At 38.0% G+C, this 60948-nt stretch overlaps 2 protein-coding genes and 1 pseudogene across 2 annotated transcripts; 2 read left to right on the top strand and 1 right to left on the bottom strand.

The window, feature by feature from the left end:
- Nucleotides 1–4782: 4782 nt before the first annotated feature.
- LOC139716237 (uncharacterized) lies at nucleotides 4783–11897 on the top strand. Its single transcript, XM_071627801.1, has 4 exons — nucleotides 4783–5096; nucleotides 8975–9070; nucleotides 10082–10155; nucleotides 11280–11897. The coding sequence occupies exons 1-4, from the start codon at nucleotides 5087–5089 to the stop codon at nucleotides 11895–11897; spliced, it is 798 nt and encodes a 265-aa protein (XP_071483902.1). The 5' UTR covers nucleotides 4783–5086.
- Nucleotides 11898–21209: 9312 nt separating this feature from the next.
- On the bottom strand, nucleotides 21210–36586 carry LOC139716197 (histone acetyltransferase KAT7-like; annotated as a pseudogene).
- Nucleotides 36587–37370: 784 nt separating this feature from the next.
- LOC139716196 (palmitoyl-protein thioesterase ABHD10, mitochondrial-like) lies at nucleotides 37371–42516 on the top strand. The gene is made up of 4 exons (XM_071627761.1): nucleotides 37371–37587; nucleotides 38502–38619; nucleotides 40443–40592; nucleotides 42024–42516. Exons 1-4 carry the CDS (start codon nucleotides 37403–37405, stop codon nucleotides 42318–42320), a joined length of 750 nt encoding a protein of 249 aa, XP_071483862.1. The 5' UTR covers nucleotides 37371–37402; the 3' UTR covers nucleotides 42321–42516.
- Nucleotides 42517–60948: the final 18432 nt, after the last annotated feature.

The raw sequence follows: 60948 nt of genomic DNA, 5'->3' as shown, positions 1-60948 counted from the left end.
TTTTCATTCATAATTAGGACTTCATTAGTACAAATACAGTTGTTTTAACATTTCTTGATACAATTACTATGGTACTGTCAGTATTTTTGTCCATGGCAATCACACCAAACAAAAGCCAAGAGGAAGACAAATGAAACAGAGCATCAGATTAAACATCAGACTTAAATGAGCATGTTTAGGTGTTAATGAACCATTGGTCCAGATGCGTTCAAGTTTGAAAGTTGCCCTTTTGCTGGATAGCGTCTGTCACTGCTCAAATTCTTCGCTCTGTGATAACTAGTAGTTGTCTGTACCGGTAGCAAAGTGGGTAGAACCAGGCCTGTCAAAACTGTTCAAATGTGCTATCATAATGCGTATGTCTGTGGGCATGCTTCGATAGTGGTAGATTCTATTACCAAACGTTTTCTGTGGATAACAAAGGTGTGTAAATTGTTTTGATTGGGATGGCGAGACTCAGTATTAATTGTTTACCTGTGACAAGGTTGTTCATTCTCTCCCTTTCTCTCTCCCTCTCTCTCTCTCTCTCTCTCTCTCTCTCTCGCTCAATATGTATTTAACCATAAATGTGCGTAAAACAGATAAGACCAAACAATTACCGGCTTACAACTCGGTGCATTCTCAAGTTCATGTGATCATTATGTTTGAAATCAAAATTCCATTTATCATGATTGTTAAGCAAGCAGAATAATCGAGCTCCAGTGCTTGTTCTGCTGTAAAAGAGGTTGTGTTCTGCTCTTCAGAAAAGTGAAAACTTCTGTATGAATTGAATTCTAGTTTGCATTTCTTCCCCCCCCCCCCCAAAAAAAAGATCATGATGGTATGTCTTACTTTCTAATTGCATGCATATCACGATTGTATGTGTTTTCTATGTAGAATTGACCCGTATATCAGACACGCACAATCAATACACACATACATCACGCACGGGCATACACACACGCACACCTGAACACTCGTAAAAGTTCCAGTTACCGGACAATAGACCAAGCACATTTTATGTAGACATATCCCCGGGAATTAAGCATTACTTAGGTCCAAGCTACAACGTAATCCAGCGAAAACTTGCTATAAAACCCCTATAAGACTGGACCCTGTTAATAGTGACAAAATGTAGGACTATTCTTGATCGTATGTACGAAGATCAAAACTGTTAATGCTTCAATTGATGTTGAAATTATTGATTTTGAAGGCGGTTTCTGCCTCTCATACTCATTGGAAATTATTCTAAAACAGGGTCCAGGCATAAATCCCGACAGTCGGGGACCACGCACCACTGACCACTTAGAATAAACTGGAGTTAAAAGTAGCTCCCATACAGAAATTCAATTTTCAAACACATAACATACAATAAAATAGGGCCAACATGTAGTAGATAGTCAACATCAGGCAGTAATTTGACCAGGCGGCATGATCATCATTATTATCTTCATATCCCCAGACTTCACTACCATGCAATAAGATAGGCAAAATCAAATGGTCAAATTAATGACATTGAATATCAACGACTGACAACTGCATTTTCATCGCTTTGGTCATTAGACTGCATCATGTACATATCTTTTCTGACCTGCACTTCTTGCCTCAAAATTATCGTTTCGAAAGAACCATCATCATTGGCTGTCTGCCAAGATAACAAGGTCATAAACCAAATCTTCATTTTCATGACCATTTTGTAAAATTTGGTATATGTTCCTGATTTTGCCTCTGCAAGAAAAAAAAATCATTATCTTAGTTTTACATTGACTGTTAGTGCCATTGAGCACATCCTCGCACAATGTACTGCTTTCAGAGCTACTTGCCATTCGTCAGGGCTTTCTGACAAGACTATTATGTCATCAGCATACAAAAGCAAGACAACTTTGGAAAAGGCTTCAACTCTGTACCCTGTTAAATATTAAATAATTATCCAGTTAACAATTTCAAGCCGAGATAAATTTTTGCAATAATTTTGTTTTTCAAGGTCATCGAAGAAAACAGACGTTACCATAGTCTGACGACCCTTGCTATGTAAGAAATCCCAATTCGCTGTAGGATTGCCTATCTTTAGAAGGATCATTAGAAGCATTCAAAATCTTCTACTTTCTTATCTTGATAATTGATTTCTTATATTTCTTACATGCCAAAATCAATACACATCTAAAACATCAAATTTCGAAGACTTTAACTTCTAATCGTCTGCCTAACCACTAAATTTACTGGATTTTCCTGCTTCGCTGTTCTTTAAATTACAATACACCATAATTATGGGCCATAGCACATGTGGCACCAAACCATAATTGTGCCGGACGAAGAATTCACATTATACTGTTCTTTATAACACTTCACTTTCTCTAACGGTTTCCACTTACATAACAATATCTTGTTCAGCCTGTATAGATACTCATAAATTTCAGAGTAGTATAATGATTCTACTAGTTCCTGGCTTGCATTCCCATTATATTATGTTAATACTTTCTGTAATTTCAGACAATTGGAAAGTTAAGTCGTGCAGCCAAACAGAGTATTCGTGAGCATTTCTACTATTCTACTTGAAAGACAAGTACCTTATTAGGAGAAATCATGAGTGGTGTTCATTGAATTATCACTCCACTATTATTTGAACGCCATACATTTTCTTTGTTTAATGGAGAGCGAGGGGGGAGGGGAGGGGAAGAATAGGGACTATAAGAGAATACAATGTGGCGATCTACTACAGTGATACAGAGTTGAATGGGATATATACGCGTACATGTTTGGTGCAGCAGGCACAGACACTAATTGCCAACCAGACCAAAATTTTACATGCAATTGAAACCAAGGCGCCACTTCAGATGTAGCTAAGCCGTCGGACGACAAAATGTCTTGATCGCGTAGCTACTAAATCAAACTCCGGGACAACTTTATGGCACATCTATATGCAAAACCATTTTTTCCATTGTTCGTATCGAAGTATGAAAACGGCAGTCGACGAGTTCGCACTCCGTGATATGCCAATTTTTGTGGGGTTTTGCTTCCGGTAGACGTTTCTGTGAAGGATTAATGATTCTCTACTGCTAGTCTCCTCATCAGCAAGTGCGTGGTTGCTCTGCTCTGTTTTACAAACTTAAATCTCAAATCCCGCAGGCAAACCATCTCACTTTCCGCGCAAATGATTAAAAGCTCACTATTTTTGTTAACGAATATTCTTTTTATTTCATTCTTCATCAACCCCACAAAAAGAGTAAAAATAAAACAACTTTTTTAAAACAAAAAGTTTGTAATTATTACGGACATTATATTGTATCATAAGTGTGTAACCTTATGTCAACATTATCACAACCAATTTGTACATGTATACCTCATTATCTTTTTATTGATTTCAATCACTTTTAGTGAATACACATTCATACCCAACACTGAAAATTATATTAACCCTGTCAATTGACAAAATATTTATACTCAAATTCATTCACCCTAATCTTATAGTCATAGATTGCAACTTGCAGATGAAACAAAACACATTTTTTTTTCTTTTTATGATAGTGCCTCTAAATAGTTCTAAAGTATGAGTTAGAGATAGAAACAACCAATGTAAAAATTTGAACCAGTATAATCGATGTTAAGTATTGTTTAAAAAAAATGTGAACAATAGTTATGATAACAATGTTTCCAAACTAAACCATCTATATGGTCTTATGAGAAATTAGCGATAACTCTAGGCTTTATTGCAAAAATCTTATATGGAAGGATGATACAACTGACCTATCATACACACGCATCAAAAGTGATATCTTGAATATTTTTAAAATCACTGCTCCCAAAGGTAAACAGGACTTTTAAAGTTCGATAACTATTGATTGAAATTTAATGTCTTTAAAAAGAAGAAGAAGAAAAAAAAAAAGTCCTTCTGTCCTCCAGAACCTGTCAACACCCACACATAATGGTATATCCCCAGTGGTGGATCCAGGCGGGGTTGCACCGGGCGCCCCCCCCCCCCCTCCCGACCCTCCCCCTTTATTATTATCGTTCTTTTTTTTTTAAACAAGAGAAATGAAAAGGAAAAATGGAATTGGGGGCGCGTGCGCCTCCCCCACCCCTTTACGGAATTCCTGGATCCGCCCCTGATCCCCCTACATTTCCCCATTCCAACCTTATTTCCCTCTACACATATCCTTCCCTACTTGATTACCTTCACGAACATTAAAACACACACACACACATACACACACACACACACACACACACACACTCAGGGAAAACTTCAAAAAAAATATACATATAACTTTCAGTTCGAGTGCATCGGAAAGCATTTCCTGGTGGATGTTCAACACTATCAACAGTAAAATTATCTCAAAATCGTTTCCGCTTTATCTGACTGTAACGATTGTTATTACTGAGACCAGTTGATATAGGTGGATGGAGTTTCAACGTTATGAAAATGCAATGTGCAGTGTCATGGAAAATGAATAATTCACATGTGTGCTCTCCCTCGTTTGAATACCAATAGATTTGTGGATTGACGGAACACTGGAATATTGGTATTTGTGAATGCAGCAATGATCGCAGAACATCGCGAAGTTTGAGCACAATCTGTTTAAACGTTATTAATCTTTAAAATACTGATGCCATCATCGTTGGAAGAGAAGGGTACTACTATTAAGAGATCGTACGATCACTGCACATAATGTATTTTACTTTCATTCTCCTTGTACCATGTAAACAGCTCACTTGCTGGAAGCAAGTGAATGGATGAAAGGAACTTCTTTCGATTTCGTTACACGTACTGTCAGGTTGTTGCAGTTTATCCTTTGAGCTTCGGGAAGTTGGACTGTATGCAGGAGAAACCTTAATACTCCGCAGACATCTTACTGATTTTACCCCAATATAGATTTTACTACCAAAGTTTGCTAGACGGCAGCCTTAGCGAGGAATGATTCTATGCATGTGATCAGCAAACCTTATCATTTGATTCTCAGAAGAACCCTCTCCAAGTTGCCGGGTTTGTAACACGATTGCAGACCTGACGGAGAATTGATTATACCAACCAACCATCGAACCATTCAGTGGTGTAGATTGTAAACGACGTGCCAGTGGCAGCGACTGATTGAGTGAGCTCGCTGGAGTCAGTATGTCGAAAGGTAGGTATGAGAATGCCGACTCAGTCACGGTTGTGAATGCTAGTAATCATTTTCAAACTAAGCCTAAAACGAGAAAATATGGGGGTAAACAAAATACCTCATACAGCAAATTCTTTCCCGTTACAATGAACGTATTTCTTTTTTCTTCTTTTTTAACTTCTTTTATCTTATTCTTGCCGACTGATGTAAAGATGAAAATCTTAATACGTGATGATGTACTATAAGTGACTAAGTATGTATCTTTGACAAAAACAAACAAACAAACAAACAAACAAACAAACACACGAACATTTTACTAAAATTCCAGTATAACACTCCCATCTTCTTTTAAAAAGATCTTCCAAAGTATATAAAAAGTTTATTACTAGTCGAAGGTTTTTGTGTTATCTCTATAATCCGGAGAGTAGAATCTATTCAAATTCATTAGATCCTTCTGTCGGGTCGGTTTTTTTTTTTAATTATTGCAACTGCTTCACAAATAAATTTGCTCTACATCGACGTAATAAATATCGTTTATGTCGATGTAGGGCAATTAGTCACTTGCAAGAGAAGAATCTACTTGACATTATGCAGTACCATAGTCTCAATAGCACACCACCGTCGTTAAGGCATGGTATATGGTGAAGGAAATTAATCAACTATACAGGTGTATTATTCCTTTTAATGCTTCACATGGATGGTATTCTGTGAACAAAATATCATGGGGGGGGGGGTGGGGGGGGTTCAGACTTTCACCAATGTTAAGGAGCTGCTGCAGCAGTGATTCAAAAAAATGTTCGGGTTACCACATTTGATGCATAATGTATGGTTCAGTCGTATCTAAAAAACAAACAAACATCACACTCAGTACTGTATAAAATTGTGTGGTAAAGCCTAAAACGTAAGGAGATATCACTAATTTTCTCAATAAGCCAGAACTGTTGAGGGTTTATTCCAGAAACAGTTATAATATAAGTATTATTCACATAATGTATACCTTCAACAATACTTGATATTGATATTGATTAACATTTTACATTGGTTGTTTCTATCCCTAACTCACATTTCAAGAAACATTTCGAAGCACTAAAGCCAGGTTTTCGTTTCTTCTGCAGATTAAATATAAGATGATTTGATTTCCTTGTCCGTTTTCTATGTAAGAGGCAATGTAAAGGGGCAGGCCTACCAATACGTAGTGGAAGTATCTTTGTTTGTGCAGGAAGGTTTGAAGAGTTCGATGCGCCTTTTGCTGGTCAACCAGCAACTTAGAAATGATTAGAAATACATTTTACGAGAAGAAAAAAAAAAAGAAATTAGTATTGTTATGATAATCAGCAATTTCTATCAAGATGTGGATATGATTATTGTTATAATGACAAATCAATTACCATAACGTTTCTCCGGTGATGAATTTTTTTTGAAGAATATTTTATTCTTCATCAATGGAAACAAATTGTACGAACAAATGTATACAAAATCTTCACACTAATTTCGTAATCAATTTCATCAATGGAAACACATTATACAAACCAGTTCATACAATGTCATCACATAAATTCCGTAATCCTTACACGCTGATGCTTTTTTTTTCAACAAACATAAAACACAACCCATATACCACAATTCCTCTTTTATTACTACTTTTTTTCCAATACTGCGTATGAGATAATCGACTGTAGGCTATCAATGGTTCTATGGGACTTCATTATTCCTCTGATCATCATAACATTGGCCATCAGCCATACAGAGTGTATAATGGAATGTGATAGTCACCAGCACTATATACAATGATATAGGCCGGTGTATCATGGGAGGTAGACAACCCATTCAGTAACGTCGCGACTGCATGTGCGATCACTTTCAACCATAGAGCTGCATTTACAGCTCTAATGCTTTCAACACGGGAACAACTGTTTCGCGCACGCGCAGATAAACATTATCTTTTGAATTTATCATCATTATTGATAATGATGTCGGCAGTCTCGATCTCGGTCTCGGCGTGCTCTGTTAATGCTTTTAAGAAGAAACTAGACGTGTATTGGAAGAATTGTGGATTTTGATTATGAGCAACTAAAGAAAGGTCCTTGGTCTCAAGTAGTTTTCACCCCTCCCTGCCACCTGCTATGTGTATGTCCCATAGATTATGTATATATATATATATATGTATATATATATATATATATATATATATATATATATATATATATATATATATATTTTAAGAATTTAAAGATACATGTTTGAATGAGATTAGCCAAGGCGATGTTAATTGGAAAGATCAAAAGCAGCCGAGGATACAATCCTACATACAGCATCGTCCCGGAAATGTAAAAGTAAAAGTAGAGTATTACAAGTATCATTATTATCATTACTATTTTTTTTCCCCTATAGTGTTTAGCGTCTTGAATCGAAAACTCGACATTAGCCGTCTTTCACGCTGGAGCCATTAGCGAGCCTCAGATCTGCGATGAGAACCATAAGACGACGCTAATTAGGCTAAAAATGGTGTTCTGCACATGCGCGAGACAGCTGTGTCCATTGTCCAACCCGGGGAGGCTGCGTCGTCTTCCTCATTGTCGTATCGTTCGCGTCAAGGATCTAAAGCTTGCTATTCTCTCGTACGACGGAAAAAGGCTAAGAACGCGTGGGACGCAAACTTTAAACATTTACAAACAGACTCGTCGTATTTTCATCAAGGATATACGGGTACGGAAACAGTTGATGAAAATGACTAAAGACGAATTTCGAAATTCATGACTCACGTGCGATCGTGACACGAAGAGAAAGTGATACTATACACACAACAAAAAAATTAGCTTCCCCGAAATCAAAATGACGTATAAATAGGTTTGTTATGATTCGACTAGCTTCAATGTAAACATAAGAGCGACCTACTTAAGCCGACACAATCATCCTAAAAAATGACAAGAGAAAAGAACAAAACAAAGAGCGATTCCCTACTGCACAAGTTCATTTAGTGATATGTGATTAAACGTGATACGATAATAATTATGAGTGTTAATGAGGTCTCTAACCAGTTTACCAGTTGTATACCGTTGTATCGAGAATCTATGCATGTTTCATTAAAATGAAATGTAATAATTTAAATTTTCTCCTTTTAAGCTTGTAAAAATGTATCTTTACTCTGGCAATTACCATGGAATAATGTTAATAAACTTTGTATCATTTCTATTATATCTATTAAAGATAGTCTGTGTAACATTACTCTTTGCTTGTTTGCTTCCTTATTTCTTATCCAAATTTGGTTGTTCTTTTTTAGAAAGTTCTGTATAGGGGTTTTAATTTCCTCTTTCTTTTGGAGTTTATCTATTTTGAGGTGGATTTCCTCTTTAATGCGGCTTCTAGAGATGAAGGGGGTAAGGTTTGAACGTTTTAACGTTTTGAAATCACAAAGTTTTGATCAGTAATGCGGCGCTTGGACTCCATTCGTCACTTTTCCACAGTGAGTGACGACAGTCCGATACTTAGTACCTCCCCCTACAGTTCGTTATCAAGAGGTTCTACTTAGTACGAAGGTTCGTTAATCCGAAAGGGGCAATTACGTTTGTTGTTTCGAAGGATTTTTTTTTTTTTATTACGCACTTGTTTTACTTTGGGATTAAAATCTTCAGAATGCTTATTTTTTTTTCAAGATTATGAAAGGAACCTTCAGAATAACGAACCAGATTTCATTTCTTTTTTAAATCATCGAATCTCGGAATAACGCCACAAAAATAAATTCGCATTCATGAACCATGTGAGCCCTAATTCATTTTACGATTAACGAACATTATTGTGTTTAGGGACTTTGTCTATTTCGGAACGACGAACTTCAGGAATAACGAATCTCATTTCATTTTTGAATAAAACTCATTATTTTTCCGCCTCTCCTTTTGTAGGATTTAAATTCCAGTGGCAATCTTTCACTATCGGATTCGTCACGGCCACTTCCTTCTTTGTTCTTATCTTCACTGTCATCGCTCTCATCAGAAGATGTGAGTTAGCACATTTTCTATACATAATAATATTAAGGATATGATTGTTGTTGTTGTTTTTTTTTTTCGTTGATGACACTGGATAAAAGATTGACATTGTACTTTTACTTTCTTTTTTTGTTGCAAATGTGATAGTAATGTACATGAAGTAAATCATAGTTATCATGCTAAAATTAGTATAATGTACGTACACAAATATGTGGTTATGTTGGAACGAACTTTTATGAATATGTGATGCTTTAGCGATTCTTAAAATGTCTGGCTTGTCTAGTATAATCATAATGATGAAAAGGAATACAATTTGCCTTTCTTCTTAAAATTGTCCAAGTTAAGGTCTAATGAAGTCATGGGAAAGTTCACAATATATTGATCCATCACCGTTACACAATAAATGCACGAATAAATCATAATGGAGTTTGGGCCGTGCATGGTTTCCGCTTTGGCACGAGCTGTCGTACCATTTCGTGCCATTACCGAGAAACACTCGTGGCAACGTGTGGGAGGATGCCTGTTATGGCGTGAAATTCGTGACAAAATTTTCAACGTGTTCAGAATTTTGGCATGACTTTAAATGTTTTAAATGAATCTTTCGAGAACGTTTCGCAAACGAGTCTTCCAGCTTGTGTACATAATGTGCGACAGTGCCGAAGACAAGTGATGTAAGCAAACATGTTTCAGTTGAAATAGGCGCGGTCACACTGACAAAAGATCGAGAAGTTTAAGGAGATCTTTGCCAGTCATCAATCTTTTGCCAGTCGTTAAGAAGAAGAAGAAGAAGAAGAAGAAGAAGAAGAAGAAGAAGAAGAAGAAGAAGAAGAAGAACAACAACAACAACAAGAAGAACAAGAAATAGCAATGCAAGTAAATACGGCAAGAAATCATATCTCTCTTGCCAGTAGTAGATAAACGTTAGGAGATTACGTGAGAAATGATTATAAGCATAATCATACTTTTGCAAATCCGTTTTCTTATAAGTATAGTATCTGTTTAAAATTTCTTTCGGTTTACCAGGGCGACAAAGAAGCAGTCGAATATCGGTGGATGGTGACAAAGGAACAGGACCTTCATCGGAAAATGGGATAGCGGTAAAATACTTTACTTTTCATGTCTTATTTTTCTGAATATCTTTTTCTTTTTAATTGCCGTATTTTCTCCATAATCCATTCATCATCCTTTGTGGTTTCGAAAATTCCTGATTTTCTGATATTATATGATATGACATCTTATATAACATATGTATGTATGTATACGTATATGTATATATATATATATATATATATATATATATATATATATACATATTCCTTTTCTTCTCCATCAAACTTACTTGCAGACTGATCCTGACGTGTATGATGAATGTTTTCATCTTTTACGTTTATCTTACAATATTTCATTGTTACGTGAATCCCTATTTATGATGTTATAAGCACTATATAGGCCTACTTTACGAGGGGCACGCACCATGTTTTAACTCAACTCTTTTTTCTTTGTTCTAATGACTTTGTACATAATCACGTTTGTTTGTGTCTTTTTACGTTACTGCTGAAATTATGAATAAATTGCGTTTGATTGAATAGGTATAGTTGAATGATACAATGTTGATAATGAGAAACATAACAAAATAAGTAGCAAAGATAGTGAAATATATATATATATATATATATATATATATATATATATATATAAATTTTACCAAGAAAATTGGTAAACATAATAGTCATCTTATAGTTGATAATCATCCACATTAGCATTATAAAAACTGCTATAAATTTAAGACGTCGGAAACTTGTCATATACAAACCCTTTTAATATCAAGGTAATTTTGCAGGTCCCAACTTCCGGTATATATATTCCTTTGTTTTGTAAACCGATGAAGCAAGAACCCCGTTGTTTAAGTAATTGTCATAATTTTTATAGTTCTCGCTATGACGAGGTTTTTACAACAATGGCAAATAATAGGTTCAAGCGGAGCTCCTCCTCACCCCCCCCCCCCCCCCCACCCAATGTAACCGTCCAGTGAGATCTATCCATGCCGCGTGAAACGTCATGTCTATGGACGTCCATTCAACGCAGGCTTTAGATACGAGATCTTGAGGTTTATAGCCATTTATCTTTGAAAAAATGATATCAAGAATTTCATCAGTGATGTATGGATGTTATATTTTTTTAAATAATTTTTAAAAATCATTTTGGAAATCTTTATCAACAGAATCTGGTAGAGAAATTCAATCAGCATCCAGCGACAAACACCAGCAGTGTCGAGCTACGAGGGACAGCATCGGTCACAGCTGAAATATGGAATGTCACAGATACGATTGCCCCAAGTTCTACCCAACAGTCTGTGACCTCATCTTCGGGAGGTGTAATTAGTGCGCCCCTGGCGCCGCAGACAACTAGAACGCCCCCAGACTACGTCCTCCCGACGTCCGATAGCCCGAAGAGTAATTCGAGGAAAGCCTTGGACAGTCTGACCGCGATGACGCAGGCAATCGAAACGACCTCGGAGAGTTTGCCCATGATGCGGGGGATGGCCGCTGACCGTGACAGGTTACCAACACCTCCCAGCGGACGACAAGTTACCCATTTCGGTGATTACAAATGGAGCGTGCGACCTGAAGACGAAAAAATCTACGACATTCCGCTCGTGACAACGAGAGCAGCAGGGAGCTTACCCGCATCGTCTCATGGCAAACGAGAGAGAACAAGCGGGCCGACTGAAATGTACAGTCACACCTACGCCAATCTCCCCAAGTTGCTATCGTTATCTTACCCGAGACGAGGTAATTGGTCAAAGCACAATCCAGCAGCGGCACCGCAACATTTCTAAGCTCCTAAATTTTGACAGATGAGGTTCTAAGAAGAATATTATCATTCCAGTGACCTGTATACATCATGAACTAGCATATCAAATGAATGTGACTAAAACCCGCCCTTTTGAAGGGTTGCCATGGCAGCGGCTAGCCCTCTTATTTATTTTGTTCACATTCTTACAGGCAATAAGACGTTTTGAACAAAAACAGCTGGATAGAATTAGAAACATATTACCTGTTGTAAGACCCCTTAAGTCTACTTACACCTATTCGTCGGCCTTCTTGACAGCGTATCTCAGACAGCCCGCGGTGGCACCCTTCAGATGAAAATCCAGTTCTTTTAAACTTCTACCAGACAGTCCATTGCTATAGGCCTTCTCGTTTCTTCCAGAACCTTCTAGAAAAACTGATCAAATTTCAGTGGATTCCCGCCAACTATATTCAAAGGGTCATATTCGCGTGTTGTTAATTTCGCGGTTGCGAGGGTTGATCTAACTGGACTTAGTTATTTGCGCGTTGTTATTTTCGCGTGTTGTTATTTTCGCGGTTCAAAAGTGATTCGCGAAATTCGCGAAAATAAAACCACCGCGAAAATTTCAGCTCGTACTTCACTATAGACACTCTATTTTTTTTCTTTCCAAGAGATAATGATTATGCCACAGTGAACACCATGAGCCAACTTTCATTCAAAGGGAGCTTTAGATTTTCGCGACGAAGACGTTCAGAGGAAAAAAACAAACAACCAGTTCTGAGCATACGCGAAATTGCTTATCAAAATCGATCTATTTGTAACTCGCGTCGTCTGAGTTGTCACTACGCGTTCTGGGCTAATTTTACGTCCGCTCAATCAATTCATGACGCAGAGAGCTACTAGTACTTAATCATGTTGATGCACTGTTTGTATGAGCGTCATTTATTTTTTATTCATTATTATTATTTTTTTTAATAGGATGCGTCTCCGCATAATCTCAGCTACTTTTCAGCACTCCGTAGGGAAGGCCCAGGGGGAGAACGGCCAACGCAATAATCGTCGTCGTCTCAAACGTCCACGTTGCAAATTTAAAGTTCCCTAATAACTTATTGAATCCATTAGGCATGGCTTGACATCAGATGGTGGTCCGGTAGCCGGGACACTAAAAATTGGTATCCTGGATCCACCTTCACCTCCTGGTGGCCCAGTCGTACTTTAAAACTTGTAGCACGTACTTGTAATCAATTTTGTCTCACTTGTTTTGCAACTCTATGATCATGTAAGAAATAACTATTCGTTTAAAATCTCCCATGTATTAGGTTTGTTTCATGTTTGACCGTGAAAAGAGCACGGAAACATCAGTTGAATTCAGTCAAATTTAAGATTCAAGGATTTGGACGTGTTGGATTCTTGAATTCTAACATTTGGCCTAGGGTTGTCTTTGCTTTGAATAAGTAAAATTCTCACAAAAAATGCGGAGACTTCTGTATTTTGATTGTCATTAACATGATTACAATTATCATGATTATCGTATGTTGCTATCATTATTTCTGTATACTTCCACAATTATATGTAATCAATATTGCTATTAACATTACTATCACTAGTAGTGCTACTATCAGTGTTAACATTTTTTATTGCGAATTTTGCATTATCACTATTATCAGTGGTGCAGTGAACAAAAACTTTTTCGGGGGTGGGGGGGGGGGGGGGGGGGGGGGTTGGGGGTGTAGGGACAAAAATCCCCGTCATGGTGAGTAGCTCCAGTGTAATAATTATTTAAGTTGTAAATCGTCAGATCATATCAAATACAATACCTTGGCTTACTCTGGTAAAAAGAAATCATGCTTCAAAATACGCATTTTTTTTTTTTTTTTGTGGTCGGAAATCCATGTTGGTTTGGATATGTGGGTGTGGGTGTGTGTGTGTGTGTGCGCGCGCACGCGTTTTTTAATCTGTTATTCATTTATTTGGGACTATTTTGTTTAAAAAAAAAATTGTCACGCATACGAGCGTGAGAACGACTGTTCAGGAGTGAGTCCTGCGCATGATGCGTGAGACTTTGTAGATAGGTGAGCCATTAAATGTTCTTCAAACTTTGAGGATCGAGACGAAAGGCTCCCTCTTCATCCCAAGCCAAAGCGACGAGTCGTAACCATGGAAACCTCCTCCTCCTATCTGCCTCTGTCTATCTTCTGGTTGTGCTGCTCTTATTCGTACTGATGTCTTATTCTATACTCTCCATTCTCATTCTGTGTTACTGATCAAATATAATAGGGCCTATATCAATCAAGTGTTTAATGATACATGGATATCACGGGACTTGCTAAAACCGAAACTTCACGTTACACGACCACCCACCAAACTAGGATGGATAATTTACAGAATAGCGAATTACAAGTGAAAAAAGAGCTTTACTTATTTCCCACTTTGTACGTTGCATAGTGAATACACGTTAATATGTCTTTATCTGTCTGTGTGTGTGTGTGTGTGTGTGCGCGCGCGCGTTTTGAAGGGAACATATAAGGTATACAGTATAGTATTGGTTGAGGTAAGGATTCAGCCACCGCTTTAAACCACTTTATGAAATGCTACACTGCATACCTAATGATCAAGAGGAATTCAAAGTTCATTTGATGAAAACTTGTTTTGAAATGGCGGAGATATCCAAAAACAAATTGAAACAAAGCAAGCCTAATGAAAGGTGGGTCCCACCTTAAGTCCATCTATGATGATGCTGAATGATTATATTATACAATAAAATGCATTTTCTTTTTCTTTCTGGCTGTTGAATGGAAGCAAGAACGCGAACAACCAACATAGCTTTACAGCATAATTATGCAAAGACACACACACACGCACACACGCACACACACACACACGCACACACACAACACACGCACACACACACACACACACACACACACACACACACACACAACACACGCGCATATGCCTAATTCTTGTCTCCTTGCACACATTTCTTTCAGGCCTCGCCACACAACAGCGTATCGAGCTAACGAAAGCTCGATGAATTCAAAATTTGAAGATAAAAAATTGTACGTTCGCATCCGTTGCTAATACATCAAACATATTACGAACTATTTTAGTATTAGCGACAGATGCGAACGTATCTTAAAATTTAGAATTTGTCGGGCATTCGTTGGCTCGATACGCTCTAGTGTGACGGGGACGAAAGGAGAAAAATTACTTCTCATAAACAAACATTTTGTGATGAAAGAGTGATGCAAACAATAGTCAAGACACAAGCAAGGCGCGTTTCAATTTCGTTTTAAAATCCGTTCGTATTTCCTAACAAAGCACTACCATTTTGGAAACATCCATTGTAATAATATTCACAATTATAATAATAATAATAATACAAATAGGAAAACTTCTTACAGTGATACCCAAATATTAACTTGCAAATACATTTATACAACATTTTCCTCTACATTCTCAGTCACACAAGAGGTCTCGACAAAACACCCGTGGAGACATTTCAAACGTGTTTCGCTGTCTCACAGGTGAGCATTATAGATCGTGAATAATAAAAACGCAACTGAGTGAGGAATTAACAAGAAAACACTGAAGTGTTTAAAAACAGTTGTGTGAACCAGTACTTACGAGGCTGCTAAATGAACATAAACTATTGGAATGATACTAACGCTTGTGAAATGTCACACAAGTTTTATCATCGGCACGAACTTTCATGAACGACAATACCGTATCAATACGCCTTGGTGAGCCCGATACAATCGTTGCACTGAACTTTCAATGTACCCAGAAATGTACACCTCGTCAGACGAATGACCATGCCAAAGGAGGGGGTAACACAGAAACAAGATTTACACAATGCTGACATATTGAAATATTGGTCCGGTAATATTGCCAAGATATATTGCAGTCGCTGTCTGTACACATAAATTTATTTCTTTTTCGGTTTCGTGTGTAACAAGACTCTTGTTCTATATATAACCTCTGCTCAGTGTTAAAAACTCAATACTTGGGTCGTGGGGTCTTAAAAAAATGATTGATTTATACCCGGAACCTGTCGCAGGTTATGTGAACAGGAAAAGAACATCAACACTTTAGTAGGAGTCTACTGTCTTGTCCTAAGTTTGATTATCAAAGAGATCCACAAAGGATTACTTTCAGTTGTTTAAAGGCTTGAACATACACCTGAATGAAACAGAAACAAAGTATGTCGGAAAAAAAGCGTTTCGTATCAACAAACACCTGACACTGATTACAGGGGTGGATCAGGGAATTCTGTAAAGGGGGGCACCTTTACAAAATTAAAAGGGGGGGGGGGGGGCAAGTGCCCCCATTTTTTCTTTTTAATTCTTTTGTTTTTAAAAAAAAAATTAAGAGGGGGTGCCTGGTGTGCCCCTGCCTGGATCCTTCACTGGATTGTACAAGCTGAAAAGCATCAATCACTTTATCTTTCTTGAACGCGTCCAGAGTTCTCCCAAATCTGCTGCAGCAGTAAAGACGCATGCTGCTTTGTCAGGTAAATACTATGATAGTGCCATAGAGGGTTGTCCAACAATGCTGCAATGTCAACTGCAAAGCTTGTGGGTTGTAGGCTTCAGATGGCGCTCTGCATAGCATTTAATGTGAGCTGTGACATCGTAAATGAAAATGTGACCAAGGATTCATGACCTGTCACTTCTTCTTCTTTCAATAAAGTACAGCCCAACATGTTGTGATATGGCCACAAGAAATAGTCATGGTTCACGCATGCACATCTCAGTTTAATTCATGAGACTCTACACACGATAGGATGGGAGCACGCGATTGCATGTATCAGACAAAAACAAAAACAAACAAAGAAAACCACACACACACACACACACACACACACACACACACATAAGCATTTAAACACATTGAGATATTCCGCTTTAAATTTCACGAAAATAACGGTCACAGAGCAAAATGTTTCAAGTGTTTTTTTTTGGACCTCAGCCCATGAATATTTTGGACCCGCCCTACTTTGTTTTCAGCTCATGCATAAGTGTCGAAGCCATTAAAACCTCTCTTGCAGTAGCACTTCAAACCCTGTCCATCACATCGCCCATCCCCCCCCCCCAAAAAAAAAAAAAAAAAAATTACACATAACATTTTTCAAAGCAGCATCATATGAATGGATATGAGTCATGAAGAGAACTATGCAGGTTTGAAGCAGACAAGGAAATGTCAAACTAGCTATGTGACTTCCTCATCAGGGCACTTAGCCTAGTCACAATCACTTTGGGTGAGGATGAAAAACCCTGACGATATAAATGTGTTTCCATACAACAATCTTTCATCACTTGTACATTTTACTTTTCGTTTCTCTCATTTCAAGTGCTTTTAAAGTTCATGGCAAAAGGGACGAGATGACACACTACAAAATAAAAACCATGAAAATTACCTCATTATATCAGGTAACTCACTGTATCAGGGTACAATTTAAGCAAAGAAATATAGAGTGTTGGGATCTGCAAAAATCCCCTTGTTATACAAGGGTTTTGTTATTTCTGACCTCTCTATAATGAAATTAAACTGTAATGTACCTTTTGAAATAACTGGATTTGAAACAGAATGAAGCACAGACTGTAGTTGAATTCCTAAATATGCAAGCTGCTTCTGCTCATTCTTGATAACGACGATAAATACCCACGAATGATGCAAAGAACAGTGATTCACACCACAAGCTGCGTCACAAACATGGGCCCTGAAGTGTATCTCAACCACTGATCTCTATATGAAGTGTCTGGATGTCTCACTGGCAAATCGCTTTGAAGCCACTGCATCGCCATATTACCACGCATATTGCCCATACACTTGTGTACGGAACTCACAACATCACATGATCTTGGTGACAGTCTCTTCTGGAAAATGTGTGCGAATTCTCGATAACAGAGTGTGCGTGGTATTAAACATGGCGGTGGTGTGGTGGCTTCAATTGTTTGTACAGCATGAAAAGGCTAATGGGAAATCTAGATCCAACCTTAGATAGAGATCAGTGATCTAAACAGGGTTACAACAAGGTGCAAACTAGCCCAGTATAGCAATGTATGACACATACAAAGTTATACACAAAAACAATACTTTTGCCCATGGCACATGCTTTTTGTATGCACTTATAAGTGAGTAAATTATAGCAGATGGGCAAACATTTTATCACACCATTACAGTGGATGTGGTCGTGAAAGTGGGGTCAAAGTTAGCGAGACGCAGAAAGCGAAGCCAATAAAACAAACAAAAGCAAGAGAAAACCCAGAATACTTGAAAAATAATGTTTGAGGATTCTTCCTTGTCTATTTATCAAGAGGTTCAGGGAAGAGGACTGCTCCAAAACAAAACTGTTTAACAGATAAAAAAAAAGAGTCATGCATATGCTCTTTCTTTAAATACAATCATTCGCAGAAACTGACCGCAAATGTACTTGCAATGTTAAGTCTCACTTTCATTATACTATTGGGTAAGTTTTCAAGGGATTCTATTCATCAAGGTTTCATAAATAATTACTTTCCTTTAGGGCTTGCTACACAAATCACCAGCATAATTTGCCTGCCTTGATCTGAACATGTTGAATTGCAAAGAAGATGATAAGGTCCCTCCTGTACTGACAAACCTTCCCAATGAATTTCATTGCAAATGTGAAATTTCCAAAATTTCCATAATTCCATTGCAAATATGAAGATATTTTCCATTTAGAAATCAAATTTCAGCATCATAACACTTCCTTGGGCTTGAGTCTGTTTTACAAAAAACCCAAAACAAAACAAAAACTTGCAAAGGCTTTTTCTACATAAATGTATGTTTGTTTGTTTGGCATAAAAAGAAAACATGTCATTCTATTTTGCCTTCTCAGACTAATATCCTTCCATCAAAGGCAGCCAATACAGAATCACACTCCATTCGTAATGATGTAAGGTGCTAATACAGTATCATAAAAGTACATGGATTTTAATTACAGGTCATGCCAGTATTGAAATTTCATGAAAAATCGAGGACAGTTAAGAGGTGAATTATGAACATATTGATATTTCAATTATACCAACAAAATTATTGTTAATGATATGAGTAAAGTATTTTGCAGAAGTTAAGATAACGATAATAACAACAGTAATAATAACAATAATAATAACAATAATAATAACAATGCAGGTAATAGAATAACAATCATAATAAAAATACTAGTAATAACAACGATACAGAAAACAATAATAAAAATAGAAATAATGATAATAATAAAAGTACTACCAATTAAACAATTAAGGATTGACATGATAAAACTTCAGGTTACGATATGTGCAGAAGAGAGAAATATTTTCAGAGACAATTAGAGGTCACCATCTTGAAAGAAACTGACTTCTCACCACCTGTGCAACTGGGCCCTGTTTAACTAACATTGGAACGATCTTGAGCCAGACACCGAGCATCATCACTACACTCACCACATGCAAACAGAGAGACTCTCACACTCAAATGGACATGAAGGGTAGTCACCTAGTCTTTTCATCTCTTTTTTTTTTTTTTTTTTTGGGGGGGGGGGGGGGGGAAGAGAACTGAAAGGATTAGTAAATCTAATCCAGATACTAACCATGTATGTGCCTAGGCCCATACCACACAAGAACCTGGTGGACTGTGTATTAAGTCTATGAGGATTTCAGAATTCATTACCCCTAATCCCACCGGGTTTTTTGAGGGACTTGAAACCACCGGAGGGGCTTTTGGCCCCCCCTTCAGATCTCGGTCGTGGATCGCGCGATCCTCGCGAAAATTTGCACTAAGGTAGAGGCCAATGTAATCTACAAGACTCTATAGTTAGATTTTTCAAATTTTTATCTATGTATTTTATATTAATTAATTTATGCTAATTTATGCAAAAATAATTTTTTTGCCTACAAATAAAAAAATAAAGCTCCAAGACTTCTAATTCTTGGAGAACATATTCTTTTCAATATCCTCAACAATAACATTGAAGCAAAAATTCGGCTTCATAATTATTTCTTATGTATTTTACTGTTTATTGAATTTTTTATGTATTTCGTTGTTTTTTTACTTTTTGTTTTTGTTGTTTTTTTCATCAAAATTTGTCGCAGAAACTATTTAAGGCATAATCAGGCTAAAATAAATCATTATCAGTCATTGAAAGTAAAAATATTTATTTTTATATGAATTAATTGCAAAAACACAATTTACATTGGATTTGTACACAAAATCATGTTTTTGAGCTATTTTTGGCTCGACAATTTGTTTTTCAAAGGGGCGTGGCTCCAAAAATGGTATGCCTGGGAGCGACAAAATTGGTCTCATAAGTTGCGCAATACTTGAAAGAAAAGAGTCATTAAATGTCGCAGCAAGAGCATCACGTGTTGCGGAATAATCACGCGAAACGTCGAGGGGGGGGGGCAAAATGCCCCCCCCCCCGGTGGGAATAGGGTTAAGGAACGGGATAACTTTCCAACCTTACTCATCAGCATTCACTACTGTATAAGGCCATCCAAAATAGACCTATGGTACGAGAACATGACTAGCTGTGAAGTTAGCAAGCCCACTCAGATGTAGTAATGTGCCTTTATAGTGTAATCAAAATGCAACTGTTACACAATGGGGATTAGGAAGATTAGGTAATGTAACTACATGTATATTCATTTACAATTTGGTGTCCAGACATCTGTGCTAATTGGCAAAGGAAGCACTCCAGTGTGCTTGCTAATCAATAAACACAGCATAGAAAGAGATTAACTCTTACAAATTCTAGAATTTAGCAGACAGCCTGAATTTCAGCCCTAAATATAACAAAACTTCCCTTACCCATACTTTGCCCTTATTCTAGAGGAAAATGGGTTTGGACCTACACTGGGTTGGTGTGGGAAACAATTCTATGGTAATTCATTGCCTAGCTTCAGCAAATCAATCTGTTCTCTGAAGGGGACGACTTCATGAAGTGAGCGACTCGCATTCCCTATCGTTTATCATCCAGTTAGAATATCCTGGCATGCCTTGCTGGAGTAAATACACAAAATGCTTTATCATGAAAGAATGAAAGGTGACGAGTATCACCATTACGAATCACATAGAATTCAAAATTGAAAAATACAAAATAAATAGTTTGTGCACTTTGGAGGAGTGGAGAAAGCAAAAGAAATACTGTTACATTAGAGGGAGCACTAAATATGACTCTGAAAAAAAAACAACATGTGGGTGAAACCAGTACATTCACCTTCAAAACATTTCTATTTCATTTCCATTTCAACATGAGAGAGAGAGTGTGTGTGTGTGAAGAAGAAAAGTTTAAGTATCTTACAAATGTCACATTTCGAACAGCTTCAAAGGAAGGAAAGAATGCTGCTGGAATCCCACAGCCATGTACAGTTCACTCTGTGAAGAGAGTCCATAAAATGGTCGCCGTGGTTACACGGGCTCGCAGATGGGCGGGGTCCACTTGAGAGAGTTGATGTCGATCCCCTTCTGACCGTTCCGCTCCTTTTCCCGGGCCAGGTACTCGTCGATGAGGTCCTGTCGCTTGAGGACCAAGTGTTTGCCCTTCCAGTATTTGAGCATGGACATAGACTGCAACGTGCTGACGATGTCGTATGGGTTAATGGCTGTCTCCTGACTGATATCTGGTAGGAAAAGAAAGAAAGGATGTGTGAGATGAGGTCAAAGGTCACACAGGGTCTGGTCAGAAAATTGATTTGACAATGCAGTGGAGTGACTGATTATGATGACATTTCAGTTTCAGTCGTTTCGACATTCAGTTCTGTTGGCTAATGAGCCTAAATAGTTATGCAGAGGTGATAAACAACCCAGTTCCTTCATATTCAAAAAGGTGGTTGACCGAGACAAATCGTTTAGTTGGAATCTGAACTTGCAATTCGATATCAGCTTGTTAGAAAAGAGGGTGAGGACTGTTTTGACAGACAATTTTGCCTGTGGCTTATTAAACAACAGCAGCAGAGTAAGAACTAAGTATTCTCTATTGTACTCTAATCAGTCATTTCGTCGATGAATTGATCATGTTGTCGATGAAATGACCAATTTCGTAACAAAATATTCCGTGCGACACTTAGCACTCCATGGTTTTTGTCCATGGTTTAAAACCATGGTTTCATTTGTATCACCTTCGTCAATTTTGGCCTTTGTGGTTAATGTCAATTTTAATACACCTGTGATCATTAGCTCAAGGCAGGGCTACGTCCATCAGAAAACAAAACACAGCAAGAGTTCAAGAACAACTTTATATTGACAATCACAATGTGGGATTCAATATTCTGCTTGGGCATGATTCGATCATCATGCGCCCATTACATTCTACCGACCTACATCTGCACAGGGTGGGCACTTCAGGAATAAAAGTTGTGTATGAGGATCAAAATTACTTGATACTTTTCTATACTTTTTAGGTACGTATTTAGATCACTAAATACTCCAAAGCAACTCATTGCCCTGGCAAATCACATCATCCAGACAAGTTTCTTTGCAGAGCCTTTTGGTATACTGCACAAAAAGCCCACATGTTTTTTACTGAGACCCTTTGAGAACTATGTTTTAGCTCCAAATAATATTTATTTGTTTTAAGGTTAAAATTTAGTTCATGTATGAACACAACCATAAAGTAGGATTAACCCGCAAATACCCATGCATTCATCAATGGATGCTCATCGCAAATTTACGCAGTCAGAATTTACATGATCTAAGGACAAAATTTAAGCTACATACATGCATTCAAATTACAAAGGGTTCAATAGCTTTTGCATTACAATGCCTACAAAATTGTAGGAATATGAGATGATGAAAAATGGGCGTGGTGTGTGTGTACCTTTGATGGAGATCTCCTTTGCGTCCAGCTTGTGGAGATACTTGAGAAGAACCCCTTTCCAGTAGCTCCGGTAGCTGATGAGACCCAGGTCTGATAGGGGCTTCTCTGGGGAGCCAATCTTCTCCTCCCGCTTGGACAGCAGGTAACCTGGAGACAGAGTGGATAAGACACAAAATTTGGGTTTAACCCTAAAAAGACTGGGCTATTTTGGTAGCTCGAAAGACTGGGGGGGGGGGGGGGGGGGCCCTAAAGGGCCCCCCCTTAAGATCTCAGCCGTGGATCGCGCGGTCGCCGCGGAAATTTGCACAATGGTAGTGTGCGATATAATCTACAAAATCGTATATTAAAATTTTCAAAAATAGTCTTCTTTTATTTTATTTTGATTAATTATGCTAATTTATGTGAGAAATCAGACTTTTTGATCTAAATCAGTAAATAAAGCTCCAAAAGTGCTCATTTTGGGTGTAAATATTCTATGTGGCATTCTTAGCAAATGTACTTGAAAAAAAAATTCAGTATTAAGTTAATTTCTTATTTATTTTATTGTTTTATGAATTTCTTATGTATTTCATTGTTTTTTCGACCTTTTGTTTTTGTTGTTTTTTTCATGAAAATTTGTGGCAGACCCTTTTTGAAGCATAATACTACTTAAACAAATTAATTTTAGCCATTGAGAGTAAAAATAAGCATATGTTTATATGAACCATGTGAAAAAACTCAATTTGTATTGACTTTGTACACAAAATCACACTTTTGAGCCATTTTCAGTCTCACGTGCATGTACAAAAAGTTATGTAACTTCAGAACCGTACCCCCGGGCGTCACAAATTTGGTGTCAAAATGTGCGGGAAACTCGAAAGAAAAATGTCATAGAACATCGCAGAGAGAGCATTGCGTGTTGCAGAGTAAGGATGAAGGCACTATTCTGTCAAGTTTAGAAATGTATGTGATCTAGAATGAAACCAAAATACTACACTAACTCATCTAGAGAATGCTGCAGTTGCTGATATGGATGAAATTACCAAAATGTGACGCTGTGTATGTGAACATACACACACAAAAAAAAATCTTCCCTCAGCAGAGGAGGGGGACTGTAACATCTTTCACCAGCACATAAGTTGGCTACCCTGAAAATTTCTTGACCCTCAACAATAAAAGTAGTAACACTGCCCATTCGTCCATCACAGGTGAATGCTCGCCAGCCAGTTAAGCTGCAGAGGTGACATGGATGAGAAATGAAACTGTTCTCTCGCGGTCTATACACGAGTAATTGGCCACTTGAACAGATCTAATTGTGCATTGTTATCAGACTAACTTAATGAATCAAAATCTACATTGACAAGCTTTTTTAGGACATTTTTTAAAAGACCCAATACCGTCTGTCGGTGTCCTAAAAAATGGTGTGTTGGGAGGGACGATGTGAAGTAAACTTACTGAAGTCTATCAGCATCTTGCCGTATCCCTGTCTCATATACTGGGGCAATGTCAGTATACAGGATACGTTGTAGTTCAGGAAAGAGTTTTTCTCCTGAGGGTGAGAAAAGAGACATTATACTTTATTTTGACATATTCATAATATGCATATTGTTGCTTTCTATCAACATGTTTTGCACATAATTTTTTTTTTTTAAAATGAAAATGAAATAATGAAATGAATACACACAACAGGCATAAAGTCATGCAATAAAGTGAATACTACAAGAGAAGAAATTGTGGAAAGCAGAGATTCTTAAATAAAAAGAATATCTAAAGTAAGTATATTTCTTGTACAGTATAAACATACACCTCACAGCACATGAATAACCAGCTGATGAAAGATTGCTAATCCTGACAACATACTCTATGTGATATATCCCTTGGATCACAAGGCATTATCAAAAACTCATTACAAGAATTGGAGGGACTTTTACCTAGTCCTGCAAAGTATTTCGAATATATGAAAAGAAAAATAATATATACACCCCCAAACACACACTTAAGGTATATACACCTATAGATATAAATGTGGCTACATGCCAAAACTTCATACACTCACACAGCTGTTACACACACACAAACACACACATGAACAACACAGGAAAAATGTAAAAACCTATTGAATGAAATGTCTCTTATGTACACACAATTTTCAAGGAATCATGACCACCACCAACACACTCCTGCTTTGGTAGTGAGCTCATGCGTGTCATGCTCCACCAATAGAGGGCGCTGTTGCTCACCTTGGAGAAGTAACCCAGAATGTGGCACCCCGAGGAGTCATTCTCTGTCATGATGTAGAAGAGGAAGGGCTCGACGTCGTAGTACAACGTCTTGTGGTCCAGGAACAGCTTGGCCAGTAAACACAGGTTCTGGCAGTAGATCTATCCAAGAAAGGGTATATTATGAAAAAAGATACATACATATAATATAAAAGAGAGATTGATAAAGTGGTAGATAGATAGATTGAATGATAGACAGATGATAAATAGGTAGATAGACATATGATAGACAATAAAATGGATGAATAAAGATAGTGGTTCATATATGGAAGAAAGAGAGATAGATAAAGAAAGTGGCAAATATTTGGAAGGAAAGATGCACAGATTATAGAAAGAGAAATAGACTTAAAGATACAAAGAGAGATAAAAGATACTGGTACAGTCAAACCTGTCGATAGTGGCCACCCAAGAGAGATGAAAATAAGTGGCTGCTATAGATATGTTCTTCAACACGCTTTTTCTCTAAGAGGGAATTGTTTTCAGTGGTTGTTAAAATGCATGTAAAAGTTTTTCTACTCTATATGCATTGAATGTCAGTGACAATTCACAGAAATTTAATGCAGCGAAAAAGACGATCTGCTCAAACTTGCAAAAATGTCATGCTGCAAAAACATCTCTCTTTTCCAGAATTTGGTTCATAAATCCTTAAAACCGACCAAGTCGTGACGACTAAGGTTGGAACAACAAAAAAGTGGCCTCTCCGCTAGGGTTAACTATGGGTGTTTCCACATGGCAGCAAAGTGCATCATTAGAGTGCTGAATTCTAGTTACGTATCTCAGACCGATTATTTGAGTGATGCAGTTTGACCATGTGTATGCAAAATTGCGTAATTTGAAATGCGCAATTCAAATGACAGAGCCAAGTTGTTTTCTAGTGACGCTATTCACGAATGACGGAGCAAAAAATGCCGCTTGTACACTTTGTGCCTAGAAAGGTAGCTACAGCTCCTCTCATAGTTGGGAAATGTAAAACCGCACAAATCGCTAGTCCTTCCTATCATCTGAACGGACGGCAATTCTTGTGTCATTACAATTCAGCATCACACTTCAGAATTCAAATGACGCACTCTGCTGCCGTGTGAAAACAGTCTTTCCCACACCACTGCACTCACCTTGTTTTTCTTGCCGTCCACCTCAAACACTGAGTTGATGCCCTTGCGGTAAATCTCATCCCCCGGCGGATGCCTCCAAATGCACTTGGCCAGGTGACGTCGCAGGATGGTGGAGCTGCGCATGTACTTGAGGCAGAATTCACAGATGTAGAGCTTGGGAAGGCGAGCGTATTCCTCCGGGTAGGGTGAGGAGTACCACGTATTCAGCTCAAAGCGACCAAACTCGAGCTTCTTCACCGAGCCCTCCCCTGGGTTCCCCATACCGTTCTTCTCCTGCAGATGTGTGTGTGTGTGTGAGTGGGTTGGTGGGGAGGGCGAAGGGGGAAACAAATAAAAATGATACGTCTGAAGTGACTCAAATTTGGTATGTTCACAGAGGAAAATTCATACCTAATGCAGATATTCCCACTTTTTTTGCTGGTAATTGCAATCCTGAGCAAGAAATTATGAGTACAATTCAGAAAAAAAGTGAATCGTTGAATGACCTACTTTCATCAAAGGATATCGGCCTGATTTCGATGACATCAGAAGTATCTTGTGCTCTTTGCCATCTAGCCCATAAAGACACTATGCAATATGCAGCGGTCAAGTGGGGTCAAACTTCTAGCATTCAATTTTGCACTTTCGGTAGTGTGGAGGTACCGTGCAGCAGGCATGGGCAGAGCAAATACACGGTGATCGCATCTAATTCTTCCCTTCTTATCATGACTATACAATTTAAAAACACTGTCATTTCATGAGAGAAATGCATTTTCAGAGCTTACAAAGATATTCCTTTTCCCTACATTTAACAATTATTAAGAAAATCTACAAAAGAATGGTAGTTTGGAAATAGCAATAATGCTCCATGTTTTTCTTGTACTATCAAATAAAGCTTGCACTGTGCACTGGCACAGCATTTGTTATTAAACACGTTATTATGGAAATTAAATAGTGCCATCTCCATTTTAGTTTTTACAGTTATAATGCAAAAGCGAGAATATAAGATTGTTGCCAGGGGTTACCATCTCTTCCGATGCCCTCATCTGGGCCTCGCGGAACATGTCCATGTCGAACTGGGAGGTGATGCCGTTAAGGAGAGGCTCGCGGGACTTGTGGAACTCCTCGCGGTGCTGACGGTTCTTCACCTTCTGCTCCTCACACAGCTCCTTCCGCTGCCGCCGGGCGTCCTGCACCTGGTAGCGCTTTTGCTGTTGGGCACGAGATGAGTTCTGGTGAGTGAGATGGCGAGTGAGCCGGAGGAAGGGGGAAGGTGGGGGGCATGGCAGTGGTGGGGGGCGTGGCGGCCGGTGGAAAGGGAACAGGTGGTAGGAATGAGGATGGGAGTTACCAAAAGTAGATTGGCAAGCATGGAGCAGATGAAGAAGGGCGTTACATGAAGTTTTGGTGAGTTGAAAGATGTGGCAAATCATTGATAGAATATGCAGACAGAGGTAGGAGAATGAATATAGGAGGTGATAGATTCAATACATAACAGGTTTGATGCATCATTTGGGATAGAAGACCCACAAGAAATAAGGAATGTGGTTGTGATTAAAGACAACAGAATAAGTATGAAGTGAAGAAGGATGGTCCAAGTGAACAGAAAATGGTGAGATAAGAGAGGTATTAAGCAGGCAAAAATTAATGGATTTCAAGATCAAATTTTACCAGATTTTTAGGTATTAATATTTTAGGAGGATTAGTATTTGTGCAGAGTGGTTCCAACAATATTAAGCACATAAATTAGTTTAGGGAGAAAGTGATTTGGTGAGAGCAGAAAGATGGAAGTAACAATGTTAGGGTGGTGAGTGGGATTGATATGAAGTTGAGTGGAGATAGTTGGTTATCATTCATTTGAAAGGGACATGTGAATGGATGTGATCACGTAAGAATGCATAATGTTTTGTTTGTTGTGTTTAGGAGAGTAGGAGATGTTGAAGGGCATGAGCGGTGGAAGAGTAAATGATGTTTTCAAAGCATCAATAATACAAATAGTGGGTAGGTTACGAGAGCGAAGATTGCAGGTTGCCATGGAGAAAGGGGCGGAGTCAAGTCAGATGTACACAGGCCACATCATCATCAAGTATAATCAAGAAATCAATATTATGATAGCAATGATTAGTTGGCAAAAGGTCAACAGTCATGGAGAAAGCCATTGAAATGTAATGATGCACGACAACCACAACCACAAACAAAAATTTAAGATTTAGTCAAATTTGGTGCACATAAAGCATTTTGTTACAAGTGAATACACATGTAGCATTGAAAACAAAGCGATGAAGAAAGCAGTAAATATTTTGTCATTTGTTAGTCACATGCCAGAATAATTTAATGTTGAAGATGGAGGAGAAAATGTGAGAGTAAAGGGAAAATTAATATACAGTTAATAATAAAAATCACAAAATCCCTTTAGATTTCAGTCAAAACCAGGTCCCTTATCCTACACATTGAGAAAATATGTTTCTACTTCAGTTTGGAAGTAATATGACAAATGCTTTGCCATGCTTCATAATAAACAGTCTCAGCCGGGTTGATCTCCTTTTACTTTGGTGCTCATAGATTGCTGAAGGAGTTCAGGGAGTGTTCACCTTAAATCAAAAAGTTAGGATCAACTAAAAATCATGCTATGCTGTGTGTGTCTTTGATGGTATTCAGGGAATAATTTTCCAACTCAAGTTTGATTAGCAATATCAGCTGATGAACAATATTTCAGATGTTATCCTGTACACTTCTCTATGGATGAAAACTGCTACACAAAAGATAGTTTGTGTGGCAGTGGTGTAAAAATGCATAGCAAATTGTGATGCGATACCAGGAAAATTATTCCCTGGTATTCTATCTTCCTAACAAAAATGAAAATTTATGCAACTTTTTCATGCAGCCATTCATGTACAAAATAAGGTAAGTAACAAAGAAAATTGTCTGTAAATTTTGATAACAAATTTGAAGTGGATTCTGAAAACATCAAATAAAACTGAATAGGGAAACCAGGGGCAACCTATAATTTTGATTTGATTGTAACTCTTAACATTGGCTTAAATTCTTTGTAAAACACCCCCAGGTTTTTGAATGAATCAATTTTTCATTGGTGTTTCTCTCTCTGCAAAACTAACATTTGCAGCAATGAAATGCACAAAGGCAGAGAATGCAACATAAAAAGATAGAAAAAAAATTTCTGTAGTATAATAATTTCCAATAACACTACTGTGTATACATTAATTTTCTGTTACATTGTAGTTATCAATGAACATTGCGTGGTGTTGGAATCATTTCCAGACAAGTTCTAATTTAAGGTGCAAGCAGCAAAGTCTTGTCATAGTGGAGCACCTAACTGGAGCTATCTTTAATGGAGGATGAAAAAAAAACAAACTAGAAATGTCGCTATGGCGACTGGTATGCCTCCGCCATAATGCATGATTCTCCTAATAGGTCTATACTCAGTAGTACATGTGGACAATGTGTGATTACATTTTCACAAAATTGGCAAATTATTAAAATGACATGTTTGTCACAAATGTATTGAATGTTTACCTTCCTTGACCTATGTTTAATTGGATGAATAGGAGAGCATGTATTTGGGGATTTAAGAACTTTAACTTGACTTTGACCATTTCATAAGTTTATGCACTGAGTAATTTTCAAGGTATGGAGAAAAATCGCAATTTCTGTATTGAACAGTAAATTGTTATCATTTTCATCTGGCCTTTGATTTATAAGAGAAGCACTGTCAGGCAGAACATACATAAATTCAGCATGTACTAAGTTTCAAGATAACTTGAGCCACTTCCGAGATATGGAGAAAAAAGTAAGTTCAGCACTTTCACTTGATCTTTGACCTTTTGACCTTTGACCTTCTTGGCAAAAAAAAATCCCAGAGAATCTCTATTGGGTTAGACATGCATACATCAAGTTTTAAAAAAAAATATATCCTGCTGGCATTGCATAAATATAAGGAAAATAGTAAGATTTTGAAGTATTGCCCTTGACCTTTGACCCCTGACCTTTGACCCCATGAACCCTAAATTCCCTAGATAACCACTGCCAGTCAGTAGATGCATATACACTATGTTCCATGAAGATACCTTGAACAATTTCCAAGATACAGAGAAAAAAGTGAAATTTTAACATTTTACTTGACCTTTTGACCTTTGACCTTTTGACCTCATGACCCCAAACTTTCACCAGAGAATCTTAATTGGGTAGTACATGTATACACTAAGTTTCAAGAAAATATCTTCAGGCATTGCATAGATATGGGGGAAATAGTAAAATTTTAAGCATTTGACCTTGACCTTTTGAGCTTTGACCTCGAGCATGTGCACCCAAAAGTTGACAGGCACAACTTCACCCCCTAATACACATACATGCCAAGTTTCATTAGGATACCTCAAAAGGTTTTGGTAGTTACCCTGTCCACAAAATTCATTACGGACGGACGGAAGGACGGACGGACGGACGGACGGACGGACGGACGGACGGAAGGACGGACGGACGGACGGACGGACGGACAACCCGAAAACATAATGCCTCCGGCACCACTTCGTGGCGGAGGCATAAAAACAAGCACAGACACTTACACAATCGCACACTTTATACAGATATTGACAATTTTGAAAGAAATGTGCTATGTAAGTTCTCCTCACACTTGGCCATAAACTAGGGAATTCTATGCATACAAATTTTACTCACGACTGCTCAGACTGCTCTCAAAAACTTTCATATGAACACAACCAGCAATACAGCAAGTTTCACAAACGGTATGATCCCGTAAAATGTGGGGACTTTTTAAAAGATTTCTTCATGCAGATCTTAAAGTCACTGTTCACGAATGACCGCTTCAAACTCACCGACTGCCTGAGGGCCTTCTTCTCTTCAGCATCTGACTCCTTCTTCTGGTTACGCCTTTTCTCCGCCCTCGCTTGACACTCTTCGGCTGTCATGTTGTGGTACAAGGGGCAGCCCCATAACGTCCGATGTTTGCTAAATTTCCCAGTAAAGTGCCCTTTAGATTAAAAAAAAGAAGAAAGAAATATCTCAAATTCCAACTCGTTTCCTTTTCTTTCTTTGTCTTTTTTTTTTTCAAGACACATGCACATTTTTTCTTAGTCAAGTTGCATTTGGACATAAAAAAAGAATTAGTACAACTTAACCCTAACTTACCTGGGTGGGATAGGACACTTCGCGCGACATCTCCGCAAAACGAGAACGCATCCACATGGCGATTCATGACAATTTACCTTGAAGCCTTGTGCAACTTTAAAGACCAAATTTGCGACGTCCGAGAATGTAGTTTCGAGGTTACGCAACATTATGTAAGTGCACGTCAGACTGAAAATTGCTCAAAAACGTGATTTTGTGTACAAAACCAATGCAAATCAGGTTTCTATCTGAAATTCGTAATTGTATCATTATTTTTACTTTTAGTGATTAAAAACTATTAATTTTTTGTTTCTTATGATTGAAATAGTGTTGCCAATGATTCCCATTGAAAAAACAATAAAAAACAAAAAGTAAAAAAAAAGAAAGAAATACATTAGAAATTATAAAAACAGTAAAATACATCAGAAATTAAAATTGATACCAATTTTTTTTTTTGACCTAAATTAAACCAGAATTCACCAAAGAGTCCTCAAGCAAAAAATTTTGAAGTTTGGGGGCTTTATTTCATGATTTCCAGCCAAATTCTAATTTTATGCATAAATTAACATAATTAATTCATATAAAATAAAATAAAGCGATTTATTGAAATTTAACAACACAGCCCTATAGATTGCGTCATGAGTGATGTGTGTGCCAATTTTTGTAACGAACGTGCGAATCGCGGCTGAGATCATAAGGGGGGGGGCATGACTTTAAGGACTTTAAGCTCACAAAATAGCCCAGGTGAGTTAGGGTTAATGTTTCTTCTATTTTCACCTACAGCTGTAAGTCTCTTTATAGACCTTCAATTACAATTCAAAACATTTGTGTATTTGGCCTTTGGATTAAATAAAAGTGCACAACTCTTTTGATAAGTTATAAATGAATAGAAGAGCAATTACAGTTAAAATCTCTCAATTTTTTTCCAACATAAGTGGTATTTGAATGAAAAATAAGTATTTGCAGAATTATCTTTCTTTTTTATTTGGTATGAATATCAAAATAAGTTTTTGAATAGAACATAAGTTTCATTTCAAGGCATATTTCAAAGTAATGTGGCCTTTGGATAAAAATACAAACAGGACATCATCGAAAACTCTATACTCTTGTCCTTTTCTTTGTACAACCCCTATTTAAAATCAAAATAAAGAAGAAATTTCTCAAAGTACTAATAGGAACTAAATGGGATTTCAATCAAATATTGCAAAAAAATTTGATGCAAAACTTTTTTTTTCTCAATGTACACACATCTGACGCACAGTAATGCTTAATTCAAATACTAGTCACCAGACATCACACGCCTGTCAAAGTTTTCCCTGTATAAAAACATCTGTTACAGAGGAAGGCTTTGTTCGCCTGATAGCTGCAAGACAGCTGGTGCGCACTATTGTCTTTAGCATTTGCAAACATATGTTGCAGACTATGTTTTGTTGAACTTACAGATGCAGGACATCTGGCATCAACTGTGGAGTAGTGTGATATTATAACCATTCATTGTCATGGAAACTGGTTCTAAGCAACTTCACCTGACCCCAGTGTTTATGCTCGCACCTGGTTCCAAGCCAAGCTATATCAATGACATCACCACTTTGGTATCCTATACAATAGACACACATATGTTACAGGGTATAGTTCATGTCAACTGATGGACGTTAAGACGTTCTCCCCATTACCTAAGGAGTCACACCCAGGCACGGGACACCTCAGCTCCACGTTGTCCGTCTTGAGCAGCTGTTGCTCAGCGATGATGCGACTCTTCCTCTTCTTGCCTGGGTCCCCATTGCTCTCCTTGTCGCTGGGGATCTCACCGTTGGTCAGCTTGCTCTCTTCCTGCCCTGCTCGCTTCCGCTTCTTTGGTCCTGGGCACATAATGTGAGATGTGTGAGGGGAGAAAGTATGGATGAAGGACACTTACACACATAATATCAACTAAAACATGTAAATGAATAATATATGCCAATACAGAATAAAAAAATGTAATACAGTCAAATCTGTCTATAGCGGTCACCTAAGGGAGACAAAAAAAGTGGCCATTATAGACGGGTGGCCACTATAGACAGGTTATTTATTTAAACATGTTTTTCTCTCGGAGGGAATTGTTTTTAAGTGTCATATACTGTACGGCAGGTGGCCGCTATAGACAGGTAGTCGCTAAGACAGGTTTGACGGTAATAATCTTGATCTTGTCCAGACAGTTTTTTTTTTTTTTCCTGGGATAATGATGAGAGACGTTTGGTGCTTATCAATAGTTGTCTGTTTGGATAAGTGAAAACAACAACAACAACAACAAAAGCTAACATAAGAAAACTCTATAAGGCTCCACAATGAAACAAAAGAGAAATATGCAGCAGTAATAATGGTGAAATATTTCATGCCCTACATCAAGTTTGAAAATATATGACCTCAGTTCATCACATTTGTGTTTTTACTGTAAAAGTGAAGACTGTGGCTAGAATAAGGGGGGGGGGGGGGGGTGGGGTTAACAACAAAGACACCATAATGTGAAAATAAAATAAACACTCATTTCCAGTGCCAGTTCACTCAATCATTTCAATCAAAACTATGACACAGTAATTGATTGGTTTATGGCAGAATGATTATTCATGCGCTCACCTCCATTCATGGATGCTCCTGACTCAGTATCCGACTGATTGAGGTCGGCCTTGAGGGATCTCTTCTTACCCCGCTGCTTCTTGCCGTTGGCCTCCTCAGTGCCCACTTCGCTGTCCGAGCTGTCTGAAGTCTTGCGGCCAGACTTGCCGGGGCTCTTCACAGGAGACTGACCACGCATCCTCATCGACATCACTGGTGCACATAATATAGAAGTCATGTCATAAAAGTCATTTATTTGTTCAGCTGGTGATACACTCACTCTAATATGTACCACAGCATGTGTGCAAAAAAGCTATTCATTCATGTAGCTGTTTTTCTATACTCAGGTTTTCAGACTAATGCTCCCATCACATGGGGATAGCTACCTTTAAAAGTAAAAAGACAAAGTAAAAATCAAAGGACCCAGATGTTGGTGTGGTTGATACACAGTGTTGTAAATGTGTAGGCATTAAGTTGTGTCAAACAGAGACACAAGTCAAAAGGAACATAGCAAAATGAGGTAGGAGGCTGGACAGAAGCCTAAACCATAAGATACAAATTGTACATTTCATCGTATATTTATAATTATCCCTTTACATTAAGCTTAGCAACAGGTTTAAAGTAATAAGGATATCTGTAATTCCAATGCATCCTCATCATCCTCCCTCATCATATATGTGTATTTGTAAATTAAATATTGGCAGTACTTAATAATATATTTTTGCAGGATTGGACTACACAATGCGTGCAAAGTGTACAAAAGAAGAAAGAAAGAATGTAACAAAAACAAAAACAAAAAAGAACTGTGGACTCATGAAAGCAAATGGCAAGTATAATTGGGAGTGCAATTTCTTACCCTTTATCAAAGTGCACTGCCCATCATACCAATTAATTATTCATAACTATTTAATTGCATATATCTTGAATGATATTTTCATATCTTTCAATGTTATTAATTTCATATTATCTTATATCAATTAAAATGTGTAAAAATGTGTTTTACTAAACTACTCACTTGGTATCAACTTTTCAGTAAAATGACCACAAACTATTTAAATGATAACTTGCATTTTTCAGAAGACATTCAAGAACAGGTTACAGTCTTGAAGAAGGAAGCTGTGTTTCTTTTACTACTGAAGTGACCTGATGTCATTTGAATTACAGGCTGCACTCTTCAAAATGAAGCCTAGGAGGTTACCTTGATTGGTCGCCCTGGTAACGATCCTAGTTGATTGCCTTGTGATACGACGATTGCCATGATCCTCGTCTGAAGTGGTCACCTCTTCCACATCCACAGAGGAGTCTGACTCCTCCCACACATCGGAGGAGTCGCTGTCCTGTTTCTAGTTATTGAGAAAGAAAGTACAAGAAAATTGTAACTCCGGACTATCTAATACCCCCATTCCACAGAGATTTTCTCTCAACGGTCACTCATCGGTAGCTACAATGTAAATTCATTGCTAAACATAAAACCCATTGATGCTTTTGCGTGCAGTCAAATTTTGGCACGGGAGGTCGAACCCTGGTGCAGTGTGTTTTTGTTACTTTGTTGCAGTGTCCCCCTCCCCCCCCCCCCCCCCCCGAATTACAGTTATGTAGATTCTATAAATCACTAATAATGGGGCTACTCAATTCAATTCAATTCAATTCAATTTATTTGTTCAATTCCACCAAGAATAACAAATTACACAAATTGTAATATTGGGCGAAGACAAAAAAAATCAAATGATTACACAAACATGACAGATAGCTGATAAGAGACTTAACATATTTATACATAAAGAATAGTGAATAAATCTATCAATCACCCCCCCCCAAAAAAAAAAAAATCTAAAAATCCTACATGAAATCTTATGTATGGGACCTCACAGTCTACAGTGTACAACGACTACAGTAGCTCAGAAATTTGTATGTTGAAGGCAAAGGCTGCAACAGTCAAAACAGGCAAAATAGTGTCAATGATAAAGTCATGCTTCACCTCATCCTATGCTACCATGTTCTTAAGCGTGAAAGCATTGGTTTATTTTCTGTTTGTTTAACGTTAGAATTTCGGCTACTTTGCACAACGGCCACTGCACCCTACCTGACCTGAAAAGTTCCGGTGGTACTCATATCATTTACGATCTAGATTCTTATTGTTCTACATGCTACTCAAACCCTTCTGCTCATGACAATGAAGTCCAGGGCTGGGCCAGGCTACAGTTACAATGTAGAAAATTAACCAGTTAGCTGCTTCATTACAATTCACTTAGAAATATTCTTTCACAGGTTTCAGCCTGAACAAAAGATTTCTTGCTTGGATTAAGAGGTGGAAACCACCTTCGCCCGCGCCCTTGCCTTGAAAAACATGCCGACTTAGAATGCACGGAAGCTTGCCTTGGGAGTGGAGAGGTGAGTAAATTTTACATCTAATACGGTAACGCTTTATAATTGAGCAAAATTCTATACTGTCGTACAAAATTACAATTAATGTGTAGCGAACTGGCTACGACTCGAGTAGCATTACCGACTCTAGCTACGCTTAGTGAATGTGACTAAGTTGTAGTTGTACGTACACGATAGGTACGCTGCTGCGCTACACTACGATCCGTTCGCTTGCCTTTATAGTACACACACGACAGACAGCGGTCTCCATTAAACCGATCGTTTCTACCTCTGGTTCGATCTCTGACGAGATTATTGCATGAAATTCAAACATTTCCGTATACTTTGATTAATAATATCCTCACGTAAATATATCATACCTTCCGTCTGACCATGTTTACGAAGCCAAATGCTATCAGAAACCACTGCTCTCTCGCTTGGCGGTCACTTCCCGCTAGTGTCTTCTGCCGCTTTTGCCTGTGTAAATGCAAATGTTTAATGAATGGCACCATGTACCATTGCATTATCTACACACACTACACACAGGCTGGCTGGAGCATGGAGCATAGCACTGAGTTCATGGGATTGTGGTGGTGTGCTGAACGAAAATTCTGCGGTGCCAATCTAGTAATTTTTATACGAAAATTTTCAAAAAAAATGTAATGTCACATGAAAAAATAAAAAACAGAAGCATTATATTAATTTTAATTATTTCATATTCATTAATTGAAAAAAATGGCAAAATTCGACAAAATTAGAAATTATATGTAAATACACCTAACTCTTACCTCCAACCCTAAGAGCGCGGAAATAGTTTATTATGTTTTGTTTTTTAATTTTAGAATGATATGTAAAAAAAAAACAAAAAAAATAAAGAATACTGTCACTAGTGGTGGTGAACGAATTTTCAGTTCTGACAAAGCAACAGAAACACATCTCTATATTGGTTGCATATGAAATGGGGGTGGGGGGGGTGAGAGGGATAACGCACTAACTAATAAACTAGCTAGGTTGACTTGAGAAGGGGGGGGGGGGGTTGAGGGTGCACTGTGGGAGGCCGGGGGCAGGGGCGGGGGGGGGGGGGGGCCGCGGGGGGGGGGGGGCCGCGGGGGGGGGGCCGCGGGGGGGGGGGGGAGATACCAGGAGGCCGAGAACGAAAATGTCTGCCCCCATGTACCAGCCGTGTGTGAATAGAACTAGAGTCCTTCTGCGAATAGCACGTAATTCTAAGAGATTTTGCAATCTTCAGTCAGCTCAACTTCTTACAAGTAAGAGATTGATAATGACGGATGACAGGGAGAGCTTGGAATATTTGCAGCGGACCAAGAAATCTTCAATTGCTTTTCGACGAATCCCGGGAAAAGATCCCGGAGTAGTGTTTTTACCGGGCTTCATGAGCAACATGACCGGGCAGAAAGCGGTCGCGCTGGAGGACTATTGCAGACGACGTGGCAACGCATTCGTGCGGTACGCCATGACATTTTGGACCAATTTTCCTCAGTGGAATGTGATTCAATGAATTAGGGCGAAGGGAATGAATAATTATGCAATTCTTTTCGGAAATACACATAGATTTGATTTTCTAGAGGCTAGACCTGGCCTAATCACATTTAACAGGGAGAGGCCAGAGGGTCTGTTAAACTGTTTTAAGATTAGAATTTAGAATCAGCATGCAATGATCAACATCAAAATAGGAGGACTCCCGGTATCGAGAAATATGTTAGGTCTAACATGTTCCCCCTAACAGTTAACTTAGATCTATTAATAGTATTAGGACACAGTGTAAATTCGGGGAATTCAAACTCCCTAAACTTGCTAAAGGAACTTTTAGTTTGAAGTTTGATTCGACATGCTCAACAATCAACAATTGAACAACATGCTCAAGTTTGGCTGAGGAAGATGTTAATTCTGTGTAATTTAACAATTCACATTATTAATGTAATTTTACTGTTTCTTTTCTGTTTTCTTTTCTTCCACATCCCAGTCATAAATGACAATTCTATCTAACGTTAGTCGAGTCTAGATCTTGACTGCAAATATTACAGAGATGGTACTGGTAACATGATCGATACATAACATGCTTTGATTTCTATGTATTAGTATTAGTACTTTATAGTAGAGATAGGTTGATGTTTATGTGTGATGATTCAATCGTATTCAAGGTGCCAGACCCCCATATGGTATGGCGATTCATTGTGCTCATCAACACATCTATTCAAAGTAAAGTTCTTCTGGTGATGTAAACTAAAAGTACTTTTTACTGTTAGGGTCTGGATGTTTCTACCTGATAACAACAACAACTTTTGACTCAATTATGAAAGTTACAGTAAGTCACTGATGTGGTGACTGTTGTACTGTGCTCATTCAATGCATCCCGCTAGGTTTGACTACCAGGGACTAGGGGAGTCTGTTGGTGATTTGGTGCCGGGGGAGTTAATGTTTGAAGTCTGGAAGTCTGACGCTATGGCAGTCCTGGATGAACTCACCGTGGGTCCACAGGTACAATGATTGCAACACTCTTTCTTGTGTTTCTCATTGTCTTGTAAAATAGTGTTATTTTCCCCATCAGCCTTAGTAAAAATTTGAAGGTTTTTTTTTAAAATTGTTTTGTTTTGTTTTTGTTTTTGATTTTGTTTTTGTGATGGAGTCCTACGAAAGAATTCAAGATGATCATGGAAAGCAGTGGCAGATCCAGGCAGGGATGCACCAGGCGCCCCCCCCCCCTTTATTTTTTGTCAACCCGTTGAGGACGAGTCCTGAGTATACTCGGGCAGGTGTCTGGGAATTGCGTGTTGTAGCGAAATCAAACTGTCCTCAACGGGTTAAAACAAAAGAAATAAAAAAGAAACAAATGGGTGTGGGATGTGTGCGCTCCCCCTCCCTTTAAAGCACTTGTAAGTTTACCTTCATATACACTGTACATGTGGAATGAGTAAATGCCGCAATATTAGTAGAACACGTCAGTGAAAGTTTGGGGGAAATCTGACAATCCGTTCAAAAGTTATGAATTTTTGAAATTTCTGCTCAGTCACTGCTGGGTGAGCAAACTAGTACAGCTTGTGATGTCACATGTGTACAACGATATAAAGAAAACAAAGAAAATTCAACATATTTGCACTTTTCTCGTATATTAAAAGGACGCTTGACTTGCCTCTTTCAGAAGGCAGGGGGACTTATATCACCCTTAATACCGCGGTATAAAGTACATCAGTGACAGGTTGAGGAAATGTGCACTTTTTTTCACAAAATATGTTTTCCTATAATCATTGTATGCATGTGACATCATACACTGTAGTAGTCTTCTCATCCAGCAGTGACTGCACAGAAAACTTTAAAATTCATAACTTTTGAACAGATTTTTCGATTTTCCCCAAACTTTCACTAATGTGTTCTAATAATATTGCTGCATTCACTTAATCCACATGTATATGAAGGTGAACTTGTCCTTTAATTTTATAGAGGTTCCCCCTCTTTATGGAATTCCTAGATCCGCCCCTGGAAAGAGTTTTTGTCTCACACCCCTGCCATAGAGTCTATTGAAGCCCCTACACTTTCCTCCAGTTTTCAGATTGCTTCCTTCCATCCAGTTTTTTTGTTTGACATGAAATTCTCAAAACTGCATATCATGTACAATTGTATGGTATATGCAACATATGCAAAGTTCTGTGTATTATAATCTGTAGGTTTAATCCTGAACATGTGGTCTAGCAAACAGGGGGGTGTTTCATCAACGTTTGTCAGCTCTGACAACTCGAATCACCATAGTAACAGTCAGTGACCAGAGCATCTCAGCCAATCAAAACCAAGGATTTTGCTAAAATTGTCAGCGCTGACAACTGTCAGCGCATGGAAAATAAACGTTGATGAAACACCCTCCGGAAATTCATAGCATATTTTACAGCTTGGGCAGCACCACTGTGACACTCTTTGCTCTTCCATAAAAAGTCAGGGGAAAAATGTAAAAAAAAGAGAAAAAAATCACTTAACAAAACCCATAACTTGTTGAGGGTTCATGCTATTGAGGGTGGGTCATGTACCATTCACCCTGCCGTTGACCCTGTTCCACCCCCTCTTCCTCCCCCACATTCTACGGCCTGGCCTGTGCTTTAGATATTTGAAGACCATGCTCCATAGAAAGTTTCAATCCGTGCATCATCTATGTAGGACTTTTCATGAATTTTCACTTTTTTGATAGGCCTATATTGAAATGGAAAATACATATGCTAGTATTTTGTCTTACATGATTACCATTCATGTAGAAAAAACTGAAAAATTAAAACTAAACCAAACCGTGTTCTTCCTGCTAAATCATCCAACTCTAGATTCTGGTTGGATCCAGCATGGGCGGGGCCATCATGCTTCTCCTGGCTATGGAGAGACCTGAGAGAATTCATGCTCTCGTTGGCATAGCAACCGCCGTGCAGTTTGACAAGAGGATGTCATACTCGGATACAAGGAATAAATCACATGAGGTAATGACTTTAGAATGATACTTTTGAAGGTTAAGGGATGGTACAGCTTTGGTTGAGATGTGGATTGAGGTTTCCAACATTTTTTGACGGTGATTTTTTTTTTTTTTTTGAAGATAATGAGAAACTTCTGGAATGTGAAAGAGCATAAATGTAATTCCAAGAGGAATTCAAAGTTTATTTGTTCAAAATTGGTTTTTAAATACTGGATCTTGGTGACTGCTGAATAGTGTACTTTATAATTTTACATCGTGCAATAATGTTGTACTTTTACGGATTATGTCGAGACAGATTAGTGGAAAGTGCATGACAGATTGTGTTAAATTGCTGTGATAGAAGTCATGCTATGACTTCCATGTTGAGCATATAACTATTTACCTGTACTTTCTGCACTGCAAGAGATGTGTACAGAATTACCAGTGCATCACGCAGAATGCAGTTATACTGCCCTCTATTGTTCACTAGCGATCAGTGCATATACTATCCTGTACTTGATCGAGAGTGCATGATGGATATGCTGTGAAATTATTAGCTCTGCTTCAGAAGGTAGCATGAGGGAGCCTCAAAACAACATACACAGAACAAAAACAAAACTTTGGAATGATTTACAACTTAAATGGCAGAAAGATATTATCCAGAGGTGTGAAGGCTCAGGTGTGAGTTAATTTACAGATAAGCAGTTGTGATCTTAAATTTAATTTGTAGATGGAGACAAATTGAAACTCACCTGATTTACAAATTATTTGTAAGGTGACTGTCAGGCTTTTAAAGGAAGACTCATCTTTACACATTTTATCTTTAACACATGCCAAGGAAATATCTTTGATAGGGCTTTGATTTCTCTGAAGAGAAGAAAAAATTGTGGCATTTCCAGAATTTATTTATTCATATCTGTTATGTAATACATCAGCAAAACAGTCCTTGTGCAGTGGTACCTTATACAGTTATATGTACAATTTAGTGGAGGATAAAAATGAACAAATGACAGAACCCTCCTATAACAAGATGATTTTGCAGGTCTCAAGTCTTTATAGATATTTCTTTTTTTTATACCCTGATGTAGTGGAAAAAGTTGATGTGTCATGCGTAATCACAAAAGCTGTATAATGTTGGGAAAATAATCTTTCTTTTTTTTTTTGCTGATCTGAATTCAGTAGTTACTAAGATTTAAAGGGATTATGTAATTTGCCCTACTTCCATACACACACACACACAAAAAAAAAAGATGTTTTCGCAAAATATTGGAAGTTACAAAACTGTAAAGGTTACATTGCCAGAGTCATTTTTACACACAATTTTCTTCCTTATATGATCTCCGACTTCATACAGGTTATGTGATGATGCACCACATATTGATTATAACAAGGTAATCGTCATGGTTTTTAGTTCCTTGCTATAAACTAGGTTGCTTTGTACTTGTAATTTCTTGTCTAGCCACACAGCCCCACCCACAGTGAACCATCCTCCAGCTATGTCACTCCCCAAGACTTTCTGGACAAGCAGTACCAGCGCTACCTCCTCCAGGACTCCGTGCCCATCAGGCAGCCGGTCAGACTCATTCACGGGATGATGGACGACGTCGTCCACTACCAGACCTCCGTTGACCTGGCCACGAGGCTGGACAGCGGCAACGTGGACGTCGTCCTGAGGAAAGAGGGCGGCCATCGCATGTCGGAAGCGGTCGACATCAAACTCATCGTGGACACGGTGGAGGAACTCCTGAACTTATGATGTGCCATGCCAGTCCATTTGGATGACTGTGGTCACTTGATTCTTGTGCAATGTGAATGACCAAGTGATACTTGTATGGCCACATGAGTGCAAGAAGGTAATAATTCCACGTGAGAAAAGCAGCAGTAGGACAGCAGCCTAGGTTGATGGTGAACAGAGAGCATTTTCACTGTACAGTATGTCAAAAAAAAAATGACAACAGGATTCCGCATTGATAACATTCAATATGATTTAATTGCGTGAATGCTACACTTGTATATCAGGGTCTAAAAATATAACATCTTTCCTCTATTTTGCAGAAAACCCCATTCAATTTGATTAAGTGGTCACAGAGAAATGTGGATTGTTGGAAAGTATGTCATGGGTATGTTTCTTCCACGTTACGCACTTGGATGCTCTTGGAACTGCATATTGATGTATGGAAACAATGGACGAAACTTGGAGGTAAGGGATTCCTGATATGCTCTACAAAAACCCTTATTTCTCTTTGACCACTAAACCTAATCAGGCGGGGTTTTCTGTAAGATGTCGGTAATAAGTTATAGTTTCATACCCTGAAATTGTATTTGGATTGATTCACTATTTTTAAGGTCATTGTTGCAGAGGATCCCATTGTAATTTTCTTTTGGGACATACGGTATGATGTAATGGGTAGGAGACGACAGAAGATGTTATCATTGACCGACTAGCATTGAACATGGGCCCCGTGCATGCCTTGCTGGATCAGGATTCTAGCAAGCTACATGGTGCTTAAAGATAATAAAAAGTTTTGGTACCTCAAAAGCTTCCCTGAATTTCCTTGTCTTGGTTTGTGTTTCAGGTTAAAGTACGTTGTCTGTGAGAATTACTCGCCCCAAAGTGCTCTCATGTCTTAGTAATCATGCAATAATGGTTTCGTACCAGAGCCGACGCTGACCAGCGTCGATAAATATTGTACGAAACCACTGACTGCGACCAGCAGCGTGCAGCCCATTGTACGCATAGCTAACTGCGACCAGCAGCCCCATACGCATAGCGTAATGGGGCTTCGCATTGTAGCATTCAGGATCATGACAGAATTAGTATCGCGGGTAAATGTCAACTTAAAATCCGAAAATTTCTTCGATTTGAAGACTTACCAATTAAGTTGAAGTATTGAAAATAGGCTTCGAACAACGTTTGTTTCTGCCAATAGTCCCTTTCTGTTCGAATTGATGACTGAATGTGACTCGGTCGAGAGGACCTTGGGAGAGCTACATACACTGGATACCATGGCCAGCGCATGCGCACACAAACATCTTATCCGTTCATGGATTTGAAATTTGTGTGCACAGATGTGTTCGCATGCACTGGCTGTAGTATTCAGTGTACTGTATGTAGCTCTCCTAAGGTCCTGTCGACGGAGTCACATTCAGTCATCAATTCGAACAGAAGGGGACTATAGGCAGAACCAAACGTTGCCCGAAGCCTGTTTTCAATACTTCAAGTTAATTGGTAAGTCTTCAAATTGAAGAATTTATGGGATTTTAAGTTGACATTTACCCTGCGATACTAAATCTGTCATGATCCTGAATGCTACAATGCGAAGCTCGATTACGCTATGCGTATGGGACTGCTGGTCGCTATGCGTATGGGGCTGCTGATCGCAGTTAATTGCATGATTACTAAGACATGAGAGCACTTTGGGGCGAGTAAGTCTCACAGTGTTAGTTGTATGAAAGGTACTTTAACCTGAAACACAAACTAAGACAAGGAAATTCAAGGACACTTTTGAGGTACCAAAACTTTTTATTATCTTTAACAGTCCCAGGCTTTACTGTAAGTGAAATTCAAACTGTTCAGATTAGTGCCTAGTGTATACCATAGCTTGTCAATGGAGTGATGGCAGGTTGACAATGTTCAGTGGTGAGATTACAGCCAGATGTTTGTGATACAGTGTATCCTCTGCATTGTCTTGAAGGATGAACATTTATTTTCTCAAACAACTTGTTGAAGATTACGTTGGGAAATTATACATTTTCACACTATTAAAGGGATGGTAAAGTTTTTGCTTGAAATGGGGCTTCAGGAATGTAACTTTTTGTACCCCCGCCAAATGAAGTTTGAAGGGGGTATAAAGGAATCAGCGGACGGTCGGGCGGTCGGGCGGTCGGTCCGTTGCAAATCTTGCATCGCGAACTACTTCCTCAGTTTTCGACCGATTCCCATAAAACTTGGCACAGATGTGTGCCTTGGGTTGTAGATGTGCAAGACGTATTTTTTGACAGTACCCAAAAGTACGTTGCTATGGGTACGGCATATTATGGGCAAAAATGGGTACAAATATTGCGTCGCGAACTCCTCCCATAGTTTTTGATCAATTATTATGAAATTAGGTACAGATGTTCATCTGAATATGTTAATGTGCAAGACACATATTTCCGCAGTGGCAAAAAGTGCGTTGCCATGGTAACGGCATGTTATTGGTAAAATATAGGGCAAAATGCTTCATGGCAAAACTGCTTCATCAGTGTTCTTCCAATTCTCATGGAATTCATATTGAGTGTTTGTCTTAGGATATAGGTCAGCATGACACATTTCTTGACAGTGACAAAAAGTATGTTGCCATGGTAACAGCTCACATATTATGAGCCAAAATGATGGAAAATTTTATGTTGCAAACTACTTCCTCATTTTTTGCCCAATTTCCATGAAACTTGGTACAGATGTGTGCCTTTGGTTGTAGATGTGCAAGACGCATTTTTTGACAGTACCCGAAAGTACGTTGCCATGGTAACGGCATATTAATGGCAGAAGATCAAGGAAAGATCTTGCGGATTTAACTACTCCCTCAGTTTTTTGACCAAAGCTTATGAAATGTGGCACACACCTTGATCTTGGTGGGAAGATGTGGAAGACATATTTTTCGGACATGTCGGAAGCTGCGTTGCCATGGTAACGGCATATAAATGGCAGAAGATCAAGGAAAGATCTTGCGGATTGAACTACTTCCTCTGTATTCGACTGAAGCTCATGAAATGTGGCACACACATTGGTCTTGGTGGGAAAATGTGCAAGACATATTTTTTGGACGTGTCGGAAGCTGCGTTGCCATGGTAATGGCATATTAATGGCGGAAGATCACGGAAAGATCTTGTGGATTGAACTACTTCCTCAGTTTTTGACAAAAGCTTATCAAATGTGGCACACACAATAGTCTTGGTGGGAAGATGTGCAAGACATATTTTTTGGACGTGTCGGAAGCTGCGTTGCCATGGTAACGGCATTTAAATGGCAGAAGATCAAGGAAAGATCATTCCTTGGGTAAGACTGTCGTCACGGGGCGGGGGTATTAATCACCTTCAGTGATATTTCTAGTTTATTTGTGGTATTAAAGAAAATGAGAAACCACATATGAAATATGAAAGAGAATACAATTCTTAAAGGAATTCAAAGTTTTTTTGAATGAATATGGGTTTTGAAATGACTGAGATACGCAAAAACAAAGTGGTCCTAACAAAAGTTGGGCCCAACCCTTATGTACAAAAAGTGGAATTGAAAACATGCAAAAAAAAAAGAAAGAAATAAATAAAACACAAATACGTTTGTGATGCAATGATCCAACAGCAGCTGGAAGTCATTTTGAGAGTACCTGTGGCCCGTTGCATAAAACTTACCATTGAATTTCAATGGTAACTACCGTCAAAATTAGGCGTCACAGCCAGTCAGCATCAAGGATTATAAAATTTACCGCTAATTTGAAGACTTACGGTAGACAGTTACCGCTAGAAAGGAGCGGTAAGGCTAGCGGTAAGGGTTTTATGCAACAGGGCCTTGGTTAGGTGGCAACCCCCCCCAAAAAAAAAAAATAAAATAAAATAAAATTGATCTTAATTTTAGAATTGTACAAGGAAGTTACTAACTTTCAATAAAATTTAAAAAAAAAAAACGAGAAATTTCAGTAATGGTGACTTGCTCATTTTTATTTGTCAGAATACTAAAATCAGGATCAAGTCAAGAAGGATATGATGTTGACATGCTAAATGTCACGCATATTCAAAATTAATGGGAATGGAGGTGGGGGTGGGGGACACCAGAGGACTGCATGCACTTGTTAGAGGGGTAATTTTGTGTCACCTTCCAATTCAAGGGGTAATTTTGTGTCTTCTTCCAATTCAAGGTGTACTCATTTTGGTCCATACTGTAAGATCATCTTTATGTACTTCACAAGGGTTTTTCTTCTTTTTTTTAAATGCTTGAAAAGCAATGTGAACTGTATGTAACACGTTAACATCTCCTTTTTAATACCTTAGTTGAGAAGTTATCAAGCCAATTACACAGTATGAGCCTATATATTTCATGAATTATTAAAGACTTTTTGTGTGGTTGAATTTGCAAGCTAGAACCACATTGATATAATGAGAAAGAACTGTTGTCACTTTTTCAGAGGAGAAGAAAATGGTGATTTCCTGTCATAGAGTTGATTTTCACATGGTTGTTCCAAGAGACAATATTTTTGCGAGTTGTTTATTTCGGCGATATCTGTTGATTCATGAAACTTACAAAATACATGTACTGCATAATGCAGTATCCAGTAGTTTGTATAAGTTATGTGAGCTACATGTATTGATTAATTTTTGTGGTAAATTATTAATCTTCTTTCATACACTTGCAATTATTTAATAACAGTTCATTTATATTGCACCCTTTCTCTAGTACAACTATTCTGAGGTGCATTGTAAAGCAGAAGGAGCTATGTATTCTTACATGCTTTTGGAAATATAGCAATTATCTATTAAAAGGATGACAATATACCATCTTGTATCTACACAGTCAACTATTTTATACCTGACTTTATTGGCATGCTGTACTTTTTTTTACATTAATGTTGAGCTATAATTTAATTTGTGTGAATTGTGTAACTAATGTCCTCCTAATAATTGTTGCATTCACTCAATCCACATGTATATATGAAGGTGGACTTGTCCTATAAGGATTTCCCACCCGCCGCCCCTTACCCACTTCCCATCCCCTCTCAGCCTGCCTAACTGACTGTCTGTCTCTATCTCTTTTCTTCTGTATGTGTTAGATATTTTCCTTCTCTCTCCTCTCCCACCCTGTTCTATTCCTCCTCCTCCAGTCAGAGCTCAACACTAACGTTTTTTTTTTTTTTTTTTGTCTGGTGTCCCGTTTGGGCCACTAAAATTTTTTGATAGATCTGCAATTTTGGTGCTCTGAAAAGATAGTGGCCTGAAACTAAAGCAAAAGCAACAGTCCATTATGAATCTTAGTTGCCTGACTGGGCCACCAAAAGATAAATTTGGTCACCCGACACCAATTTATAGTGGCTCTGGGCCACTGGGCCAATGGGCCACCAGGCCACCACCAATGTTCCTGCTCCTCCTTCCCTTTCCCACCCCCTCTTTTCCCTCATCCACTTCCCTTTCCCTCCTCTGTCTTCCCCTGTATTCTCTTGCTCCTACTCCCCTTCCACTTCTACCACTTGCTCTTCCTACCCCCTACCACACCCTCTTCATCTTGCCCCTCACCACCCAATCCACTCCACACTGCCCTCCTGTCCTTGGTCAGTCTTCCATTCTACTTTCCCTTTGTACAGACTACTATATGTATGGCAATCTTTATGCTATAATGATGCCCCAACATGTACACCACTATTATGGGGACAGTACTGGATGAAATCTCTGAAATGCTGTTGCAAACAACTTTTATGTATTTCAAAATGGTGCAATCATCTTATTATGTTAATGTTTTCTGTTTGTACTTTGGACAGGCTGTGTGTGCTGTCTTTTTTTTTTTGATTGAAGTATGCTTTTGTAATATGTGTTTTTAATGTCACGTGAACTCTCCATGTAATATAGCCTTTAGGCAATGCAGTCTGGGCTTTGCTGTCCCCTGTGTGTCTGAATCGAGACTATTTGCAATACGCAAAATGCCACATGTGGAGGAGTTGGAAGGCCTGCTGACGCAGCTCGTGGCATAGATGAATCGCACAAACACCATCTCAAGTGATGCACTTAATCTACTTTCAAGGCAGCAAAAGCCTTAAATCCAAAGATTTCATAGAATAGTGAAATTACACTAATCACTCCTAGTGCCAATGCAAAGTAACACTGCAGCTGACTCTCTAATTAGGTCATAATGACCATGACTGGACGAGCAAGGATGAATGGATCATCATTGAAGAAGATGACACACAATACAGTGGGCATGCACTCAGTATAACGAGATCCCTGCGACCAAAACAATTTTCTTCTTTATATCAGATATTTTGTTATACATCCCCCTACCAGTAGACGATAAACAATAAAAAACATAGGAAATAAATTCATTGGGACTGTACTTGAGAAATTAGTTTGTTATATCAGGTATTTTGTTATATATCAGATCTCTTTTAGCGAGTTTTCCACAGTATTAGATGCTGATTCCACCCCCAAAAGCTCTCAGCCATACATGACGTGTTGTAATCCACAAGAATGTGTTGTAGAATTTTAAAGAATTATCAAATTTATATTTTAGTAATCGATTATGCAAATAAAGCCCAAGATCTTATTGTAGCTTCTTAAACACTTCTTTGAAGAATTCTAACCATGTGTTAAAACTGATATACAAACCAAAAGTTTCTATTTTTATTCATCAATTATGCAAATCAAGAGAGTCCACTTATATCTGTTTTAATATATTCAGCAATGTACATTGTACATCATCTTTTCTTACAATAATTTTCGAGCAGGTCATACATGTTTTGAAGTACACATAATGGAGAAACAGTTTTACTAGACTCTTTTACATCGGTATTAAGTGTGTGAAGTACAAACTCTATAAGTTAACCCAGTTGGTCTAATACCTGTGGCTCACATGAACAGTGTTTGATGCTGTCTATGGAAGTCTACAAAGAGCTATCCAGTAAAATATTATACATCATGCATGACGTGAATGCCTATTGTGTTTTTATTACGTGTCGACGGAGAAATTAACTTTGTGAGGGGAAAATATATAAAGGTCAAGGAGTTTTACAAAACACAAAAATTAATTTTGAATTACCTAGGTATGCAACATTAACCCTATTCTGACTGAGGGGGGGGGGGGGGGGTGAAATTGATCCCCCTCGACATTTCGTGTTACAATTCCGCAACGCGCAAAGATTTTGCCGCGTCGTTTGATGACTTTTTTCATTGAAGTCTCCCGCATATTTTGAGACCAAATTTTCAATGTCCGGGTACACCGTTCTGAAGTTAGTTTTTCTTTTTTTTTGCATGTATGCCTGTCAACCCGAAAACAGCTCAAATTCATGATATCGTGTGCAAATCCAATGCAAATTGTTTTTGTTTGTTTTTTTGTTACATTGATATAAATTAGATGATATTTCAACTTTTAACCATTAAAATTAATAAATTCTAATGTAGATTAGCTTGAAAAAGTGCCTGCAACAAATTTTGGCAAAAAAAAAACACATTAGAAAATAAAAGTCGATAAAACAATAAAATACATAAGAAATTAACAAAACAATAAAAAACTAAAGAAAATAATTGTTATTGTGCTTTTTTACAAGAAAATTGTTGGATGTGTCTTGAGGAACTCTGACACAAAAATTTAGCAATCCTTCAGTCTTTATAATGGAGTTAATAGGTGAAGATATGATTTCATGCATAAATTTGCCTAATCAATTTACTAAAAATAGAAAGCCAGTATTTTTCTATTGTAGGCCTATGACCATGTAATCTTGTATTTGACATCCAGTTCTATCTTCAGGCAAAATTTTGCGGCGATCGCGCGATCGGCGGCCGAGATCTGAAATGGGGGGATCAAATTGACACCCCCCCCCCCCCCCCCCCCCCCCCCCCCAGTTAAAATAATGTGGTTGTGCTGTCTTGGACGCTGCCCTCTTTAGATTTTAGACGAAGCGGCTGGGAAGAAAAGACTAGGGTACTCTGAAATAATTGATGCAGGACACCCAGAAGTCAATAAAATAGATGCAACCCCCGGATGGTCGGGTGGAATTCTCCCTGGTGGTCCCCGTGAGTGGACGTGTAGCACAAGCCCCTCACGAAACCGGGAACACACCGCGGAGACACACACCAAGAACAACATCCTTGAATTGACACACCCACCACAGCAGCAAACATCACCACCACCACCCAAACACAGCACAACCACGATTACGAACGAGTACTAGTACATTGTATCTCATTTCATTATTAGTGTATAATATGTGACCGTGCACCTCAAAACGAACATAAAGTCGCACACACTGATTTTTCGTGAGGACTGAAAATAAGTGAAATGGGTCAACCCAGCCGAACTTGACTTTTTCATATTTTCTGAAAGAGCGGGTCTTCTTTTACATTATGCTAAAATTTGGTATCATATAACGGGCAGGAAAGTGTGTGTTTTTAGCAGTTTATCTCGAACATTTTGGTAGAATAGTGTGATTAGGTGTGTCTTTGGAATCCCTTTTTCATTTCTGAAAAACCTTGTCCACACTCTTCACTTTCAACTCTAATAACTTTTGAAAGGATAGTGCTACTGCTTTGAAAGTTGGCATTAATTATGAACAGAATGTGTTAATGAGGCATGCTTAATTTCAGTTTAATCTGATAATCCCTTCATTCTTGTTACTCTGGTGGTTTACTTCCTGTTTTTTGTTCCATTCATCGCACAGCCAGCACGGTTTGCTAAAGATTAAGCGCTTGAATAGACACTGTACTTCAGAGCCTCTTTTCTCAGTTCACACTTTTCCTTAGTTTGTGCTTTCTTTCCAATAATTAGATAGGTTAGGGGAGTCCATTTGATTTAAGTTATACATCATTTTAAAGCTTAAAGTCTGCTCTTTCAGAATATGGTCTTAACTACAAATTCATGTCTGGCGACTTTTTGTTTGTTTTATGAAAAGTATCTCTAGCTCTAACAAGCAGACATGCAATTTCTATAATTATACACTCTGATATGCCCGATGCTATCACGACAACATCAACATAATCAGCAGAACACGTAATCATACATTCATCATTTCCATACATTATACATATACATACAAGAGATGTATAAAACTTTTTACTTAATAACTGTTTATTTTCAGATATTCAATATATTTGTATATGTGACATATACATGTATAATTATATGATATGACCACCAAAAACTGAAATTTCCATATTGGTCCTATTCTCCTATACTCGTAAATAGAAATGATTTCTAAGCTGTGAAGTTACCCTATGATGATGCATTTTAATGCATTATGCAGTAGGATATAGGAATTTGGCTGCCATCTTTGGATTTGGATCACGTACTCTCGGAATAGGGCCAAAAATTCAAAAAAAGTTGGAAAGAAATGAAATGAAGGAATTTCAGATATTGGCGCCGGTCATAAAAATCTCAAAGCATGTATTAACGAAAGGGCTGCTTCATCCATACCGGTATTCAGTACCCTCTAAATTCTCACCGTTTATAAGAAATGCAGAAGAGGTAGGATTGGAAAGGTATATTCTAATAATATAAAGTGTGCAGGTGCATTTCCTTCTTTTTTTTTCCATTGGCTTATACAAATGATATTCGTGATTACCCAGGACATATTCCACAGAAGATGAATTGGAGAAAGGGCTGAACTGGGCGATGTTAATGATATGCAAAGTTGATAATTTGACGTAAATTAGCCCATCTGCGGAGATGAAATGTCCTTCAAGAAGGAAATAGAGAAAGATGTTATCTTGATAATTTGGGGCAATGCTAAGATGATAGGAGACCCAGTTTGGTATTTGTAGGTCATGATGGTAACCCAAGGCGAAGGAAACAAAGCAGTATGACGTCATATCAAGTAGATCCGAGTCATCACTGTAAGAATTCTTGTTGCCTTTGGATATTTCTCGAAATATCCTTCACCTACCCCAAGCCAGTATCGAGGTGATCGACGCAATTACATTTGTCGTCTCTTTACTCGGAATGTCGAGGTCATCGTTCAAATTAACGATTATGTTGCTTTTTTGTTCTTTTTTTTTAGGGACATACTACCTTGCCATTGATAAACTATCATTTTCTCACAAGGAACATATCACCTTTTTGTTGCCTATATTTTCTTTATTCCATTGAGTGGTCTTTCTTTTCAGGGTTGTTCTTTTGATATGTTATTGTTGCGCTCGACGAAATTAAATTCTCCTTCTCCATCATGTCCATGTGTGATTTTTTATTTCATTTTTATTCTAGTTTTTATTTTATTTTAGGTTGCTTTACCTTGCGTCTTCATTCAAGTAATCAGTTGCACAAAATACACGTGTACAGGAAAATGTTGTTTTCAGAGCATGGCTGCATGGCTATGCATATGCCGATGAAATGCACAGCAAGTTCGCTCTTTTTTACCCGATGATGACATCATGATTATTCGTAAGAGGAGAACATTGGTGTTTGCAGCCTATTGTGATCACCTTTCTGAAATAATTGTTCTTGATATACAGTGCTTTATATTATCAGATCATTTATACACAAACACTGTATCGTATATGTACACTCTGTATCTTTCATTCTGTTCTGTAGAGAGTATTTTACAGTGGAGTCCCGTTATATAACGAAGTTTTCGGGACTGGCAGTTTTCTTTCGTTATATCGAAATTTCGTTGTAAACGAAGAAATCAACAATGAGAAATACAATCAATGTTGCGGCCTGAATTTCTATTTCGTTGTCACCAGAATTTCGTTATAACCGTGTTCGTCATTACGGGAGTGCGCTGTTATATTGTGTATGTCACGTGATTTATTTTTTTTTCAAGGAGCAGGTGAATCATCCTTTCCTTTCAAGTTTTTTAAAATGTATATAATGTACACCAACAACAGGACAACAGTAAGCAGAACTTTGACTCTTTCTGCCCGCACCATCACATTCAAGCGACAGATAAATGCGAAAAGAATTTGCCATTTGGACCAGGAAATAAAGACAAACAAACAATGTTCTGTCGTTGATGTTTCCTTTCTTATTCAGAACTTGCGGCGGATACTCCACAGTATACACTTATATACTTTCATAAAATATATATATTCTGCAGTTTAGTCATTATCGGTATGCACAGCAAGTCGTAGTGAGTGTACACACCCCTGTATCAAGCTCGATCATATGAAAATAGTACTAATATACAACGTAGAATAATTTGCACTACTCCATACACGGATACCTATTTCAACTAATACCGAATACTGTTTACAACTAAACCATCAGCCAGTGGAATTATATCTCACGGCTTATCATGTCCGGTATATAAAGTATGAGACAAACGCAATCAAGGCCAAACTCGTGCACTTTGCACTTTGCACTTTTTTTAAAAATGTGAAAATATCTTAGCTCCGTATATCAGCAACCTGTACGTACAATGTACATTTTGTCATTTGAAAACATTAGAAGTGATTAGGGCACCGTGTCATCTTAGTCGTGTACGTCAGGAGGTGATAACAAACCTTAATATAAACTTAGTTTAAACATTTCCAACGTAGGGGATGCTACTCTACATTGTGATGCACTTTTTAATCTTGTATAGCTATTCATATTTCTTTTCCGGATATCTAATAATTTCCAACGTAGGGGATGCTACTCTACATTGTGATGCACTTTTTAATCTTGTATAGCTATTCATATTTCTTTTCCGGATATCATGATAAATGAACCATCATAACCTCAACCCTTGCACAGAAATTACACTCTCTCTACTTTCATAACGATGATTGGTGATGATTATGAACAGAGGTCGTAACAGTTTTACACTGTTATTACGCTATCGTTACCTCCCAAAATTCTGTCTAATTGTTTTTGTCATCTCAAAGCTAATGGTTCTATGGTAAAAAATCACACAATGATGAAACAGTAGAACCATGTCATATGCATCATATTGCACCATGCCAATGATTTCTTTCAACACTGAATAATCAGGAGTATTTACGTCAATAAAGGGCAATTTTTCATTAATTGCAATTAATACACTATGATCATCTAGATTTGACGTTCCTACAAATATAATAGAACAATATTAGAAGTACTACTACCACTACTATAGTGAGCATAACATTTGCCATTAGTGCTAAAAACTAACAATGAAACAGCCAGTATCGTAATATTGACAACAAAATCATTGAAACTAATCATTGACAATTATTATGATATCATGCTTATCACAATGTTTATGACTATCACTTGATTCACGGACAGTACGATTTAGTGAAACATTATCAGATATAAAACACCTTAAAATAAGCTAAAATGTGCTTGTTTGTCAAAATTATTCAGTAGAGAGAATCAGATGTGCACAGACAACAACGTATCGCTGTCTTACTCTGTCTTTATAGTAAATTCCTACGAATAGCTTCGCACTGATACGTCTCTCGTATAGGTTAAAGATCGTAAAATGCTATGAATCTAATGAATACTAACAGCGTTTTGCTGTCGCCGTTAGATAAGATTTATCAAACAGGTGAGCATGTTTTGCAGATGACGAAATCTCGCATTTAAAGGGATCGTACAGTTTTGGTTGAGACCTAATTTCAGTTTTCTAACATTTTTTGGAAGATACATTTTTTTGGAAGATACCAAGAAAACACAATGATATAGAACAGTTGATGAAAATCCGGTTTGGAATGACTGAAACATCCAAAAAACAAAGTAAAACAAAGCGATCGTGATAAAGTGTGGGTCCCACAGTTTATTAGAATCACTCTTTCTTTTTGATATCTCAGCCATTTCAAAACCAATTTTTATCAAATAAACGTTGAATTCCTCATGGAATTACATTCTCTTTCATATTTCATAAGAGGTTTCTCATTATCTCACAAAAATGTTAGAAACCTGAAATTAGGTCTCAACCAAAACTATATAATCCCTTTCATAAAGGAACCAAAATTAAATCAATTCATCTGGACTTACTGTTTTAATTCCGAGAACGGTTTCACGTCCGATCCTGGACGCTTCATCAGCTCGTCTGATTTGATTTTGGTTCCTTTAATTGATCGTTACCTGGATGAATCACAACTTACACCATTGGATAATCCCTTTAAGCACAACAAAGAAGAAGACAGGGGAGAAGAAGAGGAAAAAAAGAGGAAAGTGAGAAGAAGAAAAGAAGAAGAAGCAAAAGAAAGAACACGGAGGAGGAAGAGAAGAAGAAGAAGAACGCATGCTGCACACTGCGCATGTCTGCTAGATTTCAGCTCATTTTCCCACTGACATGTTCTATATACTACTAAAGGTGTATTTCTCCATTTAAAATCCTTTCTCTTCTCTTCCTAGATAGGTGAATTTTTAAATGCGTGAAATATCACAGGTATGGAGATTCCACATTGTTTAGACATCATTCTCGAACCCGATATGCAACCTAATTCTAGATATTGGTGGCGGCAATGCAATTGATTTGGGCATAATACAAGGAGAAAATATTTCCGTGTAGTATGTTTATATATATATATATATATATATATATATATATATATATATATATGTAGGTATCTATATCTCACGCGAAGTTGCATTACCCTGTTTGTTTGTTTGTTTGTTTGATTGTTTGTGTTTTGATCGGTTACATCAACCAACGGGAAAGTCCTCACCGATTTTGGAAAAAAAAACCAACTTAACCTGCTATACGATTTTGAATGAATACATGTATTTGTTACTGTTGCTCAATGTTTTTTTGCAGATAAATGCAATGTTACATAAAATCAATGAAGTTTGAATATTCTTTACAATTGCTTCTTTTAACTTGTACAAAAAATAAATCATTTTCAAAAGGAGTAAAGGTTTGGCGGCACCATTTAAATGAGACTGCATTAAACATGAGGCCGCAAACCAATTGCAGTTAAAAAAAAAGTCAAGAAGTTGACAGTTGAGAATTTATGCAGTCGATTTACATCTGACCTGTAGAAAAACGAAATTACATGTATCATAAATTGTCTTCATCATTTCTTATGTGAATGTTGGAAAGGAACGCGGGCCGCTCCATGCATTCTGAAAAAGTGGGTCACGATAACCGTACTTATTGTCAGCGTGCTGAAATCTTACGTGCTTACGATGCGTTTTTTGCAATATTATCATTAGTGTTCTGCACACGTCACTTTAGACGCCTACGTTCTGTCAGATATTCATGATTTAAATTCATCTTCCGTTTAGAATAATTATTATAAGGAACATAATATATAGGTATACATGATACGCTTTGGTTATCACCAATAATCCACCGGTTCGCTCTTGCAGATACTATAATTTCATAGATTTGTTTTGTAGGCCGATACCTGTGTATCGGTGAATGAAAGACGCTTTAAAAGCTTTCAGCGAATGTCACCGTGTGTGTGCCCATGAAATTAAGACGTATACATCCATTCATATTACTACCTTGTGGTGGCAAGGTTGGTTGTTCAGCCGTTGCACTGTGGTATTTATCTTACGGATCTCTTGGCGTTGTAGTGGCGGCAATCTTGGATGATTACTCAATATATTGTGTTGCTTCAAGAATAGTAACTTATCAAATCATGTCACGGGTCCTTGTTAATAATCCCGTTTCGCTGCTGTAACTATCTTAGTTGACTGTTGACGAAACTATGCCTGTGCTGAAGGCAGGTTGGATGATTGCAACAACATGAGACAACGATTGTTGCAACAACATTGCGACAGCGTCAGTTGAATGTTCTACTATGTTAGGACTCTTGGGGGATACTTGCCATGGATGGTCAACGAGCCTGTTGGGAAGTAGTAGCAATAACCTGGATTAGGTCTATATTTCTTTATGTTGTCACCGTTGTCTACTTTGATAAGACTACACTAGATATTTTGTTGTTGTGGTTTCTAATTATGTTTGGTACCCCGCTGCGTTGTGGCCGCAGTTACTGAACAGATTAATACGCAATGGCTGATGATTGTTCTTTTATTAGTCTTTTTCTTTGTCACAATCATGATAGTGTATATTATGACATCCTATAGTACCAACAATATTGGGGGTGAATAACCCTTTGGGATGTGGTATTGAAGGGTGTAACCTGGTGCGCCCCTGACGGCGAAATGTGGACAGTGCTGACCGGACAAGCCCCCAAGTGGACTAACAAACCGCTCGCAGTGCTTCTGAGTGAAGTGCTGTAAGTGCAGTTAAGCTGCTGGCTAAAAGGCCACTCCACGGACGGCCATCATCGCCGAGCTGCCCCGATAGCATCCTCGCAGTCGCCCCTCGAAGTCGCAGAGACAGATGAGACTGGGTGAAGCGAAGCACATTCTAGTTCTCTCTGTGTGAAGTGGATTAATGGCAAAACGCAATTAATGTAAAGATCCTACCAACTATCTCTAGGCGATATTATGATTAGATTTTGATTTATTAGCTTCCAAACTATATCTAGTAAGTTAACATCAATTTGTGGGGGCGCTGTGGCATAGTGGATAAGACTCCCGACTCCCGAACGGAGGATCGCGAGTTCGAATCCCGCCCAGTGCTTACATCCTTGGACAAGATGTTTTTACTCACTTAGTCCCTCTCAACCCAGGTGTATAAATGAATACCTGGCAACGCTAGGGTAATAATAATAGCATGGCCCTCTGGTAGAGAAGTGGCAACACTGAAGAGGCTACCCTGGGTAAATAAGACCTTATTATCATTATTATTCTTATTCTTATTCTTCTTCTTCTTCTTCTTCTTCTTCTTCTTCTTCTTATTATTATTATTATTATTATTATTATTATTATTATTATTTGTATTGTTTACCCTTCGTTGTAATAATCTTGACGCTCTTGAGGGAGTAGTTCCATCACAGTGATTAATTCTCTATTACGTACAATGCAACTCTTTCTTCCAGAGAGGCATATCACAACGTTTAACTTGAGCCGTTGAATACACGGTCTCTCAAGGGTTAACTCATTTATTTCAGAAGACATTGCGGTCTTGATCACCGTATCATCTTGCAAGGTATCTCATTTTCACATCTGGGTCGAAGGGATCGAACACTAGCGATAAGACATTCTGATCCAAAAGTCTAATTATATTTTGCAAAACTTGATTTTTTTTTTTTTAAATTTTGATTCATGTGGATATTCACTCAATGTCCCATGCATGATACTCCAGATATGAATGACTACAGTAATACATAATACAGAAGACTGTCGTCAAATAAGCATATAGCTTGAAGATACGACAGCCTAGAAAGAGAAAAAAAGAAATGGGCAAAACATACATTTTGTATTCTTATCGAAAAGAAAAGAAAAAGCAAGATCACGTATGTTTGAGTGTTGTACTTGTGTCTGTGTTGTCGTGTGAGTGGGAAGTGATAAACTGGGGGCCTTGCAAGATTATCTTGGTTGTGGTTTAGGGGTAATTAGTTATTTGTGCCCATGAATATAAAGATGAGGTAGGGCTTATTTGGAACAATGCATGCATTATTAGCCGCCCACGTGCAAAGTAATCCTAATCCTGGTCGACCCTTTTTGTAATCTCCCTCGACAATGTGCAGGCTAAAGAAATTATCTGTGTTCAGTGCCAGAAAATCCACCAAGTCTGTGAAGATTTACGAACTATATCTTCGGTGTCTGTATTTTTTAAAGCCGATCAATCCACCTGAAAAAAAAAAAACGGTTCCGAAGAAGCTCTCCTCTCTCCCTTTATTTATTTATCTATCTATTTATCTATTTATCTATATATATTTTTTTTTATATAGGAACACACGTAATGAAATCACTCTCATTTTTATTTGAGCAGACGTAGGATACTGTTATGGTAAGCAAAGATTAAACATGCATGGTACGATTATTAGTGACAACGGAATTCAAATTCATCTATTCTTTGCCCCAAATGATTATCTCCAATTATCTCACATTTTTCCCCTCTTAACAAAATCCTTTGTCCTGAATTCTACAGGAATTCATTGTTTACATCAGTTCAGTCCTGGAAATTTCATCTAAAATGGCAGATTTGAGGGTATACTATATGTAACTGGTTCCCAGTTGTTAATAGATCAGCTAGGGGGGATTTAATCTGTTTGGTCAGACAACGAGTATCCCGAATATACAACAAAGGTTCCTTATTCGGAAAGTTCGTTAATACGAAAACGAAATAGGGACTCTTATATCCCCAAAATGAAAAGATGGTGCGTACAATGACGAACTTTTAGTATTGTAAACCTCGTTTCGTTTTCGGATTAATGATTTCAGTTTTGTTTTGTTTTTTTCGATTAACGAACCTTCGGAATAGCGAACCTAGCAGCAAACTCTTTTTCATTTTCAGATTATTACACCTTAGGAATATATGAACATTCGTAATAACAAACTTTTGTTAATTCCGCCAAATTTTCTGTGATCCTTTATTCGGAAACCTCCACAACTTTGCAGACCTGTCGTTGTTTTCAGACTGTTACCTTTCTTGGCGGGGTTTCTGGCGATTCGCAGAATGTCGCCCCCTTCAGGCAGTTCTTTGACCAGTGGTGCCTCCTGGACGGCTGGCGTCGGCAAGGCGCCGACTTCACGATGGTAAGGCAAGAGTAGAAAGAAGGCGGCAACGAAAAACACGAGTAGAGGCAGAAAACGAGACATCATGTCCGATAACAAAAGGCTGCGTGGAAGACAGAGAAAAGACGTCACACCTAGCAACTTAAAGGTAAACTCGGTTTCCTTGAACCCGAATTCACTAAGTATTTAAATTCAAACCATAGTTTATGCAAGTTTCTTCTGCGTAAATACGATTGGCAGAATGATTGCGTACGCCAACAGACGTCCAGTAACAAACGGGAGTTGATACGCGCATGTCAAAGGTACGCCTATTTTACGCTTATTTTAGTACACTTTCTAGATTTAAGCCATGACCTGAATCTAAACCACCTTCGTGAATTTGGTTCTTTACGTTCATATTGACATTATAATAAAAACATTCCCGTAACAAATCAAAGGGAGTCATTGAAAGTAGTGTACAGAAGAAAAAAAATGTAAAGACTCTTGTGGAGTCTCAAATTTCGTCAAATACTACGAGGATATGACGTGATGATAGCTTTAACGAAATTAAGGATTTGAACATATCATTTTTTATTCACTGAGATTATCTACAACTCACTGAGATTATCTACAACTTCCGTTTGAGAATTCTTCATTAATAGATCACTACAGCTGGGTCTGCTACAGAGCAGTTTACCTCAAAAGGTATCATTTTTTAAGCATTTATAAAAACGGGAAGTAAGCTATATGATTTTGGTGTATTTGTCAGATCCAATTTCAAGGCAATTTTCAACACCTCATTTCTTTCAATTGACTCCAGCGTTTGATACCATCAGGAAAACACTCATGGAATTTTGTTAAAAATCTATTCTCTCGAAATTATGGAGTGCAATATGGCTCGTTCCTGAGAGCTATGATGACGAATACTCTGCACCCCCCCCCCCCAACCGATAAATTACACAAAATTCATAAGTAAATTAAGGAGGTAAAACACATTGGTTGGCTGACATCACAATTTGTAAAAGGTGGTACAAATGCAAATTTTAATAACTCAGCAATTCAATGACGCTTCATAGTTTACAGACGTCTGTTTACACACTCCGATGAATAAAACAAACAAACAAACAAACAAACAAAATCCAATCGAATCCATAATCACAGCCTTGTATCCTTTATCAAGCGGCTCCCACAACAACCACAACAAAATGAAAATTCCGCAACCAATCTGCCTAGT

The sequence above is a fragment of the Diadema antillarum genome, unplaced genomic scaffold (assembly GCF_040938485.1).
Source record: "Diadema antillarum isolate AM-2024a unplaced genomic scaffold, OU_Dant_1.0 scf00000063, whole genome shotgun sequence".
Lineage (NCBI taxonomy): Eukaryota > Metazoa > Echinodermata > Echinoidea > Diadematoida > Diadematidae > Diadema > Diadema antillarum.
Note: the sequence above shows the minus strand (reverse complement) of the source record. Positions and strands in the feature narration are given on the sequence as shown.

What these genes read in the sequence shown, in the direction of transcription:
- LOC139716237 (XM_071627801.1), top strand. An exon ending in CATCGCTCTCATCAGAAGAT is followed by an intron (nt 9,071 to 10,081) that starts GTGAGTTAGCAC and finishes TCGGTTTACCAG; the next exon opens with GGCGACAAAGAAGCAGTCGA. An exon ending in CATCGGAAAATGGGATAGCG is followed by an intron (nt 10,156 to 11,279) that starts GTAAAATACTTT and finishes CTTTATCAACAG; the next exon opens with AATCTGGTAGAGAAATTCAA.
- LOC139716196 (XM_071627761.1), top strand. Translation starts at nt 37,403, where the DNA reads ATGACGGATGACAGGGAGAGCTTGGAATATTTGCAGCGGACCAAGAAA. An exon ending in CGTGGCAACGCATTCGTGCG is followed by an intron (nt 37,588 to 38,501) that starts GTACGCCATGAC and finishes GCATCCCGCTAG; the next exon opens with GTTTGACTACCAGGGACTAG. An exon ending in CAAGGAATAAATCACATGAG is followed by an intron (nt 40,593 to 42,023) that starts GTAATGACTTTA and finishes TTTCTTGTCTAG; the next exon opens with CCACACAGCCCCACCCACAG.